Raw genomic sequence first — 70354 nt, 5'->3', positions numbered from 1 at the left:
TCTAAAACAGCAGTTTTGAAGAACGCCGCTGTCTTTTTGGAATCGCGGCTGCTATTTCGAGAACTGCTCTACCGGGAACTGCTCATACGAGGTACACCCGTTACCCGCGGCGTCGCTCGCGTGTAATAAGAACATCCATCAAAAGGATATAAAGAATGGGTAGATTTTACTGATGACTAATATTTTTGCAGCACCCTAGGAGTGAAGGCACTCGGCTTTGCCCGTCAGTCCGTGGGAACATTTTTTATTACTTTTTCACGCGGACATTATTCTATAAAGAAAGGTTTTCAAGTTTTTGGCCTTCTTTTAAAAAGATGGCAACAAATCGAACCCAAAAGAATATTCAGCCCATCTATAGGTTAAAGGGGGTGTACCTCGTATGAGCAGTTCCCGGTAGAGCAGTTCTCGAAATAGCAGCCGCGATTCCAAAAAGACAGCGGCGTTCTTCAAAACTGCTGTTTTAGAAATAGCGGCTGCTGTTTTAGAAATAGCGGCCGCTGTTTTAGAAATAGCGGCTGCTATTTTGGGAAATAGCAGTGTTTGTCTTCAGTTTCGAGTATTTCTTAACAGTACAGTTATATTCGTTGTTTTCGAAAACTACCTTTTTCTATGATCATTTAGTCAGTATGACCTACTAACGGATCGTGTTTTTATAGTACACTTAAATATTACACTATTCTTCAGGCTGTATCAGTTTACAATTCTAATACCAGAATAGAAAATATTTCAAGAAAGCTTATTTTATTTCGGAAGTAGATAATTGTAAAGAGTAATTTTTTGGAAAAGGCATATTATTGTTTGGGAAGTGAAATATGACAAACAACAATATTTTGGAAAAGGCGTAAAATTGTTACACCTTTTCCAAAATATTACCAACCTAAGTCTAACCAATCAAAACAAAACCCAACCGAACCCAACCTAACCTAACCTAACCTAACCTAACCAAACCTAACCTAACCTAACCAAACCTCGGAAGTAGATAATTGTAAAGAGTAATTTTTTGGAAAAGGCATATTATTGTTTGGGAAGTGAAATATGACAAACAACAATATTTTGGAAAAGGCGTAAAATTGTTACACCTTTTCCAAAATATTACCAACCTAAGTCTAACCAATCAAAAAAAAACCTAAAAAACCCAACCGAACCTAACCTAACCTAACCTAACCAAACCAAACCAAACCTAACCTAACCTAACCTTACACTATTGGGGGTTCAAATAATCAACTCGAAGCTAACCATATCTGACCTAGTTCTATTTAAGTTCATATAACACAGCGTACACCATAAAAAAGAGCCGTCGTTTTTCGCATTCCTGTTTTTCTGCTCTTTAGAGAACTGCTGTAATGGTACGCCGCGTTTACGAGAACCGCTGTAATGGTACGCCGCGTTTACGAGAACCGCTGTATCGGTAACTGTTGTAACGGGTAAACTGCCATTTCGGGAAACCGCTATTTAGGGAACTGCTGATATGAGGACCGCTATTATGGAATCCGCTCATACGGGAACCGCTCATCTGAGGGCTTCCCGCGGGTAACAGCTAGTTAGTTGATAGATTAGGGTGCTTGCTTCATTTTAATACTCGGCGGTCCGCTCTTTGGCCATCCCTATTAAAAACTTCATTCTGTAAAATAATTCATGTTCTCGAGTACCATTCTGTATGCTTTGCCCCAGTTCATGATTAAATATTCTTAATTCCGCAAAGAAAATTCTGGATATATGAGTTAATTTCGTTTGAAAAGGTGGTGGTATTTAGGCGTTCACACAAGTTAACCCGAAATATCAATATTAATTGACAGTAATGGTGGCACCATTCTGGTTCAAAAGTCATATGTTTAAATTCGTGTTGACTTTCTTAAAAGCAATATTAATAATCTAGGGTTTCTTATCGACAGTATGCCCACACTAATCCTGTGGTTTGTTTAAAGGCTATAGTTCTTATACAATTTGTATATGGGTAGTCGCGCCCTATACTCACTAATACAGTTAAACTCTGAAAGGAGAAAGCGATTTACACGGTTGAGAAAAACTCCTTTAACACGTGAGGAGAAATCTTTCAACTTATCGTAGGAAAATTAATTCCCATATTTTTTTCCTCGCCACTGTCCTCCTTCTGCGAGTTGAAAACGATAACCGCTAAGCCACAGCACCTTACTTTGGTGCCTCTTAATAAAACACGGCCCACTAAAATAAGTGATCCGTGAATCTACAATATTTGTGAAACAAGATGCAATTAATTTACAGCTTTGATATTTAAGTTCGCTATCTATGATTGGAGAATAGTGCCCAGTTTCCACAAAATGTTTTGACTGCTCATTTCTGTAACCAGTTGTCAAATTCGTGAGCACCGATCCCGTGATCAAATTTAAATAGATGAACAGCAACCCCACTTGATCCATTCGTAGCTTAAAACTAAGATCGCTGGAATTAGACTAACTGCAAAAACGGTCATCAAATGACTACTTAGGTCAGCATTGCCGTTTGATTCGTCGACGCCAGTTTCTGAAGAGGTGCATCTCAAGTTTGTTATCCAATAATGCAGATTAATAGCTTTATCGCACAAGTTCGCAGCAGCAGCGAATCGGATTCTGCAAACAGTAAAAGGCACGATAAATAAATTCGTATTATCTACGCGGGTTGGGTGTGACTGTGAAATAATAAAATAGCAATGCACTCTTCACATTTAAAGAATAGCTCAGGAACAAAATTAATATGATAAACTGAATTGTTTACTACTAAGTTTTCTTATGTCTGGCACAATGAAAGAAATATCGGGTACTAAATAGAACCGCGAGGCTTTCGGCTTGTCAGAATTTGATAAAACATTTATAGCTCTTCCATTGTCAACCAATAGCCTAGAACAAGGAAATCGAAATGTTGCTGTTATGAAAGGAAAATTATACACTTTGAGTTCGCAAAATATAAGGCTTTCTGCTTGAAAACTTAATTACTTTAGAAAATCGTTTTATCAACACGAAAATAACAAGTTGGGAAAAACCAAAATATTACCTCTCCGTGTCGAGAAGATTATATAACCTTAAGTATCCAATGAAAACGTCGACCTTTTTGCCCTCATCCTTTCCCGCGCTTTGCGCTTCCGCATTTCATCCTTACTCTCAACATTATCTTCCTCCATTTTACATACAAAAATCAAATACTCACAAAAAGAAGTGGCAAAAACCTGCTGGCTCTTTACAACCACTTAATTTGACTTAATATCCAATTTCCAACAACAATAATATACCGGTAGTTTAATTGACAACCTACTAGCATCGAAATTCTCATTAAGAATGGCTCCCGCGGATAAAAAAGGGCAATTTTCAACTAGGTGGGCGTTATCTCATTAGATTTGAAAAATATCATTTGTCTTTTTTACCAATGCCTAACCGTTTGGATTTTTTTAAAGCAATCTTAGCACCAAAAAATATTTTTTGATACAAAATAAATGTTTTATATTCTTATTAAGAATAAAACAAGAGGATAAAAAGGTCTGTCCTCTCGTAATTTTTTTAGCTTTTATCATGATTACTCTATACAACAGTAACAAGGAGTATAAACCCATTAGTGGAAGCAGTATTTTTTTTCCGAAACAATCTCGCTTATGTTTATCCTCTCTAGACTTCGCTAAAAACGTATTACTCCTACGTAAAATATTAATAGACAGGCAAGGATTCATACCATTAAAGGAGCGCAATATTATCCATATTTTCATTTCCTATACAGAGAAAAGAAATTATTATGTTTCTGAGAGGAGCTTCCCATTTTTGTTGTTGTTTTGAAAAATATATCGCAATGCACGGGCCTTGATAGATATAGGAGGCAATGAATGAAATATATCACAATGCACGTGCCTTGATAGATATAGGAGGCAATGAAGGAAATATATCACAATGCACGGGCCTTGATAGATATAGGAGGCAATGAAGGAAATATATCGCATGCACGGGCCTTGGTAGATATAGGAGGCAATGATAATCTCTCTCTTTGCACGAGAGGTTTATCTTTAATATTTAAATAAATATAATTATTTTTAATTATTTTAATCTTCCATAATTAACATTAATAATAGTTAAATCGTTTAAAATAAAGTTATACCTATTATCTTCTCAAACTTTGCTAATATTGACGTTTAAAGTGAAGGGTACCCCTCTTCCCGCTTTCTTAAAATTCTGGGGTATATATACGATTCGTTTCCATTATAATAGTAAGGAAAAAGCGCAATTGCGAAAACCTTCGGTGGTCGATCCTACCTTAGGGAGGCTAGACGTTTCTCGTAACCCTAGCTGATCGCCGCGTATATCTTAAAACCAAACGATGATAATGGAGTAGAAGCCAATGATACAGATTGGTGTCTATGTGGAATAGACGGAAGACCAGTGGATGGTGGTGTTAGAAGCCAGTATGTACAGACTGGTGTCCAAGTGGAATGGACGAAGACCAGAAGATTGTGGTGATTAGAAGCCAGTAAGAACAGACTAGTGTCCGTGTGGGATGGATAAGAACAGACTAGTGTCCGTGTGGGATGGACAAAGACCAGAAGATGGTGGTGTGAGAACTTAAGTAGAGGAGCCATTTCCGTGACTGTGAAAGCAGTTCGGAAATGGTGAACACGTTTGCTCCGATACGCAAACTGCGAACGCGGTCACGTGGGTGTAACAACAGACAGACACACTGACAGACACACAGACAGACAGACAGACACACAGACACGGCTGTTACAGAACCTCTCCTGGACTACGTCACACGGAAAGGTAAAAACGTAAACTATTCTTGAAAATATTTGACTATAACCCAGGATCAAAGAGAATAGAGCCACCGTGCCCGTATTCCTCCAGCGCCAACAAATGAAAGAAAAAAAAAGCGAACTATAAGGAAGTGTTTTTATTTCCATAAATTAGCCTCGATGCAGCCGTCTATCAAATTAAAGCATAAAAATACGAGGCCTTCCGTTGTAAGTGTAAGGTTATGTCGGCGATTTAAAAGTAATGAGTCCATCGTTGTACTATTCTACCTGGTAGTGGATTACGTACGGTATGGAAGCGAATCTTTTATTATCGACGGTTCCAACAAACTTGTTTTCCATTTATATTCCATTGAAAATCGTGCACAGTATAAAGATGTTATAGGGGAGAGAAATCAATTGTGAAACGTTTCGACTCATAGATCATGTTATGGTTATGTTTGAGTCGAAAAAGTTTCAATATTGGTCGCGGCGTGGAGTTAGAGAGGCGCTGCCCTAAAAGAACAACGAGCCATATCTCCATTCTAGTCTGTGTTTAATGGTGTTAGTCGTAACTCATGCGAGGGACGAAAACATGTTCATCCTTATTTGGTTCATTTGAGATGAAATGTATGAAGTGATCTTACATTCTGTTTATGCCTTCGAGGGTGTCTTTGTCGATGGAATGATTTTTACTTATTGGAAATGCGCAAGAAAGTTGTGTCAAGGGAAATGGTGACATGTAAAACAGGGGCTGTTCTCCATTTTCTTTCAGACGATTTTCACAGTACTTATCGACGCCATCTACTTCGTCATGCCAGACAACAAACACGTCTTCCCCTCTCTCCACACTCGATAGAAATGTCTGAATGCTTCTAGGTTTTGTTTTATGACGTCTCTTCCGGATTTCTTTGCCTTCTATTCCAGGTATAGACTTTAAATAGAAAGATCATATTTATCTATCTGTACAGGAAGTTCAATAAATAACAAAACCCTAATATAAGTGGCAGATATATCGTCAAAGAATTATTATGGTTTTGTTGGGCTCAAATAGTCGAATAAGTTCTACGTTTGAGTTTTCAAGTTGTACTTATAATACACCCGTAATATTAAATAGGTATCATACTTTTTATAAAATATGGAAAAACAACAAAGTATTTTAGTTTGGAAGTCTACCTACCATAAGTCAGTCTTGGTGTTATCTGAATATTTATGCAAAGTCAAACTCCTGACTATACAAAATCACATTTAATTACAATCTTGTGGGAAAAAACATTGCCATAGGATTATCTTGCCGCATTATACTGTATAATCTGATTTACAACTCTTTATCGTGATACTATAAAAGGTCCACTGCAAGAATATGGAGTCTACCCATTCAACCGAATACCATTGGAACGAATCCCATTCGTCCGAAAATTTCTAGCCAGTATTTTAAAATCTAGCCCAATGGCGGTTTTCTATTAAAAGGGAATATTTTCCCATTCAATAGAATCCCATTGGAACGAATTCCCTTCAACCGAAAGTTCCAAGTTAGTATATTAGTTTATTTGATTTCGAAGTGGTCTGCGACCCACCGTGGTGTAGTGGTAAAGCGTCGGATCGTCACGCAGAAAATCTCCATCAGGAAGGTGAGTTTACTAAAATCGAATTATAAGTATAATTCTGAATAATGGATAATAATCGAATTTAATTTCCTTGCAGGTGCTGAATTTATAATTCATCAGTATTAAGGATTTCACAACAAGAAAAATGGCATTGTTAGGTTGAGTTACAAATTTGATGTTATAGCTGGGGTATTTTATTTGGTTTTTTAGGTTAGGTTTGGTTAAGTTAGGTTAGTAATATTTTATAAATCATTTCACAATGTTACGCCTTTTCCAAAATATTGATGTTAGCTTCATTGACTTCTCAAATAATATGCCTTTTCCAAATCATTACTGTTATGTTAGGTTAGGTTTGGTTAAGTTAGGTTAGTAATATTTTATAAATCATTTAACAATGTTACGCCATTTCCAAAATATTGATGTTTAGCTTCATTGACTTCTCAAAAAATATGCCTTTTCCAAATCATTACTGTTATGTAAGGTTAGGTTTGGTTAAGTTAGGTTAGTAATATTTTATAAATCATTTAACAATGTTACGCCTTTTCCAAAATCTTGATGTTTAGCTTCACTGACTTCTCCAATAATATGCCATTTCCAAAACATTGCTGTTATGTTAGGTTAGGTTTGGTCAAGTTAGGTTAGTAATATTTTATAAATCATTCAACAATGTTACGCCTTTTCCAAAATATTGATCTTTAGCTAAATTGACCTCTCAAATAATATGCCTTTTCTAAAACATTACTGTTATGTTAGGTTTGGTTTGGTTAGGAGGACGTCTCTTCCTCTTTGGAGCGGTTATACACTTCAAGTAAGTGTATCCCTTATGGAATGAAAAAATAAATAAGTAAAACCATCAAATTCTACTCTATTTGAGTCTTTTTGGGTATGCAATATGGGAATTGGGTGTTTTAAATTGGGTGAAATGGGGGTAACCTTAATTAGTACCCAAAAAGTTATAAGTGCAATATGACCTGTAATTTTTCATATATTTACGTACAAAATTTAAAAAAAACATTAATTGGCAAAATCATTTTTATAAGAAGATAACTATAGAGGCTTTTTAGACCAAATTACTGCAATAATTTACCGCCTAATTCGGCTACATTTCGGTCGAATGGGATTCTGTCGAATGGGTTTCGGTCGAACGGGCCAGCAGCCAAGAGTATATGGTTCTTTTATGGGCGGCACTTAATAATATGGTAGTGCTGATTTGGTCCCCAGAACTTTAGCTCTCCGAAAACCGCTCTCTTTGAATATCGTGTAGCTTAGCCAAGCTCATGTTACGCACTTTGTGTGAAGCCTAATCGGTATTTGATAATATCAGAAGTGAGATGAGACTACAAGTGAAGGGCTCTAGCATTGGTAATAGATCCTGGCACTAGTGAACAAATTTGAGGATTTTATGCCGCTTGAATCGCGCCTACACTAGAAAGTAAAAAATTGTTCGAGTTCCAAAACAATTCTTACCCCCTTCCCCTCAACCTAAAGCGGCGGAACACGGACGCGGCTCCTTGAATCTAGTTCGGCCGTCTACCACCGCGAGCGTCTCACGTTTTGGAGGGGAAATTCTGAAACCGCCACCAGAGGGCCAACCGTTGGTGTGTTATCAAGAATATTCACTTTCGCCGAGTGAAGAATTTGGTTAGCTCAGTACTTCTAGTCTCATCTCACTTCTGATAATATGGTAGCGTTGATTTGGCCCTCAGACTTTTATCTCTCGAAAGACGAATTTTAATATCAACAATTAACGATAATATAATAAAGATTATTCCAGGTCTAAATTAAGCTTTAAATAAATTAGGAAATTTAGTAACTTTCTCAGAAATTTTAGCAATCCCTGTTAAGTTTCTTTTAACGCTAAACCTGTGCGTGATGAAATATGCAAATGCTATTGATCCCTCGAGAGCCTTTCAATATGTCTCATCCGCCCTACATGGACGAAGCAGTGCATCCATTGAAACAATTCTACACGATATTGTCTCTTAGTTTACTGGAGATATCGTTAGTAGTAAAATTGCCATCAAGCTGCCAATTTTTTAAAATATTTAACCATTTAAAATTAAAAAAAATAAATCCGATCAGAGCAAATATTTCGATTTTGGGTGTTAAACGATTTTATTATGCGCAAAGGCATTAAGTCGGCTAATATGGTTGTCATTAAGCATAATACTGTATGATGTTATGGTCATTTCTTTCTGCATCAATCTATATAGGCTCTGGTTACACTTGTTTTACAGTTAACTTACATTGATGGCATTAGTCAAAGGATTAGATCGAAAACTTGCGTAGAATTTAAGGTTTTGAACTCTGAGTAGGTCGTGTAAATGGTTAATGATCAATGTCTGGCCAATCAGGGCATCAGCAGTGATGTATGCCAACAAAGCTGTGTTCGTCACTATTAACGTAACAAACCAAGTATTCAGTAAATGCTCTGATATTCTGTGGTTAATTTTTTGAATCCAACCTACGGTAGATAAAGAATCAGTTACAACTAATTACGGCGAAACTTTGGTAACAACTTACATTTTTGAAACACAGAAGCCAAGTACATAAATACAAATGATCCAGTTTTATTTGATCTTTCAAACCCTTTGGTGAGAGCGGCGAGAATCAAAATACACATGAACAGCAGTCCTAAAAACTGAATAACAATAAGTGTAATGAAAGGTTTCATCGTAGCCATAAATATGTTCCCTTTTCAAATTTCAACTGTGTTTACTACAAACAATAATTCGGCAGCGATTAAGGCAGTAAACCTTTTTTGTCCCTAGACTTTAAATTATATTCCGGAAACCTTATTTGAAATATTTCTCACCCATAGGGGTATGGTTGCAATATTAGTAACGGGATTTCCAAGCTGCGTCCGAGGTATCTTCGAAAGCAGTATTGCTTTAGTGTAATACACTTCGGACGTAAAGTGATAAATCTTTGACCGTTGATATGTAATAGCGTGCGGATATGGTTTGAAATCCCATGTGTCTCGGAACTGTAATATTTAACACACAAACCGTATTAATAAATTAAAAAACTAAAAATATTTGGAAAGGCCTAACACTTTTTAAAAAATAATATTTGCATTTTCTCGTGAAAGATCTCTGGTTTTATCAGCTTAATATTCTTTTTTGTACATTTCAAAACGGTTTAAAACGATTTCAAAGTGTCTCGTGTAAACGCGGCTTGAGAAGCACGCCAGAGTGGGAAGTTTAGAATTCAAATATCTTAGCGTAAAATCCAGGCAGTTAAAAAAATTTGCTATTTCGTGCACTTTTGACTACATTCTTAAAGGAGAAATTTTAAAAGCCCCGCGATAGTAAAATTTTCCTAAGCCCAAACGTCTAGGTGTGATATTGACGAAACAGTAAAAAACTCACTTTGGTGGTAGTGTCAAATGTAACGCTGAAAAAGTAAAAAAGAAAAAAAAAATGGATATATAATGGTTCAATGGTAGTTTATTGTGCCTAAAAAAGTCACAATTAATTTTGAAATTCTACAGGGCCGGTAGGCCCTTTAGATATGACTTGATACCCGTTTGTAATGCTAAACGAAAAAATCACCTTTTTAGGGTTAGCGTCCCGTAGAAAAAGCATTACATTTTACCCGGTTTTTTAGGGAAATTGTCATAGGCGATACTGAAAAACTACAGCGAAGTTAGTTTTTCGAATACTTTCAAATTAACAAGCATTTACTAAATGAGAAACTTACCTGTTTAGTTTTTAAATAAATGAAGTCTAATTTTTGTAATTTAACTAATTAATTATGCCTCGAATTCCCTATTTCATAGCAGACGACAGTAAGAAAGTTTATTTCATAGCAGACGACAGTAAGGCATCGCTAATTAATTTTTTGATATTTCATCCGAGCTTTAACACCTTTATTTGGATTTTATAATGAACTTTAACGCCCTTAAAAACCAAAATTGTTTTTATCAGGTCCAATTTTCGTCTAAAAAAGTAATTCAGGTACATAATTACAGTTAATAGAGGTTGTAATATCGTTTGAAGTAATTTTTCGACGTTCGTTTTGGCCAAGGCTTAAGTTGGATTTGGGTAAGTCTGTGTAATATTATACTCTTTATAGCGTCTTTCGTCCTTTAATATTATAAAAAAAGCTGATTTCCAGCTCTGTTTTGGCATTTGATATAGTCTGCTTCGTTTCATGCTAGAAACATGTTCATAACCCTAGGTTTTACACTTTAAAATACTACTGGAAAGATGACAAAAAGTGTTTTCGCTTGGCAGTTAAGTCAGCCTGTTAAGAGTTGACTACTTACTGCCTTAAGACTGAAGTGACAGATATTATACAAAAACGTCTTTGTTTGGACCAAGACCGAAAAAACCAACGATATGAGTGAGGTTTATCAATTGACTGAAGTTCAGATATTGAATTTTTTCTTTAAGTATTTTTAGTAGTTTAATCCTTAATCACTATTTAATTCAATCAACTGATTTTACTCTTCTCCGCTTTTTCAAGAACAATTCCATTTTCCGAAAACATTTTGATAAACGACATTATTTTATTAGTCCGAGCAAAATAAATTACTCTTAATCATATTTTATCGAATATCAGTCTTCTCAACAAATTGTAACCGTTGAAAAAACATTTTTTGGTGCAAACTTGAAAATTTCTCAAGCCACTAACATTTAAAACAATGTCCGTCAAGGTGCTTACAAATTAAGGAACATCGATACGAAATCCCTTCAAAATAATTAATTTCATGATAAAATGTTTTCGGAAAATGGAATTGTTCTTGAAAAAGCGGAGATATGCATTTTTTGAATAAATTTAGAGGGAATAGATCGATTAAGAGTAAAATCAGTTGATTGAATTAAATAGTGATTAAGGATTAAACTACTAAAAATACTTAAAGAAAAAATTCAATATCTGAACTTCAGTCAATTGATAAACCTCACTCATATCGTTGGTTTTTTCGGTCTTGGTCCAAACAAAGACGTTTTTTTATAATTATAATTTTGTTTTCCCCGTAGAAACAGGATCTAAAACTAATCGTTGGTCCATGATTACATTTCGCCTTGCTCTTGCTGTGTATGTTCGGAGTCCAGCAGCATTCAAAGCTTTACAAAACTTTAGCTTGCTTCAACTTCCAAGTGAAAGCTCATTAAAGGCTTTTACTCAAGCTAACTTGGAGAGACCAGGATTATCTCATGGGTACATTTCTGAGCAGAAAACGTTATATGAGAAGTTGAAGCAAGAAAAAATCCAACTTGGTCTAAACCTACCATTGGGCGAGGGCCTACTAATTTTTGATGAAGTAAAAGTTATTGGAAATGTGCTGTGGAATTCGTCAAATAATGAACTCATGGGTTTGGCAATGACGAGTAAAGAAATGAGTTCGCTGCATGATGTTTACTCCTCCGTCAAGAATGAAAAACCAGAAAAAGCGTCGTACATGCTACAATTTCTTTGGCGTGATCTATCCAGCAACTTTGACGTTTTAGGGCCCTACATTTCTTTAGCTGGTACGATTAAGCAAAACTTCCTATATGAGATAGTCATGGATGTGATTAGACTTTTTGAAATGTATGACTTTCACGTTCGTGGACTCGTTTGCGATGGTGCGACCAATAATCTTAGTGTGATGAGAACAACTATTGGACAAAAGGGAAGTTTTGGATTTTCAAGCACTAATGAACATGAAATACCTGTTAGTTTTGCAAATCCTTTTTGGCCATTTCATGATATCTATTGGATAATCTGTCCCTCACACGAGGTTTGCTAATTAATTATTTTACCAAAAAGTGTTAGAATTTTTAACATTGTTATATCGAATAGTTGAAGAACCTCGTTGCTGCCCTCTATCAGTCTAAACCAAACTCGACCAGATTATTTGAATTTAATGACGTGGCCTTTGGGTGGAACGCCATATTACAATTATACGATATCAATACTAAGCGAAAGGAGAAAAATCTACCATCCCTGGTGAAAGGTTTTCAAAAAAGATATGTTTACCGAGATCCTTGGACACGACTTAATGTGAAGCCGGCGAAAGTGATGCAGGCATGCATTTAAAAAAAAAACGGAAAGCGGACTATTGAAACTATAAATTCCCAAATTCTTATTTTAGCAAGAGGAGGTATTATCTGCGTTGTATGGAATAGCTAAGCCAGACTCTGAACCTGAACCACCAAACTCTGCAGAAATACTAGAAACATATAATTTTCTTTCCGCCTGTAGTCAAATTTTTGAAAATGGAATGCTCTTTAATGGAGGCTTTGTTTCTGATATGAACCACGACTCAATCAGAAATATCAAAGCAGGGTACCAATACTTCATAAATTGGTTAAATAATCTCACAAGTAAATATCCTGGGTTAGAAACTCCGAAATCACAAAAACTTTTCCTATCTTGGCAGGTATGAAATAAATTGTAAATTTATATGACCATTGATTATAAAAAAAACTATTTTTTGTTTAAATTGTTATTCAAGACTTGGGATAGATTACGTATTAAGGTTTACGGCTTTCTTGGACTAGTGGAAACCTTCTTAAATGATAATCCAGGATATTTCGTTCGTCCAGGAAGGATTAACGGAAGTGCAGTAGAAACTCTATTTTCTCAATTTCGATATTCTATGGCAGGAAAGTTGTCAGGGACAAATTACAACTACGCAGTGAGAACTAGAAAAATGAAGGAAGCAGTAGGAGGAAGCAAATTTAGGCGTTACGGCTATCGAACAGCTCCTCTTTCAATTGCCACAACTGACCTGAAGAAATTAAACAAACGGAGAAAAAAAACAGAGATCTAATAACAAAAACTACAAATGGCCAGCTTTTTTCTTAAAGTTAATGTAACCAGGAGATGAAACATATGATTATGAGATTCTTAATAATCAGGAACATTTATTTCAAAGGTTGAAAACGGTTTTAACAGCCAGAAATTAAAAATATCACAATTTTTTACTATGAAAAAATGACTTAAAATTAAAAAAGTTTCTTTGGTTTACACTGTATTTTATTTGATGGCCTTCTCGGGGTGGTTTGATTCTCATTAATGTTTAAATCTGAAGATTTGAAGAAATCTTCAAAATCCGACAAAAAACTGTTATCAAAGTCATCCTCAGTTTCAGGTACGAGATTACTAGTTTCAGGTGCGAGATTACTAATTTCACTAGACACAATTTTGACATTTTCCAGATCAGGCTCTTCTGCCTTCCTTGTAGTTAGCTTCTTTATTAGCTTAGGCTTTTTCTTATCACAGACTACTTTCTTGCTTGTCTCAGATTTATTAGCCTTTTTCATAGCAAAGATTTTGAGAGTATCCCTCAGAAGCAAACCTCCTCTCTCATTTTCGCAATGGGTTCGAAAGAAATCGCCATACCTCGCGTTAACCATCTTCCTTAAAAATATTTTCAAATAAATTTCCTGATGGTCTACTAACTCATTAGTGTGTGGTCCAAGTTGATCTTTTAGTATAGATCTGAATTGATTTTTTAAGTTTTCATCTTCTAGTAGATTCGGCCTTCCAATATGAGCAAAAGATTTTCCATGGGATTGATAATTCTCTTCCGTAATTTTTCAAATGATTGCAAAAAAGGATCGAAACATTTACTAAGGAAATAAATCTTTCCATGGTTTCTTTGACGCAAACCTGATGGAAGAGTATGCAGTTCATAAGGCTTCATTCTTATGACAAAGACCAAGCCAAGTGTCTTTCTTTCGGGTTCCTTTTTTTCCTTCGATAAAGTTGAGCTATTTTACCCATAACACCTCCCGCTAGTGATATGAGTCGAACATCAATGGGACAATCAGGACTAGAAATTACGTCTTTGTTTGTAGTTTCGGTAGTGGATACTATGGCTTTGTTTACATTTTTTAGAGCAGGAGCTTCAACTTGGTTTGAGATTTTGGATATTGCTAGTTTTACTTGATCACAGAAACAAGCATGCAATGATTGCATGAACGCATTATTGACTTTCACTAGATCATTATGCCACTTTTGTACATCACGTATGACGTCATCTGTAAGTGCTTCTCTTTTGAATAGTGTTGCGGAATATTCCTCGGATAATTTGCAAAGCTCTAATACCAACTTTTGAACTTTAGGATGCATAGTATCAGCAGAGACACATTTGCTAGAAACTAACAGTCCATTGTTGACATAAACGTTTTTATTCAAAATATCAAGTAGCTCGTACCATTTTCTCAATGAAATGGAGTTACTGTTAAATTTATTGGGTTTCGAATCTTCTTGAAAATAGTGAATCAACATTTCCCATAACTGAAAAATGAACGCGTCACTCTTTTCATTCGAAGTTGTTTGAAAATCAATTAAAGATTGTGAAATCTTTGGAATATCTTGAAGTTTACTTAATACACTTGTTTTTAAGCTGTCTTTCGGCATGAACTGAAGTTTCAATGCTATAGCTGGAACGTTAAATATCTCAGTGGTTTTCTTAACTTTCTTGGCATGGGTCTTTTTGATTTTTTTTTCTTCAGTTTTCTTCTTTGTTACCGCAGTACTGGTCTTTTCTTTCTTTAAATTAGTTGTTTCCTTAGTTTTCTTTGCATATGTCTTGAGTTTTGTATCTTCAGTTCCCTTAATATCCAAAGTCTTTTTGTCATTTTTTTTAGGACTTGGCTCTTCTTTCTTTACTTTTCTTGGCCTGCCTCTTTTTCGTTTTACATTTTCGATTTCATTACTCAATTCAGGGATAGCCCTGCTCAATTCTAACTCACTTTTAATTTTCTTGGGTCTTCCCCGTTTTTTTTAGTTTCAAGCCCAATGTCTTGTTTAACTTCCATTTTTAAACAAAGTTCTTTGAAAAATTACAGTACGGGCCCATTCCAACTTGGCAGACGAACGGGCAGACGACGTTTATTTGACCCGGATATACATACAACGCCATAACGAAATTAAGACCCGCCTCTTCTTTCATACCCCCCCGTCACGGGTTAGGGGGTCGTGGACTTGGACGCGCACCCGAATAGCCCTGTTACCCATTCCGTCTTAATAAAATAAATGAATCCCTGTTAAAACTAACTATTTTCCTCAACGGATATATACAATAATATACGGTACACCATATAAAACCAAGACCGTTATGAATTAAATTGTACATTAAATATTTTTAAGGTTTGAATCCGAGTTTACCTCGTCTGTCGCCATTACTGCAATATTGTAGTATGGCTCTTTCAGACGATCCAACTTTTTGAATCAGCTTGTTGGGTCAACTCGAGTTGAATCAACTAGTTAGATCGTGTGAATAGACGCTGGATGAGTTGAGTCACCAAAAAAGTTGGCTAGGAAAAATTGGATCAATGACCCAATTTTTGCTGGCTCAACTTTTTCATTTCATTTCTTCAGCCAATCAAAATGAATTACAAAGAAAGCCTTTTTCGCGGGTTATTTCGTAAGTGCCAAGGTACGTGGCGCTTAAAAAGTTCCATTTGGCGGTAAAAGTTCAGTCGTGTGAAAAGGAAGGATTTACTTCACTTTTCCCTTCAAAAGTTGGGCAAGTTGATACAACTTTTTGACCCATCGAGCTGAGTCAAAAAGTTGGATCGTCTGAAAGAGCACAGACTCATTTATCGATTTATTTTAAAAATATCATATGTTCCTGAACTTCAGAAAGTCGATCGCCTATCATTTCAGTAAAGGAATAGTTTGATAGATAAAAGGGAATTTTGTAGATGAGAATTTTACGAAAGTCTCCGCGATACCGTCGAGTGAATTTCAACCCCTATACTGTCCATAACGTTAAGTGAATTTGAACGCTTATTTTCCATCTACTCTATTTTACTTATACAGACTTTAAATAGACAAATTTAACATTACTTACTTTAAGTGCTTTTGCATAGATTTCAGGATATCCACAATAACACCATCGTAGCCATCAATGCCTTTTTTTAAGTAGTTTTTGTGATATTTCACTAACCCATTAAACTACGAATAGAAATCGAAATTATAGTTAGTTTTCCAATGAAGTTAAGTGAACATATACGTATTGTAGTTTATGCTAACTGATTCACTTAAAATGGTATATTAGAGCAAAGACGGTAGAAAGAGGGGGAGTAGAAGGCTTGGCTAAGCTTCCGGCGTGCGCACGCACCTTTCTCTGACCTGTTATAAATCGAAATACGGTGAACCGGATATTACGAGGAAAATATAACAAACCGATAAATAAGAAAAGCGAGAACTCAAAAAATGCCTTGCTTCATTCCCCCCTCTTTGATTAGAGACACAGTTAAAATTTTTCAACTGGAACATTTTAACTGATGTTACGCCCAAAAATGAAACCTTTTCGTCTATGAAGTCTGTTATTTTCAGGTAGCTTTAACAAATTTATGCCCTACAAATAATCTTATTGTCTCTAAGATTCTAGTCTATAGTTTCCTTGTCTATAGTAGCTGTAACCCGATCAATCTCGATATGTTTCTTCTCATTATTGTGAATCAAGATTCAACCAAGAGGTCGCGGCTGCATGGATCAAGTTTCTATTACGTTGCTGTGCTCTCTATGGTCCCCTTTCATTAAATATTTCCGCTGCCTTGATTTCAAAGCTGTGTTTCATAATGGAGCTTAGTCTCTAAAGAGTATACTTCCCTGCTCATCGAAAATCAAAATAAGAGTAAGAAGATGCGTTATAGTGCTATAGAGAGACGAAGGTCTACATATCATCAAACGCATTTTCCTGATTTGTCAACTGTTTTATACTGTACTCACGTTTTCCATTAAGAGTCGAATTATTACACTTGTAGCCATTTTACTGAATTATCTGGAATAAGAATTGAATTATTAAAGAAGGAAAACTGTGTGCCCAAACATAAAGGATGCATTGTATACATAGTTTTCAGACTAAGAGGATTGATACCATTTCCCCCAGGAGGCGAGGCTACTTAGTACTGCACTTTGTCCGCCAAGTAGCCAGGTATCGTGGTAAACTATGTATTATCCTACTACTCTAGGGGGATTTCCTGACTATTGATTGGAATTTTAGTTTAGGGCCTCTCTTAAGCTTTTTCTACCACTAGAAAATGAATTTAAAAAACAAGCCAAGAAAAATTAAAAGGACAAATGGGGTAGAGGTTGGATTTAACTTCAAAACGCATGTTTCTGAAAGGTCTGTTGGATGTTAAAGGAAAAGCGCGGCTCCATGATCACCCCTAGCATTCTGGCTAATCTTCTGGACACGAATTTTACCTTGCCAAAGGCAGGAACCAATCAGACCTAATGCACTAGTTCCCATTGGTTCCTGCCTTTGGCTTAACTAACCTTCAGCAAGCTTAGCCACAGTGTATCAGAAAAGCCATCTATTAGGGGCATCAACGGAGCCGCGCTTTAATTTAAGGGTATTTTTTTGGGGCGATTTCGAGTTGAAAATATTTAATGGCGTTTTGTTGTTCGGGCCACCGTTTCCATGATATGATTGAAGTTGTATAACAAGATAGAGCGAATAATAACAAATTAGTAGCTTATTTTCTCTGAATATGCAAGAATTTAGCTCCTAAATGATACGCTACTGCCATTAAAAGTATAATATTGAGTTATTCGTGCCTTGTAAGAAGATAGTAATAAGTCATGATTCTTGTTAGCATGATCTCTTGATTAATATCTGGTAATAAATTATTCTCGTTAAAATGTATGACATAAGGATGAGAAATTTTCAAAATCAGTATAAACCGAGTAAATTACCGCGATTAAAATTTAGGGAAAAAGTTCAAGTTATTGTTATGCCTGTGCGAGCGCTCGTTAACCTTCGAAAACTCAATAACCAACTTTTAAATATGTGGGCGGTGAGATTGCATCTTAGGTTAAAGGTTGGCAATAGACTAATTCGAATATTACATGAAGTGAATCAATCTTGCAGGGGCAAGTCGCCATTCTGAATAATTTCCCTCACGCTAGGAGGCATCGTTAGAGGCATGACCAGGTTTGCTAGCCTCTCACATGCAGTTGGCTTGGGCCACTGCTTGGGCTGTCTTTAGTTGTGTTTCGTGGCGTGAGGGAAATTATTCAGAATGGCGGCTTGCCCCTGGGAGTTTGTTTCTCTGCATATAATATTCAAATTGGTCTAATAGACCAATTCGAATATTGCATTCACACAATCTGCTGAATGTTGACACGCTTCAATTGCCCGCAAAATCGGAAATTATTATTTTATGAGATTCATATCTTAATTGTAAGCCCACATTTGATTGGTTTAAGGTTTCTCCCCCATTTCACCCAAAAACAGTTTCCCCAATTCCCATTTCTCCCAAACTCATTTGTCCCAAAATATTTTCCCCCAAAACAGAAACATTGGCTATTAATTTCCCTTCTAATATCCACTCGATCCGTGCCTTCCACTGCTTTAATAAACTAGGCGCGTATTTCACTGTGTATCTAAAGTAACGCAATAATAGCAAACTGAATGATTACTACCCAAGCCAACCCAACCCAACAAGGCTAATTTTTTCTAGGTCATTTTTATTTCTATAGGCTAAAATTAGATCTCTTGGGCGTAACGGGAAAAAAATCTTTTTGCCGAAATATTCCTTTTGGGGATTATGGGATTGGGGAAAATGGGAACATACCGGTTTGAGTTTTACTTCCAATTTTGGGCAAAGATAAAAAAAAAATTAACAATGATTCTTGAAGTTATAGTTTTACTTTTGGGTATAGAAATATACGCTAAGTTTGTTTTATCAATGCGATTATCAGTGCATGTAAGTACTTTTGATTAGTGATACTAGGATTAAAGTTTTATTATAGTCAAATAAAAATTTGTTATATTTACAAATATCTCCTACTTACGGGTGCAAGCAATGCGAATTTAAACAGCGTATTTGAAATAAACAGACCAGTTCACCGCTGAACTTAGGTAGCTTCACGTACGTGTAAGGATTGCTAAATTTAGCGTACGCATAGTGTCAGTTTAAACTCTATAATGTCACTGTTCACTCGCTACTAGCATTAGAGAGGATGAATCGAATCACCTTTCCGATTGAAATGGTTTCGCTTTTTCGCAACTTTTTGAAATCTGAATCCCATGCTTGATTAGACTAAGGTTTTCGAGTGACAATGTTAAAACCTATAATGTGTGCCCCTTTAACTAAGCTTTATGGAAATTTATTTGAAGCTTATAAAAAAGCACACCCAGACATTAAAGTTCTAAAGCTCAATCATAGGCTAACGATATTCATAGATTTGTATTTATAATGTTATAATTTGAGTTTAAGTTTTATTTGTCGTTTTTTGTGTATCTGTCCCGGTAACCACACTTTACAGGCTTAGGCCTTCTGTGGTTGCCTGTAACGTCTGTTACTAAATAAAGTATTATTATTATTATTATCATTATTATTGTTATTATTATTATTATTTGCAAAAAGCTTTAAACGGGAAAAAATGAAGGTTCGCACAGCTATAGTTATTGTTTTCTCAAAACGTCATAGCAGTTTAAGTACATTCGATTTGTGAGCGGAGAGCTTGTTAACTTTCCCGTAGCATTCGAATAAAGTTTTTTAAGATAATCAGTAACACCCAGCCCTTCCGAAAAAAAAAGTGAGAGGTTTTTTTATCAACCTTTGAAAATGTAAATTTAAAACGAAAGATATTTCCACTTACTACTGGTGGTCGAAATTGATAGGCGAAAAGTGGTACCAAGATCTCTCAAGGGAAATTAGCTTTGATTGTAGTTAATAATCGAAATTATATTTTTCTAATTTATCGGCAAAATAAAAATTGAACAGTTTTCACTCCTCTGTTTAAGCTCTTCACTCGATTGTAAAAATTTCCTAATTTTGACTTGATCTCGACTCGACTAGCGTTGTTACACGTACGCGTTAAAATATCAATAGCCGTAAAGATGGCAATCAGGTTTTAAGTGCTACATAACACGCGATTTAACATTGCCACCTTTTAAGCAGTTTCGTAACTCATGAATGTTTTCAGGCTTTGTATTTTTCTTCTCTAGCATTCTCACTTGTGCAAGCGTAACAAATGAAAGCTAGAACAATCAATATTCACGATGTAAATGTATTTATTCATTAATTAACAAAAGAAACATTTTCTGAACTCGTTTCCGGATAATGTTATTCTACTTGTAAATTAGCCCTTGCTAATTTCCATTTTAAAACACAGAGTTATCAAGGGATAACCAAAACATTACCTGGTAGAGGAAAAGAAAACATTACAAATTGGATCGATTCCTAAAACCTTCAAGTAGATAAAAAACAAGTTGGTAAAGCAATACAGGGTGTATCAGAAATGGACGTAGGAGCGGAAGTATTTGGGTTCCTGGGGCCAATATAAGGCGAAACTGTTCTATGACATTTTGTCGTACGCCAACCCATTTGGAAGTTACTTGAACCTAACACTTGCTAGTTTGCATAAATCACAGCATGTTGACTTCGTCTAAAACAGTAGGAATTAAGTTCAAGATAGGATGATTACTGCAAATTAGTGGTTGCCAGCTAAAAGAAAAAAAGCCTCATAGCCATAGAGTTTATAGTAAATTTTTAAGGAGTAGAAAGTTTTATAGTTGGTGACTCATCAAAGAACATCAATGTAAAACAACATGTTAGGATTTAGTGTGTTGAAACAACTCACCAATACTAACGGTAAACTGACAGCGATAAGTAGCGCAAACTAATAAGAAACACCGACATTTTGCTTCATTATTCAAACAATCGAAAGGTTACATTTAGTTTAAAGATTAGGTTAATGTTGCAACTTATCGAAATCGGTATTCGTGAATAAATGTTAGTGGGCGAATGTTTGGGATGGGATGTTGGGCAACGCCTGTTAAAACTGAGCAGTAAAATGCATAATTTGTAAAATTTAATCCTTAAAAAATCAAGAAATAATGATGAAACCTAAATGTTGAAAATGAATTAAAATTTTTTATGGTTCAAAGTGACCAAAAAAGGGAACATTCCTTTCTCCAAAAAATTACAGTGAGGGAGTAATGGAGTTTTTCTTGGGGCCTCACCCGAAACTTCACCCGTAAAAAATTAGGTACGCTATGTTGAATAGCGTACTTAGGAGTGGGCTTCATGAAACCTAGCATTCCTTCTCATGGTCACACACTACTAACTTGTTCAAGATTACGAGGTACCACCAAAAGTAATAGCAAATAAAACTAAAGAAAATTTGAGAAAAAACCAAAGTGGAGGGTTAACTTAAAACTAAGAAAAAACTTCGCAAATAAATTAATAAACGATTAAACCTTAGTAAATTTGCAGACCACCCTCAAACTTTAGACTAATGACCTTTACTAACTGGTAGCAATTTGCCAGCGTTGAGAACGACAGGATACAGTGCAATGCGAGATGCAATGTAATGTACCCATAAGAAAATGTACATTCTTACTCCTTAGAATTATTCTATGAAAACTGCCATTAAAAACGGTAAAAAAGGTAATTCTTTTAAAGGTTCAAAGTGTTTTAAAGCATGTAAAAAATAATTTGCTAATTTATGGAAACAAGACGTCGCCGGATATGTAGTCTTGTACACAAACCAAAATGAACGCTTTTACAACCTTTCGATTGTTTGAAGAATGAAGCAAAATGTCGGTGTTCCTTATCAGTTTCCGCTAGTTATCGCTGTCAGTTTCCCGTTAGTATCGGTCAGTTGTTTCAACAAACTAATCGTAACAAGTTGTATTACAATGATGTTAGTTATGAGTCACCAACTGTACAACTTTCAACTCCTTAAAAATTGACTCTATGGCTATGAGGCTTTTTTTGTTTTAGCTGGCAACCACTAATTTGCAATAATCATCCTATCTTGAACCTAATTCCTACTGTTTTAGATAAAGTCAACATGCTGTGATTTATGCAAACTAGCAAGTGTTAGGTTCAAGTAACTTCCAAATGGGTTGGCGTACGACAAAATGTCATAGAACAGTTTCGCCTTATATTGGCCCCAGGAACCCAAATACTTCCGCTCCTACGTCCATTTCAGTTACACCCTGTATTTGAGTTTAGAGAACTAACTACCCACTTATAAGCAACTGCCTGCGCCAAAGCTAAATAATAAATTATTCAAGTGTTATATAGGTCCTACTGTATTGTTATTGTTATTGTTGAAAGGGGTGACGCGTCGCCGCGCCGAGCACCGATACCAAGGAAATATTGTGCGCCCCGAGCTTGTTAGACTACGAAGAGTCCTGTCGCATCGATGAATCGGAGAATCCGATTGGCCGAGACAGTAGAGAACTGGTGAGGTTCCATAGTATGCATGTCGAAATGCTCAAACCTCATGGCCGCGAGGTAGTCGCAGTTACAGAGGATATGGGAGGAGGTTTCCTCTACCTCCCGGCAGAACCTACAGAGTGGGTCATCAACGATGCCCAATAAGTGCAGGTGTCTATTCAGCCGGCAGTGTCCAGTGAGGAGACTGGTGACCAGCCTAATTTTGTTTTTGGTGAGGGCAAGCAGTTCCTTTGCCCTAGTGATAGAAGGACCCGGGACAAACTCCTTGGCTTGTCTCTGCCCACCCATGTCAAGCCAGAGCTGCAGTTGAAGTGCAGACATCCGGCAGTGAATCCTATGGCGAATGATGCCATGGGGGATGGGAACCGCAGGCTCAGGTCCGAAGAACTTCGCCTCAGCCCCCCTTTTGGCATACATATCAGCCCTCTCATTGCCCAGGTATCCGCAGTGCCCTGGCACCCACAGCAATTGAACCTTGTTGCGGGCAGCCAAAGAACGCAGCAGATCCAGACAACTGAGCACCAGTCTGGAATCGACAAGGCACTGATTTAGCGCCTTGAGGGCGGCCTGACTATCCGAATAAATCTGAATCGTCCGTCCGCGGTAGTTTTTCTTGTTGCAGAAATCCGCACATAAACAAATGGCCATGATTTCCGCCTGGAAAACGCTGGCAAAGTTGCCAAGGCTCTCGTAAAAACCAAACTTCTTGGTCAAGCAGTAGACCCGCGGCACCAACTCCAGAGTCCGTCTTAGAGCGTCCGTGAACCAGACGGACTCCCCCCCCCAGTTCCAAGGACTGGGGTAGTTTCCCAATCAGCGCGACTGGGAAAGTGCACGCTGAAGGGCTTGTCGAAGTGGTATGATATAACAGACTTATCTGAGACCATCACCAGTGATGGCTCAGTACTGCTGTACTCACTGAAAAGCTTGGTGTGACTGAAGTCCCAATGCTTGGGCTTCCACCAGCCAAGGTTGTTGAGCCTATAGGCTCCCATAATAGCTTCCTCCTCAATAAAAAGGTGAAGAGGAAGCATATTGAGAAGGATTTCCAGAGAAGCTGTGGGGGCTGTCCTCATGGATCCCGTGATACCGATGCACGTCAGCCTTTGAAGCTTGCGTAGTTCATCTTGGGCTGTCTTAAGGCGAACCCTGGGCCACCAGACAAGAGCTCCATTGGAGACCACTGGCCTGATGATCCTGGTATAAATCCAGTTTACAGCGCTAGGGCTTAAACCCCAGGACTTGCTGACTGAACTCCTTAAACGCCAAAATAGAATTTTGGCCTTCTTGATACTCAGATCAAGATGGGACTTCCAAGAAAGCTTGGCATCAAAAGTCACGCCAAGGTACTTGACCTCGGAGGACTTCTTTAAAACCTGTCCAAAGAAGGAAATATCGTTGAAGAGGTCATTGGTCCTTTTCCGAGTAAACGGTATATGGACAGTCTTGTTGGGATTGACGGTTAGGTTAACACCCCTACACCATTCTTCAACATCATGCAAGACAGATTTCATCAGTGCAGCGATAGTTGCAGGGACCCTCCCTGTAACAATCACTGCGATGTCATCCGCATAGCCAAAACAGTGACACCCCCCTCCCCGAGTCGACCCAGCAGCTCATCCACCACCAGGCACCAAAGAAGAGGGGCAAGAACCCCCTCCCTGAGGACAGCCCCGGTCGGTGGAGATCTCCAAGGTTTCCCCGAGAAGAGACGCCGTCACCCTGCGATACGTGAGCATGGATTTTATCCAACGGCACAAAGTGTCGTCAATACCAAACCGCTCAGCAGCGCGAAGGATGACTTCACTAGAGACCCTATCAAAGGCTCCCTCAATATTAAGGAAGATGGCCAAAGACATCTCCTTGAACTCGATGGCCCTGTCAAGGCAGTTCAAAATGCCATGGAGCGCCGTATCTGTAGACTTGCCTTTTTGATAGGCAAACTGAAAAGTGGACAGGGGTGTGTGGGAAAGAACACCATCCCGCAAATACCTGTCCACCAATTTCTCTAAAGTCTTTAGGAAGAAAGAGGTAATACAGATAGGCCTAAATGTCTTAGCCTCAAGATAGCTCGTCTTCCCAGGTTTGGGAATAAAGATAACCTTCGAGCGCTTCCAGACATCTGGAATATGCGCCAGAGCAATGCAGGCTCTAAATATCCTGCACAGATAAGGGCCAATGGCGTCTATGCCTTCCTGAAGGAGGGCGGGAAAGACGCCATCTGGGCCAGGGGACTTATAGGGCTGAAACGAGTTTACAGCCCACTGCACAGAAAAAAAAGTGTTTAGGTTTGCAACATCTGAACATGTTATAAAGTTAAACATTGGTGTGAGGTAATGTTTATTTCTTCAATGTTGATGTCTAATTACATCTCTGATTCTCTAAGGATCCTTAAAATGTGTTCCAAATAGAAACACTTCTTATTTTATCAAGTTTAAGAGGTAAACACAGAATAATCTTAACAATAAGCTAAACATCAACGCTTGCCAGGTGTTTTTTAATGTAACATGTTTTTAATACGTTAGTATATGGTTTAAATTTTTTAAATCTTTATTTTTTTAACAATTATATTATTTTAGAAAAACAATGAAAACGTGGAGGTATATTTTACCACAAGGTGAATAATCTAACACCTTGTGGCTATATTCATAATGTAAGCCGCAATGACTTTCATTTTATATTGAGAAAAGGACTTCCTTTACTCAAATTTTGAGCAAAATATATGTTTAAAGTGATGGTTTGACATGAAGAATAAATAAGCTTTCTTGGCTTTCATAATAGAACAACATTTCCAACAGGTCGGCTAGATTTGTTTAAATAGGTATATTCCCATTGCGCAGAATTCCATCAGACCAAACCCCGCCAAAGTTTCTAATGAATTTAGCCCAACCGCGGGTTTGGTATTTACAATTCAAACGACGCTATTTGTCGAATTAAGCAACCCTAAAAGTGCTAGCGTTTTCAATACATTCGTACTATTTGACGACTGTGCAACAAGATGATAATAAAAAAGGACCTCGGTAATATTTCAACACCGTGTGATACACAAAAAGTGAAAATTGGACATGGGTTAAGCATTTAGCAAAAGCACTTTCGTCCAATAAAGCCTTTTTGTTCAAAATCAGGTTAGGTTAGTAATATTTTATAAATCATTTAACATTGTTAAGCCTTTTCCAAAATATTGATGTTTATCTTCATTGACTTCTCAAATAATATGCCTTTTCCAAAAAGTTGCTGTTCGGATAGGTTTGGTTTGGTTAGGAGGACGTCTCGTCCTCTTTGGGGCGGTTATACACTTCAAGTACAGTAAAAGGGCTTGCTTAAAGTATTTTCATAATGAATATAACATAAAAAATAAATAAATATTAGCAATTGATTTTATTATGTCATATATTGCTGATTTATTACTATTTTGTTCTTATAATCCTTAGTTCTAAAATAATAATTAAGAAAATGTTTGGATCTAGTGTTCATTTTACGTAGGCCGTAAATTGTTTTAAGTTAAATTAATTTAAATTCCATCGGGAAAAACCCGAAGTGCGGGTTTTTCGGTGCAATGGGATTGCCCCATTAGACAGTATCGTAAATCCGCCAAAGTGCGGGTTTTCGGTCGAATGGGGTTGGTTCGGTTGAATAGGATTCGGCGCAATGCTACTGAAGCGTTTAAATAAAGCCAAGTTGACGTTCAACGGAAATTTTGTTTTCCAATGAGAAGCGGCACGTGTTTTTCTGAAAACAATGTCTTTTATTTCGCAGGAATTAATTCAACCTATGTATTTAAACCGACACCATTCAAATATTTCAAGATGAACCGGCAAATATCTTTAAAACTAAGCTTATAAACCCTTAAACATGATAGGAAGCTAAGCTTATAAACCTTTAGTCATGTTTCAAACCTAAACATAATCCTGAAAACATGTTATACAACTAGGCATATAATCGTGTAAACACGTCTTGTTACTAAGCATTATAATATAATAACATGACATATAGCACCTTAAACATGTTTAAATACTAGATATGACAAGCGATCAACATATTTTGAACCTAACATATTTATTGCGTAATGAAAGTAGTTTTTATTTCAATATTAATAATTTTATACGTAAGTACCGTTATAAGTCACTCAACTTACTTAATAAACATAAGGTGTTGCAAACCTAAACACCATTCTTACTTAAACATGAGTGTTTTTAAACATGATAAAATATCTGTTGCATTTTCGTGTTTAGGCAAGTGTTTACTTTCTAAACACATTTTTTTCTGTGTGAAGTCTAGAGTATGTAACTATCTTATTGGCTATGCCCCAGTCCGCCCTATGCGCTCTCCGAAAGTGCACGGGGGGAGCGTCAGTGCCTGTGAGGTCAAAAGCCTTGGAGTCCGGAAAGTGTACCTTAAGCATATGCTTAAGGGTATCAGTCCCTGACTTGGTAAACTCACCTTCTGCCACCTTGATGGTGCTGAGCTGGTGAGTGTTATCATGAGCCAGGATCTTCATGATCTTGGCAGTAGCGGGGGCATCAGAGATGCTACCACAGAAGTCCCTCCAGGAGTTCCTCTTGGCCTCCCGGATGGCTTTATTATACTTATTGAGGGTCTGTCTATAATAAGTCCAGTCCCCAGTCCTCTTAGCCCTATTAAAGAGTTTACGAGTGAGCTTGCGAAGCTTGCCAAGTTCCGTATTCCACCAAGGAACGAGCCTCGGCCGGCTGGCAAGCTTCGCCGGACAGTTGTGGTGGTAGGAATTGATAATGGCTTGTTGCATAAGATCAACTGCCAAATCAAATTCCAACACCGAGGAAAGCTTTGGAGCATTACCTCTGAGTAGGAGGCTAAGTTCCTCCCTGTAGCCGGACCAGTCGGTCCGACGGGGGTTACGCAGTTCCGTCTTAACCGAAGTTGACTTGACCGCGACCGAGAAGCAGATGTGCCTATGGTCCGAGAGAGACGGTTCATTAGACACATGCCAATAAGAAACCGACAGACTGATATTGTCTGTGGCCAGGGTGACATCAATGACCTCCTTTCTGTTAGAAGTAACGAAGGTTGGCTCATTGTGCCTGTTGAGAATATGCAGGTTCGTACCGACCAGATATTCAAGCAGTTCATCACCACGTCTGTTGCAGTCACTACTGCCCCACGTGACATGGTGGGCATTGGCATCACAGCCCAAGATGAGCCTGTCCCCCTGCCTCTCACAGCGGTCGACAAGAGCGACAACCTCCTGTGGTGGAGGAGAACCCGTGGCATCATGGGGAAAGTAAGCAGACGCCATGATAAGGCCAGTTGCCTCTCCAAAAGAGGAGGGCATTACCTTAATCACAGCAGTATCCCTAGTGAGGTAGTTCGGAAGCGGAAGGATCTCAAGACCCTTCCTGGTCAGAACACACGCCCTGGGGTTGGGTGAGGTAAAGTCATAAGAGATATTACCTACATTCTTTAAACCAAGGATTTTACCATTATGAATCCAAGGTTCCTGAATGAGGGCCACATCCAGGCCCTCTAGGGCAAACCTCCGGCATAGAACTGCCGAGGCTGCTTTGCAGTGATGCAGGTTGATCTGGATCACCTTGATGCTCATAACTTAGGAAGAGAGGCAGCCCCGGCTACTGCTTGCCGGTAGCGCGGAGTCCCGATCCAGGACCGGTATTTCCTTCGCCTCCACCAGCAGCACCCTCGGCCCCCAACTCCATCCCAGAAACAGGAGCGTAGGTCCTCTCGGTATCAGAGTCCTTCAAAAAGTCGGACTCTGTCCCGAGGTCTATGTCTGAGCTATCTGGAAAGGATGGCTCTAAATTAATGTCAGCAATATGTGCTGCCAGCTCCCCACTCAGTAGAGGTGAGCGGGCCCTACAATACCCGTCGCCAAACAGCAGGCCTACCCGATTAGACGCAGGCGTATGTTTGCTAAGCAACGTCATTTAGTAGAGCAAAAGGCTTAAATCCCTATCAGAAATAATACGTCAGAGCAGGGGAAGGTAAACTGCTTAAGGTGTGAAACCAATGTTGGCATGCGTTATCGCGCCCGCGGGCAAAATATGAAACGATACCACAGCCTGCTATCGTTCGTGGATAGTGCGTTGCCTATGTGGCGGGCACATTTGGGCGGGTTCAATTATGAACTCGTTGCGTATGTTGTACTTAGGATTAAAAAGGATAAAGCCAACAGTCATGGGCAATAGTATCATGTTAAGTGCAGCAGCGTTAAACAATTTTGCCTTAGGATTTTGCTTTGAGTATATTTATTAGAGTTCAAGAGGAGTTTCATGAAATTTTATTATATGGCAGCCTGGTATCCTTTTAAATATTACTACGTGGTGGCCCATTTCTAGCAGCTAATAGAAAACAGTGTTAAATAAAACATCTCTTTCACACGTTATATACCTCGATTAGAAAATGCTTTTTCATTGGTTTTTAATAACTGGGATGTCGATATCTACCTTTAGAGACTATCAATTTACCTTTGTGAGTCACGTACAAAGAGTTAGCAGGACGTCGTCTAAACATATTAACAGAAACTAGTAACGATATCTGGTTATGAATGCGGGATACTAATAGTTAATATTTACGTGGCAGAGGGAGTGAAAACAATCTATAGGGAGCCAGTTATTTCGCTAATAAACTTCGTGTTGTTGAAATTATTGAAATATAATAACTCTGCATTTGGGTCGTGTTTGCAAAATGTTGTCACGCATGAACTTCTATGCGTTTACTACATAGCCACAGCAACTACACGAACTTTATGTACTACTTACTCTATGGAAATATAAAAATGCTAATTGAGTAACGTTTGTAAAACTGGACTGCCATTTAAAAACGAAAACGTTATCTAATCGTCTAAAGTCCACATTCGTACATTCTGTTTTATATAACCCTAGATTCTTGCCTAATTTGATATGGCATATTTTTTAAATCTATTAGATCCAATCTTGCTATATTCTACTTTTAAATCATCTACTATCTGCGTATACCATTCGACCTGGTATACAGACTAAATACCCCCAAGTCAAAAGACCCCCGGTCATAATCCCCCCATTTTTAAAAACGTACAAAATCCCCCCTCTCTCAAGACAAAATCCCCCGGTCATTTTCCCCCCATCCAAGTTAAGAGTACAAAATCCCCCCACTATCAAGACAAAATCCCCCCACTCTGTAGACAAAATCCCCCTACTCTGTAGACAAAATCCCCCTACTTTCTAGTCAAAATTCCCCGGTCATAATCCCCGGTTATGTTATGTTAGGTTAGGTTAAGTTAGGTTAGGTTTGGTTGCGTTTGATTGCGTTTGGTTAGGTTAGGTTGCGTTTGGTTAGGTTTGGTTAGGTTAGGTTAGGTTTAGGTTAGGTTAGGTTAGGTTAGGTTAGGTTAGGTTAGGTTAGGTTAGGTTAGGTTTGGTTAGGTTAGGTTGCGTTTGGTTAGGTTAGGTTAGGTTGCGTTTGGTTAGGTTAGGTTAGGTTAGGTTAGGTTTGGTTTGGTTTGGTTAGGTTAGGTTGCGTTTGGTTAGGCTAGGTTGCGTTTGGTTGGGTTGGGTTGGGTTGACATTGAACAGTTCTTGAACTGTATCGGAAATATTTTGGCTTGGAATTAAGAAAATCTAATTTCAATATTAAAGAATATAATTATTAAACGCATGAATTGAAGTTCTTTTCCTTAAAAATCTTCATATAAATTGAAATCGTTCTTTAGGGTATTTTGTCGTAAACACAGTTTGTGGGGAATTTGTCCTGTGGCTGGGGGTTTTTTGTCTTTGGCATCCATTCGGGGGAAATTGTCCGGGGGATTTTGTCTCCTACCTGAGGGGATTATGTCCTTTTCTTCTCAAATGGGGGGGGATCATGTCCGGGGGATTATGTCCTACATTCAGTAGACCTAGTTAATATTTGTAAATAAAAATGCCTAATCTCTATAAAATTTCTTTGGAAATAATTACAAAACGGAGCTTCTTTCATGCATTACTAGTCTTAAACCATCACGACAAAGCCAATATCCTTGCACAGATGCTTACGCATCACGGTATTGTTTCAAAAAATAGTGTCCTTTTATCGTGGGCGGAAGCCTGGCGATTTTAGTTGTCTCTTTCACGTAGTGTAACAATACACGCAAAGTCTAACGAACGCCTGTATATAAGTTTATGTTCGACGATAGGCCTGCGCATAAGTTTTTGTTCAATGAGAGGCCTGCAAAGTCAAAAATCTAGAGATTAACAACTAAAACGTCATCAAGCCTGTTCAATGTAATCTTCAGGCGCCATTGTGGAACTGTACATTGTATATCATGTAGTTACGGGACAATGCCCGCCTGCAACAGCGGGCACACATCGGTAACCAACAAACCTCGTGAAACTTAAATTCAGCCCTCGGAATAACGGTCGTAGCCCTTAGGGACACTGCCCGCGGTCGCTTGAGCCCGCTATATCTGGCATGCCCACTCACCTCTACCACTCAGGCTGGCTGCTGTATTGCCTTCTTCTTCAGAAGCCTCAAAGGCATTCTGGAGAGGGTCCTTAGGCGCATTCAGGACTTTAAATGTCCAGACATCTACACCAGTTAGACCCTCGAAGCCGGCCTCCTTGATGGCCTCCATGGAGGAGCCATCAATTAGGAAGATCCAGCGTCTGGTGCTCTTCTCATCGAACGACTTCAGGCACCGCCAACAGTCGGTCAGAAACCTACCGTTGTAGGCCTTCAGTCGCCGGAGAAGAGCCGCCGGATCAGTGGTGCGACGGTCCTTGGTCCGGAAGGACACCTTGAACGGCTTCGGGAGTTCACAGGCCTTCATCAATGAAAGCCTTGTTCCCCCTATGGCACGCTCATTATGGTGTAGCACCTTCACGAGCCATTCACCGGTCGCAGAATCCCCACATGAATAGATCATGGCCCCAGCCATGATGTGGAAATTGAGAGGACGCGGCAGTGAGCTTCCCGAAGAAATCTCAACGTCCAGCGGCCGTATTCTGCAGAAAAGTTAAGCTCCTACTTCTGCCCTTGGCTCGCTGGTTGGACCGTCAACCACTGCCCTTGGCCTTTTCATTGGCTACACTGTTAAAAATAACCGTTTCTTCCTGTTGAATTACCGTAAAATTTCAACAAGTAATATCCAATACTAGATATTACCGTTGGATTAACAGGATATTTACTATAAGCAACAGTAAAAATGTAATAATTTTATCAACTGTACATTTAGCAGTAAATGTTCAATAAATAACAAGAAAGTTACTGTTATCTTAATATACCGTACCATCAACAATAAAGTAATGGTAAAAATACTGTCGATGAAAAATACTGTGAAATCAACACTAAGTAATAGTAGAAACATAGTCGTTTAGAAATATCGTAACATCAACAATAAATACTCGGTGATCAACTGTGAGGATGCTGTTAGGTTAGGAATAACATATCAACAATGGTATTCTTTGCATTGCGTTTTGTACTACCCCAAATGAAATAAATTCAAATAATTTAACCTTTTTTCTCTGTTAGGATATTATTTACTATTATTTATTTATTATTACAATTTACGACATTGGACAACAACTTAGCGTGACAAATCGGATTAACCAGCATTCTTCCACGTAATTCAAGGATGCCAGATTGAGGGAAATTTCCCATATCTAGGGAAATTTATTTTAATGGTATTGGATTTATTTCCTATAAATTAATTGAATTAAAAATTACTTATCTCAGATTTTTCAACAACAATTACAATTTCCTAAAACATTTTATCTAGAAATTTATTTTTACCTCTCCGAGTGACGATGACGTCACGGAGAGGTATTATACTGAACGCATCTGTGTGTCCGTCTGTCTGTCAAAGCGTTAGCAGTTGGCAAATAGGAGCAAACGTGTTCGCAATTTCCGGACCGCATTCGCAGTATACAGAAATTCGGAAAACTATACTTCATTGCTATATTTATCTTACTTAACGTCAATCATTAACTAGCCGTTATAACTTCATCAGCTGGCTAACCGCGAACTCTTTCACCCAATAACAATCGGTATTTAAAGGATTCTAACAACAACACCATGCACTAGTCTTTCGTCTATACAACATAGACACCAATCTGCAACATAAGCTTCTACTGCATCTACATCTTTAGGTTTAAGATGTACGCGGCGAGCGGCTAGGGTTACGAGAAACGTCTAGCCTCCCAATGGCAGGGCTTCCACCGCAGGTTCACGCATATGCTAATTTTCTTATACCTCACTGTGAATCGATCACCTTATATACCCTAAATTCACGAAAATTCGGAAAAAGGTGTTCGCTGGAAGTCAAACGTTAACAATAGCTATGTTTAAAATAATTTTAATAATGAAGTTTCTTGCATCGACTTAACTATAATTAATCTAAAATACAGACGACTAAAATAATTAATATAAGATATATAAATTTAATTATTTAAGATAAACTTCTTTCTTCAGAACGACACGATTGAAAGTTTATATAGAACGAGTAATGAAGATTGCATCTGAATCGAAACACTATCCGCGTATCAAAGTTAATATAAAGCGAGTTGGATGAAAAGATCTTTTACAAAACCATAAACATTTTCTTTTTGCAGAATATTAAATGAAAATCAATTAAATATATTTCGGTATTACGATTCTTTTAGTAGTTGTGTAGCTATAAAGCTCTGATTCATTTCAATATTCCAAGAACATCTCTTCATAATAATATTTCAAATTTTGTGTTTACTATTTAATTCAGCTTTACTACATTTATATATAGCGTAAAAGTAAAATTTATCTTTCATAGTTTCAATGGATGATAACGCTTAATACTTTAGTAACAGTTGCTCTGAGTGGATCCATGAGTTAAGAATTCCTTGGGCTAAAGCAAAATAAGCCTTGATTCATGTTCTCCTTGCGGAGGTCTTAACGGTTCAGAGTGAGCCGAAAGTTAAATACACATTTAAATGATATATATTAGGTCCTTAAATAGAATTAAGGAGGATATATAGTAAAGGAATCGACACTTTAACCTTTACAAATGAACTAGGCAAATTTGTACTTTTTATTTCCTGTTATCTCATTGGCGGATTGTGCTTTGTTTGAAAAGTATAATTCTTTTTAGGAAATGTTAGCTCTCGACTCGGAGAGGTTTATTTTGGTTTCCCAACTTAATTTGAGGGATATTGTTACCATCTATTTAGACTTGAAAATTATGATTGAAAACCTTGAAAATAAACCGTAAAAACACATAAAATTTGCTGTAGTTACGATGGGCTGCCGTCATTTAATTTTAAAATAATGGGATGTTACCAGTAATTACTACGGTTAACTGTAATTTTATTTGAAAAACTAGTAGTAAGGAAGGCAGAATTTAACGTTGGAACAACAGTAACGTTCCAGTAAAAGTAACTTTACTTCACTTCTGCATGGAGCAAGATCTTAATTGCAAGATTTACGTGTAAAATAACGTCGGGGTTTTTACCGTCATTTTATTTTAAAATAATAGTAGAAATCAGGTACAGCTTACTGTTGACACCACAGTAACGTTTCTGTTAAACTAACTATACTATACTTGTACATATATCAGGTTTTTAATTTCAAGTTTCATGATACAATTAATGTTGATGTTAACGGTAAGAAAAACCTGTAATTTAACGGTAACTTTCCTGTTAATTTTCTGCCAGTAAAATTGCCGTAATTTCAACAGTAATTTTTTACAGTGTACGTCTACCGATGACGTTCCATGCCTTGGCTCAGTGATTGGTGCAAATTCCGCGCAGACTCAGATGTAAACTATCAAATTTATACACCAAATTCAAAATGTTTTTTCATAAACTGACAAATGAGTTACCGGTTAAACACCGGTTTTACTGGTTGCTTCGGGAACGCTATGTGCTGAACGCACTTACAGCAGACGACATTTCAACACTTTCTATCAACCTCCCGACGTTGATCAACGTGTCGAGTAAAGTGGTGAGTGTAATTTATGAAGGATTAATTAATTTATGAAGTATTCAACTAAACTCTTTAATTTTCCCCCTTAAAATCCGATTTAAATAAAAACACACCATTTAATTTATTTCTTTTATTATTTATTACTTATTCAGATTGTGTGGCAACTGTGATCACAGTATAGAAGTCACTGCAATAAAAAGGTGAGAGGGCTGAATGCTGATCGCCCGTGGTAACTGAATGGTTAAAGCCTTATTTGAGCACTTAGCATGACCAAAATCGCAAGAGCAACTCCATGATTCGTTCATGCTCTTGTGGCATTAACAATTTCGCACTTATTATATTCTCATGGAATGGTGCGTTGATGAGCGAGATACACCCATACCCTTTAATCAATATTTTTCCTCTCTCAGACGAGGTATATCTTTCAACTGCTGACGAAAAAGCTTATCCAGAGACTGATTGTCAAGCCATTTGCGCCTCGCAACTAACACTGGAAGTCGCGGAAGCGCCTTACAACTGCAAATCGACATAACTTATAAAACATAACCAGTAACCATATTTACACCTTCCCAATGAACAGTTACTTGAAAAGTAAGCATTTCAGTATGCAACAATTGGTATAATCACCTCTTTGTTTCTCATAATATGAATATGGTAAATCTGAAATAGGTCTAATGAATGACAATAGAATAGTTAAGTTATATTTAAAATAGGTATGCGGTCATGAAGACTTCGGAGGATGTAAATTGCAATCATGCAACAGAAAAAAGCAATGAACTCTTGACAGTCAGAAATATGTAAAATTTAATACACGTGGAAAATAAATTGCCGAATTTTTGGGTTTGAGAGCGTATCGGGACTGATTGGGTGCTGGCATGCTGGATATAAATAATGTCATCTTGAGTACAGGCTAGACATCATCAACATAATTCTACTGTGAACAGATTAGAAACATGCCATTAACGGTTTTAAAGCATTAAAGGCAATAACAGACTTTTTCTTCTTTTTTAAACCCCTCCCCGGCTCCACTTAGCTCTGAGGATGACAAGCACTATCCACACAGGCTCACAACCCCTTTTAATAACAGTCAATGATAACAAAAATTCAAATAATTTAAAAAATGTTATGAAATCTATCTAATAAATTATTCAGTGCATGCATATAACCCGTGCAATAGATTTAATTGGCTTATTAAATGAAGCGTCTACTAAATTACAACATAAGTTGACAGTAAACTAACACGTATGTGAGAAATAAATCATAAAATACACGTAAATAGCGCATGTAAGAAATTAAATGGATTAAACGTGAAAAAATAACTATTTATAATGAGTGAATGAAACAAAGTACGTGTCAAATTGGATATTAAAGACACTTTGGTGAAAATGAATTAATAGAATATCTACAATGAGTACTATAAAATCACAAAGGAGAATACAATAATCAGAGAGAGTTCATGCCATCATGAAGAAAGTGCATGCCAAATTGAGCATTGAAAATAATCGAAATACAGGGAGACGTTATTCAAACAACCTATCATGGCATTTAGAAAATTATCTACAGTAAAGTAGAACATGCTTCGCTTGAGCATGTCTTCAAAAAACAAAACTAGTCATTAGTTTCAGGCTGCAATTTTTCACTTCGGTCATGATGTTGGCTTGAATACTCTCAGTTTCCAGTCTAAACCTTTTATTTTTAAACCTTAGATTTTCCTATTCATTCCTAGCCCTTTCATTTTTAGTCATTATTTGCCAAACAGACGCAAACATGAGTAGGGCATCCAAACATGCATTAGCGGAAGCTATGAGCGTTTCTTGCTTTTCTTACTAGGCAGCGACTAAGCTATGAGAAAGTTTAGCCCATTTATAAATGAAACAATAAAGGAAGGCCACGCATGCAGAAACAATAGCAAGGAATGATGGAAAAAAGAACAATGAAATGTTGAAGTGAAGAATAAAATTCAAAGGACAACGGAGTAACTTTTAATGGTTAACTGACTTTGCAGCAACCCTCTATCTCAAAAAAATGTCCAAATGAAATTTTCAGAAGGTGGACTATTATACCCTACGTCGAATAGAAACCATTCTTATGACCATTTCTGTGTTCTTCAGTGGCAAGTGGATGAGCACCATGTTCATGGTAGCAGAAGGCTCTTTGAGGAATCTTCAGCAAAAACTGGAGGAAGGCTATTCAAGAAGCTTGCACCCACCTGCAACAAAAAACAATAAAATGTTAATAACATGGTTAATACATTACGAGAACTTACAAAATTTGCAATACGCAGAGCTTCACGTTCTTCTATAACAAGTGGAATATTGTTGAGGAATGCCTTTCATTGTCACCTCGGGAAAGGGTTCTCTGTTGGCCTTGGACATCATTTACCTGCTTTGTGATATGTTATCACATCTTTGTCCTCTCTTGGGCGTGTCACTGATGACCAACAAGGGTACAACCTTCAACTCATAGAGGGAATGTGGCGCCTTTTTCAGTTTTTTAAACTGTTTCATTACTATGTATAATTCAATACAATAACTACAAATAAATCTTACCAATGTTAGAACATATAAATATACTTGTAATTACAACTTAAAAAGTTGAAGATAAATTACACATTAATGAAAAAATTACTGTTTCACCATTAACAATATAACTACTGACACAAAAATCTGTGTGCCCTTCACGTTATGCTTTCATTACGCTTAGGTAGTTGTGGTTCGATGTTATCAAAGTAACAACATGGAAACAGGGAAAGATTTGACGTTTAATACTTAATTCAGCAATTACAATTGGTTTTTAATTTTTTATACAAATATGTCAAGCACATTATTTACGTGAAAATATATAACTTACTCAACATTAAACGATGTTACCTTAACAAGCGGCAGTCTCAAATACGTTGACGACATTTAAAATTAAAAAAGAGCAGACGGCACGAAATTACTATTCAGTTCATATGATAGGTGGCGTTAATAGCTTAAACGTTTCGGGTGAAAGGTTGCAGCACTGACCTGTGGCGACAAATTTACACTGTACACTGACCTTACACCGAAATTTGGTTCAACTTGAAACTCAAACTGAACTGAATTCAAAGACTTATTTTTGCTGGTTGAACCTCCAATCACTGAGCCAAGGCATGTAAGTCATCGGTAGACGTAGCCAATTAAAAGGCCAAGGGCAATGGTTGACGGTCCAATCAGAGAGCCAAGGGCAGAAGGAGGAGCTTAACTTTTCTGCAGAATACGGCCGCAGGTTATTTTCCACTCCAGAGGGAAAGAGTTTAGGTGTCAATAAAAAAGGGGGAGGGGATACCGACCCCTGTTAAAAAAAGGAACACTTGTGTCAATAAAAAAAAGGGGGAAAAAAGGAAAGCTTAAAAAGTGAGCGTGACAGTATCCGTGTGCGTCTCTATCCGTTTTACGGAAAACTAGACACAGCGTTATCAAAGAGGAGGGAAATAGGGAGAGATAATCGCATAGGCAGCCGTGATCCATCCGTATTGAGAAGAGGGGAAAATGTGTGATACGCGGCGGCTCTTAACGCGCAACTTATTCGCGCACAGTTGACGTTATTTGGTTCTCCTCTTTCGGGCTACTACGTCACCAAAATTGCTCGGAAAGGTTTAAACGTTGTTAAAACGTACGCTTTAAAAATATAAATCCGAGGCTTAAGTGAAATGTTCAGCCAAGTGGGCTTTTTTAAGCAAAGAGTTATTTATTTATCAGAGGTAATTTAGATAGATAGTATAAGATTAGAGCCGTGTAATGTTTCAGGAAAATATTCAAAATATCTTACTTTAAAACATATAACACCAAATACTGCTTATGGATCACTATCACCATTTGAAAAATGGCTTGAGCACACAAACCCACGAAATGATGTTTTTTAATTACACATTGTTGATGTTTGGTTATAGGTTTTCGAAATGGTTTAAAAGTTATACCGTTCATTTTTGGATTACTTGAATACCGCGTATTGCTACTACAATTCAAGTAGCAGCATTTTTTGTGGTAAACCATTTTAAATTACCTCTGATAAATAAATAACTCCTGGCTTAAAAAAGCCCACTTGGCTGATCATTTCACTTAAGCCTCGGCTTTTTATTTTTAAAGCGTACGTTTTAACAACGTTTAAACCTTTCCGAGCAATTTTGGTGACGTAGTAGCCCGAAAGAGGAGAACCAATAACGTCAACTGTGCGCGAATAAGTTGCGCGTTAAGAGCCGCCGCGTATCACACATTTTCCCCTCTTCTCAATACGGATGGATCACGGCTGCCTATGCGATTATCTCTCCCTATTTCCCTCCTCTTTGGCGTTATTAGTATGAAACGCTCTACTAAGTTGCTCACATATTCTGACCAATCACGAAGGACCACACTTTTGAGCTTCTAGAAAAGGTGTGTATTGCGGTAAAAGTCACTAGTAGGCGAATATTTTTATTGGTTTATTGAAAGAAGTGTTTGAAAAATCAGAAAATAAATTTGAGACTCCGCATTTAATTTAAAGGAACCAAAAATTACAAGGCCGCTAATAGTAGCCCTTTAAGGGTGATTTTTTTTTCAAGTGGCTTTTAAGTCTAGTAATACCCAATAAATGTAGAAGATTACATTGGATTCAAACAGTGTTTAAAAGTAGTTTTCCTAGGAATTTATTTAAATATTTTGTACCTTTTTGGTCATTAAAATTTTGATTCAGTCTATGCGGTAATGAAATTGCTGAATGTTTATAACTAAAACTAGAGTTTGTTCAACATTTTAAAATTCATACACTGAGAAATAATGCTACGAACTTCTGAATTTATCCGCTACACTGTAAAAAATGAGCGTGCTTTTGGCATTCAAAAATGGTAGCGACCGTTCAATTTTGAACAAGCCTCTATTGACGCATTCAGATTTAACCAGAGATAATCAATTTTGAACGAGGAGTGTTTTACGCGTTCAAAACTAACCATTAGCATTCGTTTTTGAACAAACTACCGTCATATTGATTAGAACTTAACTATAGCATTCATTTTTGAATAACTTATGTATTACCATTCAAAAATTAATCTTTATCCCATTCAATTTTGAATAACCACCTTGCGCTAATGAAGCGTTCAGTTATGGTAGTTATGGCGTTCTATAGGTTATATAAGTATTAAAAGAAGAGCGTTTTAGACGTTCAAATAACAAATTTTTGCGCATTCAGACGAGGATGTTTATGGCGTTCCAACGAGATTGTTTTTGACGCTCAAATGAGAGCGTTATGGGCGTTCAAAGAAGTGTGATAGAGGCGTTCAAACGAGAGCGTTATGGGCGTTCAAACGAGTGTGATATAGGCGTTCAAACGAGAGCGTTATGGGCGTTCAAACGAGTGTGATATAGGCGTTCAAACGAGTGTGATATAGGCGTTCAAACGAGAGCGTTATGGGCGTTCACACGAGAGTGTTTTTGGGGTTTAAACGAGTGTTTTTGGCTAGAAAACAACACTATAAGAAAAACAGCGTTCAATGGGTATTCAAAATTAGGATTGTTCACGAGCTCGGGCTCGTGACGAGCGAGCCGAGTTCGAGCCGAGCCGCCACTTTGGCGGCTCGTTTAATTAACGAGCGAGCTTTTTTATGGTCGAGCCGAGCCGAGCCGACAGGCATCGAGCCAGTACGACTCGCGAGCCGGCTCGCGAGCTTAGTCACTGATATAGTGCTTTCCTTTTAGTCTTTATTCTCTCCACCAATAGCTTTCCGATGTATTTTTACACGAAATATAGCGTGGAAAAAATCTCTCGTCTCTAACCTTGAGCATATTTTAAAGAGCGGGTTTTACTGAACCTCTACATTCCTAAACATGAGATGGCATTTATAGTCGTTCTCAAGTTTGACGTAGCAATTTTTTTAAAAATGTATATATTAATCGAGCCAGCTTGGCTCGGCTCGATCATTTTCGAGCCGAGCCGAGCTAGAGCCGAGCCAAGACCCAGCTCGACTCGAGTCGAGCCGAGCCGCCGGTTTTTTGACTCAAGCCGAGCCGAACTTTTAAAAAGCTCGCTCCGCTCGGCTCGTGAACAGTCCTATTCAAAAGTGAGCGCAGTTGTTCATTATTGAACAGTTTGGAAATGTCAGGCGTTCAGTCAGGAAAAGTGTGTAGTATCATCCAATATCTTGGGTATCAAAACAAAACTTTCAATAATAATCCAATAATATCTCAACAATTTACTGTGACTTGCTTATTTACCCTGAATTAGATATATATTTGTCTGTATAAACATCATTATATAATAATATCAAAGTAAAGGTTACGGATTATGGTGTATTTCACCAATCCCTTATATTTACATAGGCCTTCAAATCGGTTGATAACGTAAAACATACTCCTTTATAATTGAGGGGAACTTGATAATGAACACGTCCCTTAAAAGTGGAGTCTCTCTTCATATAATTGAATTATTATTCAACACAACGATTAATGTATATGTGTTTCAAGTCCACCCGCCCTGAGAAGATGTACTAGCTTTAAACACATTAGATTTCTTCCTTATCAGTGCCTACATTTAATATAGTTTGGCCTACCACAAGGAATTCAATAATGAAATTTGAAATCGAACTTCTCTATTCAAAATTGAACGCTACAACTGTTAAGTTTCGATGCTTCATCAAACGCTTGTCCACCATGTATTGTTAAATGGTGAACTGCTCAATTTTGAACGTAAGCAATTGAATATGAATGCTCGATGAAACTCTCCGATGTTGCTCAATAATGATTGCAAAAACATACATTATTAAACGTTTAATTTTCAATTTAAATTTGAACGGTTTCGTGCTTAAATTTACACGATATACTAACCTTTTACGCACCGTTCAAATTTGAATGCGTGAGCGTTTAATTTTGAACAATAGTGATCTGTTCAAATTTGAACGCAAAGAAACTATTCAAATTTGAACGTTAAAGCGTACCACCACAGTGTTGGGGCTATGCACGTCTAAGCATTCAAAGACGAATCTCACGTTTTTACAGTGTATGGTGACTACAGGCAATGCTAATTATCTACTTGCTATTAAAACCGTCGTATCATGGATCACGAATCGAAATAAGGGCAACCTTAGTTCGGACACTTACGCGGGAAACTAATACGGCGTAGCTTTACTTTACACGATATAGTCGTATTAGTTACAGTTTAATTATTATTCGATCGATGTTTTTAATTCCGAAAAAATGAGATATTACAAACCTAATATGAAGCTGAAAACCTTAATAAGTTTTTGCCTATTATTCATTATATTCGACTCTGCCAAGGAATAGAAAAGGAGACTAATTATATAACTCTCCCGCGGTGGAAGAAAGGGGGTCACTAAAGGAAAGGAAGGAAACGTTAGTTCTGCTTGTCACGAGGGTTATTGTTTCTATATAGAATCACTATTTTGCACCGTCTCTAAATCACGAAAAATAGTGCCTTCGAAATTAACCACGCACACGTGTTGGTTCGTGTACTCGCTGCCTTAGAAGGCATATCGTATTGAGCGTTTGCGGGAAATCCGATGGCCACTAACTTTGCATTCAAGTTCCTCCCACTTTCCTCAAATTCTACCTTTGCGGGAGTTACAAATTAAGGTTGCCAGACAATACGTCTCCTTTTCTACTGCTCCCTGATTCTGTGAAAGTGTTGCTGCATTTCATAAGGTAAGATAATTAAAAATACTGATATAAGGTACCTAGAGTACTATTTTCTGAGATAATGAAAAGGTAGACTTGGTGGAGGAGGTTTTTAATATCCATGCATTTCTGCACTGTTGTTTCAACTTAATCGTTCTAGACCTATTTAATCGTGTACGTTTCTCAGAGAGTCTTATATGGGTTATTAAAAAGTAAATTCCACCAGTGGCGGGCACACACAAACAGGGGAAAATATCTCCCGTGACTGGTTTCCCCCGTACGACTTCGAAGGTTGAGCAATAAAACCTAATTATTATTTGTCTCTAAAAGGGTCAGTTAAAGGAAGCAATTAGCTTCTGAGTTTTGTTATTGACTTTTCAAGCCAGTTTCTTTTGAGAAAAACAATGTACAGGTTGTTGGAACTGTTGCACATGTTTCCGATTAAAGTAAAATTAAATGTTAAAATGAAATAAGGCTTAAAAATGTATTGAAAGTTTTGGTTTCGGTATATTTAAAATTGAATACCATGAATTTCTGTTTAGAAATAACAAGTTGGGAAGCCTGAATGTTACCTCTCGGAGTCCAGAGAATTATCATTGATTTTAATTGTTTGTTCCGAAATGCCGAATTTATACCCGTTCTTTTTTCTTTTTGGTTAAATTTCGAATCATAATAGATGTTTCAATTGCACAATTAAAACCACATTTCTCATATTGAATAAACTTAATTTCAAATTTCTATACATATAATAATTTCTAATTTCTGGCCCTTTTTGGGTTTGAAAAAGTGTCGCCAAAGGTTGTGTATAAATGCAGTTTTTACGGACTGCAGAGCAAAATTTGTTTTTGTATAATAAAATGAATACTCGTCCTCACACGTGCTCTATCGAAACTGATGAAATATTTCATAAAATATTTTGTTCAACTGTAATATATATATATGATACAGGAGTTATAAACATGTCTTTAAAAAGAAGAATTTCAATATCTTGTATTTATGCCATTTCACTTTCTTTCCTCTCTTATCTTTCTCTTTCCTAGTCATTGTCCATCAAGACCATTTTACCTCTCCGAGTGCCGATGACGTCACGGAGTGGTATAACACTGAACGTGTCTGTCTGTGCGTGCGTGACTGTCACGGCGTTTGCAGTTGGCAAATTGGAGCAAACGTGTTCCTAGAAAGAAATTTTTGGCTTCTACTCCCATCGTTAGGATTCAGATTGGCGATTTAACTATAATTAAGGTAAACTAATGACGATTAAAATAATTAATATCAATTATTATTATTTAATTATTTAAGAAAAACCTCTTAATTGCGCCTCGACTCGGAGAGGTTTACTTTGGTTTCCCAATTTGTTTAGAGCACGAGATAATAAAGGCTAAGAAAATATTTACATATAATAAATTTATTACAGAAAGCATTATGACGCAATAAAAAGGTTCTAGCTACTTACCTAACTAATTGTACCATTAATTATATATGAGTGAAAATGATAATACGAATGTATTTTACGTTTTTAAGACCTTACTCGACAAAGGTTTAAAAAGGCACTACACATGCTTCTAATAAATTTTCTGCGTCTTGAATTTTTAAGGTTTAGCATGTACTATACACAAAAAGTACTATTTTTGTGCCTTATGTGATTAATTCGCGAAAATTTTGAACACCTGATTACTGATTTCTGAATTTATAATTGAATTCCGTTGATTAATGAACGAATTCCTTGATTTCTGTGATCACGATTTTTTTTAGGTTATTTCCATACTCTTAACACTGATTTTCCGTTATTGTCGCATATTACTTGTGATTCCTGTTTGAATTAAAATTAATTCCGGTGATTTTTTGGTGAATGCCGTAACTACCACTGGATGCTTCGTGAATTACGATGAATACAGTGATCATTTTTATATCAACGTATTACGATTTTTATTTCGGATTTTCAAATTCCTGTTTATTTCACGAAGGGTGTGATTACCGAAGTGATTGCAAAGATTACTAGTAAATCATGTGACTATTTCTGATTTTCTCAAGATTTCATGTGGTTTCTAGTGATTATCGGAGATTTCTGATTACCTTTCATTACCCACAAGAGAGATTTTGATTACTGATGATTTTCTAAGAATTCTAGAAATCGAATAGTCGATTTTTGTGGTTTTGTCCACCTTATTATTCAAATGACTAACCCCTCGCACCAGAATAAATAAGGAGGAACCAAAACTATTACCATAAGGGTATATTCGTGAAATAGAAATATATTAAAGGTGTTATTTAAAACATATACTCTCTTGAAACCCTTTTTTCAATATGGAATACATTTAAATTGAATTTATTAGGAATAACTTACTTATTAACAACATAAATATACCTTATTTATACCTAAAGTTAGGCTAGTCGATCAAACGTGTCGGTGGCAACTACAGACAAGCATTATTTCACGCAATGAAATAAAATAGAACGAGCAAAAGATAAAACAAGACGACCCAAGGGCTGGTAATAGTAGCCACATCGTACGAGTGAATAGCCCCTCTATACCTACCCTAATAAGTGGATAACCCCCTCTATACCTTACCCTAATGAGTGAATAACGCTATCTTTTACAATGCTTAAATTATTCACCGTGCATAAAATCAGAGTGAATAGCCCCTCGATGCCCTACCCTAAACAGTGATAAAAACTTCTGCCCGGTCGGTAAAAATTTATTTAATATACTTTTGCCTCTCCAACCGCGAAGTTATATCTCCTGGCCTCGGATAAGATCATGACTCCTAGTTGAAGAGATAGAGAGAGAGAGAAGGGGACCGTGCCTGTGACAAACCTATCTCTCTCTCCGAGTATAGGGCGTTATTCGAGACCGCATCTTAACAAGCGACTTTAGGCGAGGCTGTATAGTACTGGGCTGGCAAGTGAAAGGTCCGTGGTTCGATTCTCCGTGGAGGAAGAAAAGTTAAGAAAATAACTTCTTCCCTGTATTAAGTTTAAAACTCCACCTGTGAACAGTAACGTTAAGTAAAGCGAAAAATATTTTCTTTCGACGTTCAAAAATGACGAACGAAAAATTTGATACTACCAAAGGCAGGACTATGACACCCCTACTAATACTACAACAACAGGGCAGGTCAAACTAAGAGCCTCATCGTAGATGTGCATCATACGATGTGGCTAACAAAACGAGAGATCTAGACTTTAAAGAGCACGCGCCTAACTGAAATTAGACTTAAAAAACTTCTAAATTTTTTTTACAAAATGTTCTTTTAATTTATTTAATTTTAAAATCAAAAGTTGAAAATTTTTTTAATCAAACTAATCAGATTTAGGGTTATAAATAACGTTATTCTTTAAAATGATTACCCGTAGCCCTTCGTAGCTTGAGGTACAGAAAATTTCGAGTGAATAGGCCCCGAGGCGAGGGGTCCAACGTTTTGGAAAAGGTGTACGGGATTTCGATATCAAATTGGATTTCGTTTGACTTCATTTGATTTCAAAATTCGATAAAATCCAACGGATTTCGTCGTATTTTGAGATTTTTCCCGTGGTTTCGTCGGATTTTGTGATTTTCTTTGATTTTGGATTTCGTAAATTTTGTAATGGATTTCTTGATTTCTTTATTGATTTTGTGACTTCGTGAATTTTGTATTGGATTTCTCAATTTCTTTATTGGTTTTGTGATTTCGTTATTGATTTTGTTATTTCTTCACTTATTTTGTGATTTCTTACTTATTTTGTGATTTCTTACTTATTTTCCGATTTCTTTACTTGTTTGTGATTTCTTTACTTATTTGTGATTTCTTTACTTATTTTGTTATTTCTTTACTTATTTTGTGATTTCTCTACTGATTTTGTATTTTTAATGGGATTTCGAAATCAGAAAAAATACGTTTCGGGGAGAGGGGTCGGTTATTCTCGAAATCCCGTACGCTACCCGAGAGATCTAACTTAAGAAATTGGAAATCAACAACAAAATCAGAAATCCGGAAAGAAATCAAATGTATTTTTGCTTATTTTAAAATCCCATAAAAATCCGAAATCAGGAACGAAATCACAAAATTTGTAATGAAATCACAAAATCAGTAAAGAAATCATAAAATCAGTAAAGAAATCACAAAATCAGTAAAGAAATCACAAAATCAGTAAAGAAATCACAAAATCAGTAAAGAAATCTCAAAATCACTATAGAAATCACAAAATCACTATAGAAATCACAAAATCAGAAAAGAAATCATAAAATCAGTAAAGAAATTGAGAAATCACTATAGAAATCACAAAATCACATTACAAAATTCACGAAACCCAAAACCAAAGAAAATCACAAAATCCGAGGAAATCACGAGAAATCCAACGAAATCAAGAGAAATATCGCAAAGTCCATCGAAATCACGGGGACGATCTCAAAATCCGACGAAATCCGTTGGATTTAGTCGAATTTTTGAATCAAATGAAATTAGACGAAATCAAATTGGATTTCGGAATCCCGTACACTTTTTCTAAAGGGCACCCTATACGCTCAATAAATTGCGCTAAAAACGTGGGGCCCGTTATTTAAGTTACAAAGTATAAATAAAACGTTATCCAGACTATTTGTGCAAAGTTCAAATATAATGCTACAATATGTTTTAGGAAATGGAAAATCATTCGCGGTAAATTTTGGTCAATATTTGTGTAAAAAACTGAGCATATATATTGAGTGAGTTTTTATTGCTCAAAATGTTATTCAAAATACGAACAATATTTCGCTTTCGAATAAAACTAAAGTCTGTGTATTAAACGATTTATATGTTATGTTTGGTCAATAAAATTGTACACGGTCCATGGGCTCAACATCAACTTTTTTATTGTGATAAAATATATTCAATAGAATAGAATAAATCGTGTGCAATATGATCAATATATTTGTCCAATAAAATTTTAAATTTTTTTTCTAAATATTGAGCTTTCAATATCACGAGAGTGGAAGGAATTCGAAGATCAATGATGTTCATCGCTAGTCAGAAACTATTCCTTTATAGAGTGCAGCTACTTCGCGGAAACTAGTGTAAGGATATTTCTTGTTTTCATATTGACAAAAACATTAAGGCGCTTGATTTAATGATTTAAAAACCAAAAGAGCTGAATCTAAATTTCAAAAAATACTACTTTACGGGCACTCGACATCCTAAATGTTATTTCAAAGGGGGAGGTGCAGAAAATTAAATTTAATTGAAATCTATTTTTTTGGTGAGGAATGATGTAAAACGTGCTCATACAAAATTTCACTTAAAAATACTCAGTCGTTTTTTCACAATAAGAATTACAAAACACCGTTTTTACACAAAAATTCCCGGCGAAATTCAAATTTTCAATTTAGGGGCGTGGCTTAAAACTATTTCTGGCGCGTAGAAAATCATATGTTTCGCCCTCTCGAGAGCACGAGCGCTCGCGATCGGCAGGCCGGGTCACGCGCCCTCAAGCAGTGAGCACAAAAATAATGTGCTCCCTGCCTCAAGGCAGTAATCGTGGGAAATCGGAACGAGAATCTCCAATGTATCTAATCGCTGGCGCGTGGGGGGGGGGCTCTATTTAAAATAGAGCCCCCAGAAATTTGGCAGACTTTAAATTTTGCCAATTTGGGTTTTTGAAATTTTGCGACTATAAAATGTATTCTGAATGTACTAAAAGTATTTATTTTCTTGGATAATTTTTTCTGCTCTACCTTTTAGGCACAAAATCTCAGTTTTTTTTTATTTTGCTGCTTGTCACCCTTTAAACACACTCTTTAATTCATTTCTAAGAAAAAAAATATACACAATTCCTGCCAATCCACAAAGGACTTGAAATTACAAGTTGGGAAACCAAAATATTAGCTTTCTGAGTATATCACTACCATTTACCTGAATTTGATATTTATCGATAAGCAACTGTAGTCGTTAAAATTAAAATAATGAATTATTCAAGCGTTATAAAAAGTAAACACTACCCTCTCGATATACTTCAACAATATTCTTAATTTGCCACTGCATTTGATACCTTTTGAGCATACTAACGCCATTAATGGATCATATTACGTTTCCCTATAACTTCTGAACGAGATTGCGCTATTACACTACTTTTCTTTTACCAGGTTTGGCGCGTACAGGACACTTCTGCTAGAGAAATACTGAGTTCTTAGGTTAGAAGACTTTGAAATTGTCATAACAAGATGTGTATTCTGATATGCCTTATTCCTCATGTGGGCCAATTTAATGGTTTTAGAGTCCAATGTTTTGGGGCCTGTAGTGTTTTTAGACCCCATGTTCTTTGACAGTTTACTTAGTCTGATCCAAAAACACACCCTTTAATTCATTATTTACTTATCAGAAATACCCTGTGTGACGGGCGTCGTCAGCACTCAACGATAATTTAGCCTCGCTTGATTGATATAAAAAATTAAACCCGAGACGCAAAGCATTAAAATAATATGGATAATGTAAAAAATCTACTTCGAAAGAGTTGATTAGGCTTTAATGATAATTGATGCAATTGTTTTTTTAAATAATTCTCAGATGAAAAATTTAATTCATTAAACTCAACCGTTGTCTTTTCCTAAATTATCACTCGACAATTTTCATTATGATACCAATTAAGGGAAACACAAAAATGTTCCGATGTTCAACACCGGGTTCTTTTGCTGCTATTATAGGTATATATGATAGATTATTCCTTTTGTGAGATTTGCTCTAATTTGCCATCAATTTCAGTTTTAGTAGCCAGTATTATTTTTAGGCATTCATTTAATTTGACCGGGACAAAAAATGTAGGTTTCTATCAACGCAAGAAATATATTTGAATATCTCCTGTTTCCCTTAGTTTTTGTTGATAGAAAACAATTCTCCGATGAGTACGATTGTTGAAATAGAAAGACCAATTAGCCACAAGAATAGAGATCCACTGACAACTTTTATTGATAAAGGTGATAATTCTTCCGGAGGTCTTCTCCATTTTGACATCTCATAAATGATTTTCTTCGGTATTGATTTATAGTGGATAAAGTTGCACTCCATAATATTCATAACCCTGTGAATTTTAAAATTAAATACTGTTTAACGCTTTCTGTATCTAGAGGAGCGGTTAGCGAGCCAGTTTTAGAAATATTCATCGCAAACGTGAAGCTGGAAAGGATTCTAATTTGAACTTCGGTGGGGCTTATAAGTTTCTGATGTAACTTAATCTGTCTGAAAAGCACTTACGATCTGATGACAATTTCCTTGATATCCTGCCTGACACGGAAGGACTTGATGTAAATGAAAAAATATTCTCTCCTATAACTGTGTTCTCCAATGTAAAACTCCAACTTCTTTTTTCTGTTGCAATAGTATTCTCTCATCATCAAATCATGCAGTTCATCATTGGTAGTTAAGCCGAACCACGCCTTATTCTCGATGGGTGGATCGTTTTCGCAGTCCAACACTTCAATGGACTCCTCCACCATTATGCTCAAACTGCAGATTCTCATTTCCGGATCTAAATATTTGTACGCGTACGTGGGCTGGAACAGGAAATCATTAATCACATTTTAAATTATCTTGGTTTCTTCCTTTTTGTCTTACTGGTAATTCCGTGTTGCAAAAAAATTGTATCTCCGAAAAGTATAATTCAAAGTTCAGATATATCCGTTTAGTCGTCATGTTTAAAATATGATTTAAGCTATCAACTGCCAAATATTCTTTAAGAGTGAAATCTGTTTTCATGTGTCCAGACATTTCAAAGGTCAATAGAAGAGTTCCGAGTAGCCAAGAACCGCAGAAAATTATCCAATGAAGGTTCTTAGAAAGTCTGTTGAAAGCTACAAATCAATATTGTCATATTAGGCATTGTTAAAACTATGAAAATACATGAATTATTCAATAGACCCAACCAACAAATATACAAGTTAGTAGGGTCTCGTCTCCGTCTAAGGGATAGGATCACGTGACAAACAAGGTTGCCTGTAGCACCATCTGTCGTTGAGGGACGAAAGCTTATTTACTTTTTTCTGATTGGACTAGTCTCGACATAGTCTGACACTTGGGGTAAAACAGGTTCTGCGCATGGCAAAATCGAGCCAATCAGGTAATGCCCAAGAACGAGATCTGAGCCGTTATAAAAATTCAAAAGATTTGTTGGTTGGGTCTATTAATATTAATTATTACATTTTGCAAAAAACGTGGAAAGAATTTCCAATAGCAACAGAATCATTTCGGAAAAGTGAAATGTTTTCCTTTTGTAGTCACTATTATCCTTGGTTTTCCACAGCAAGAAACAAAATAGTAAAATAGCGGAGAGCAGAAGAATACCTGCCTGTTTCAATTAAAGCTTAATGTATTGTAATACTTTTTATCATAAAATACCAAATTTGTTAGAAAAATGCGGTGAAGAAAAACTTCTAACGACGAATTCGAGTGTCCCCATGGAGCCTGTAGCCTTAAGATATTAACGCATATTTGGTTGCCAGCTTTTTGGCCTAGTGGGAAATCCATGATACGTAGAATTTATTCTAATCGTTACCTTTACTTTTTAAGCACTACCTTCAATATTTTTTACATTTAACTCGTTAAAGAAAAAATGTAAATTTTACTAACTTTCCAGTCTATCATTAAGAACTGTAGACTTGTGGTTTCTTTTATGAACGGATTAGAAATAATGATGGCTTCCTCATAATCAAAGAAAATTGGCTCACTTATTCGAGTTTTCGAAAACCGGTTTCCCAAAACTCTGCCAAGAGCAAGAGCTGTTCTGTCAATGTGCAAAATCTGAACAAATATTGTATACACTTTTTAATTAAAAACTTCGGGATAAAAGTAGAATTTTCGATTGGGTAATTTAAATTTATTTCTTGCTTTTGTACTTACGTTGTCCGAGAGATTGGCATACCCATTTACAGTTAAATCTCTGCATGCCTCAGTCTTATTGAGGATTAACTTATTTGCCGATTCAGACTTTTCCTAAGCAGATATTTTTGAATTTAGTATAATATCGGCTATATACCTTTTGAGGCTTGTTTTATACCAAAATTGCAACTCAAAGTTTTTAAGAGAAACTTTGGTGCAAACCAAGCCTCCTAAATCACAAAATTTTATTGAAAGTATATACAACGAATTTATAGACTCTATCCCTGAAAAGGCATCCGCATAAACAAATGAAGTTCCTAATTGAAAATATTAAGGTTTATTTAACAGATTAATTTGTAAATAGTTTTTCACCATCAAACGTACCTAGCTCTTAAATAGTCGATAATATATTGTCTCTCTTCAATGTGAAACTTCATCTTCAGATAATAATTTGTGATCAGAATTCCAATGAATATTCTGACCACTCGTACATTAATTGCCAGTAACTTTATTCATCAGTTAACACAAATTAGCATAAGTATTTGAACTTCTCGTGGTTGTATAAATTTCCCATATTTCTTAATCATAGTTGGTTTCTGAGCGCTGACGTTGTTGAAAGTGGTTTTACGAAGCAACTATTAGGGGCTCTACTGTTTTCGTGTTTGTGGGTAGTAGTCTACTTATAGTACAAAAGAGTTAACGTTTTTGATTTAACAAATTTCAAAGCTATTAAAAACACCAAGAAAAAACTGCTTTTGCTATGAAATCACTAACCTACACATTGCTTGTCAACTCCAAAAATTTCCCAAACTCCTTGCAATTGTATTGGACAACGTGTTAAATCTTTGCTAGTACATTTAGGTAAGCAACAGTCTGGTTAAATCCATATTTTTGTAACACGTTTAACGATCGTGAAATGGATTGCACTTAATCCTAGAGCCAAAGTGCATATGAAATTTCGGTCAACATCAAACTGTTTTAAAGGGACACTATTGGCAAAAATTAAGTATTTTTATTCTGATTCCTTATGTTAAAATATGCCGCCTTGGATTTTTTCTGATTTTTTGAAGCGCTATTTATAGTATAAAACAATATTTGAAGTTTTGTATCCAAAACATGCATTTGAATTCTGATAAAGCGACCTACCGGCCAATCAGCGCCAGCGATTTATAAGAGTCAACCCCCAAAGGTTTTCTCGGGCGAGTCTCATTTGCGTCGTCTGCATTAGGTTCAGAAATATGTATTCTACTTTTTAGCACTCGAAAGAAAGACACGTTTTCGATCGTCTAACGATAAGCGGATTAGGAACTTTAGTAATTAGCAGGTTTATGCTTTTATACGTTTCACTTAAACTCAAATTATCCTCGTAATCTTATTATATTAAAATGTGGCGGGCCGTAGTTTGTTGTATATCTTGAGTGTCTAGTTATTAGCCTTTGGAATGGGAAGATCTGTGTTCTTAGATTATTGTTACTATTATCATGAATTTATTTATTAACATGAATATATATCTGCATTGACTAGTTAAACTACATATTCAGGGATGGGAGGGGCTTAGTTTGAGTGACGTCAGAGGATTTCTGTCGGTTTGTTTTTAAAGCTAAAGCTCTTGTCACGCGGAAGGCTAATTATGCTAGTAAATTGATCAACTACCGCATTAATTTAACAGCAACAGCAGGGAAAAACCAGCGTCATCAATTCTCACGATTTAAAATGTTAGTAGTTTACTTTCAACCGTTACATTAATTTTCATAATGGCCAAGGCTTAGCACTTTACCAACAGTTTTCAGTTTCAGATTAGGAAAAACATTGCAGGCACTTAATATAATTTCCTTTAAAAGATCACTATCACTTTCGGACATCGTGTTGAGATATTTATTCACGTATTGGCGATCATTTTTAATATTCAGTTGACGCAGTTTGGTGAACCTAACCGAAAATTGTATCCCGCATACAATTTTGTTAAACTGGTCGTCTGCTGTTCGAACTTCCAGGTGTCTCGATTTTGATTGGCTACCGCGATGACGTTAAACGCGTATGTAATAGAAAGGTCCCTCCCATCCCTGAATAACATGATAGAAAGGCTAATGATACACATATATATTCATGTTAATAAATAAATTCATGCTATTATTATATGTGATCTTCGAGATGGAAAAAATTAAAAAACCCATCTTTTACAACTCAGCAGTGTCAAGCTGCAACACAATTACTATCCTCCTCAAACTTTAGCAGACGACGGGCACCGCGGAGTCACTGGTAACGAGCCCACTCTAAAAAAATACTTATTTCCCGCCCTTGGGAACTCGGCTTTTCCTGTTTGAAGCAGACAACATACCACTTAATATTTTCTAACCCTCACGGGATTGGCTGATTTGGCTCTATCCCTAAAGAGATTTTTATTGGCCGGTAGGTAAGTGCGCTAAAATCGAGACCCATTGCTAAGCCTAACAAATTTTAAAAAATTTAATTTTCATTGAAAAAATTGTTTGAAAAATCAGAAATAAATTTGAGACTTCATAATTAATTGAAGTGAACCAGGAAAAAATAAAACATGGCACTAAGATTTTCAGCTGAGAGTCCCCCTTTAAGTAACAAATAAAACTAGGCTAACAACATGTAAAACAAAAAATCAATGAAAAGTATACTTAAAAAACATCTAGGCTCATAGAAACCTAAAAAAACTTGACACTGTTATTTACAGGTTGGTTTTTCGTTATTCTTATTTTTAGGGATCTTGAAAGATAAAAATTAACGAATAGAAAATGGTTAAATTCCATTTTAAATTCATTTGGAACGTGGTTTTAAGAATGGTTTCAGCTCCTACACAGAAAAAACGATGTTTAGATTCTAAATGTTTTCCTAACGGGAAAATGCAACGCCTTTTTAAACACGATAGTATGGTTTCAATTGTCCAAAAATATGTTGCCGCTAGCATTGTTTGTAAAAAGCAATTTTTGACTTGGAACATATAAAATGGACCTTGCTCAGCAAGAAATTAATTGTTGACAAGTTTCTTGGGCCGCATTATGGGAGCGAGAAGGGGAGGAATTTTACCCTCCCCAAAGTGTGGTTTTTATTTTCTTTCTAAATAACTATTTAAGATAGAAACAAAAACTCAACGGCAATATGATTTGAATGATTAGAGAAAATGCCTGAAATGTGTTCAAGAATGCAGTGGCGTTAGTTGGGGGAAGGCAGCAATTTGTTTCCACCCCCACGTCTTACCATATTCATAAAGAGTCAATCATTGCTAATTTTTTCTTTTTGTTTTCCGTTTGCAATTTAAAATAATATAAATTAAACCTGGATTATATTAGAAATATTTATTTTTACCCGCTTAACAATAATAAACGTTTGACGCCAGGTTTTGTCTACCCCCACCTAACCATAAGTAATTGCCATATTAAAAGAAATCACTTTGTGGGTGAAGGTTTTGGTACCCCAACCTAACTGTGGTTTTTTCCAGTTAATTCAGAATTTTTATTTTATTCCAATAAACTTCGCCTTCGCAATAGCCTTTACGTAGGCGACACAAGTATAGCAAGGGTCATTAGTAGATAGAAAGTGTTACTTTCACCTCACTGGCGTCAGTCAGTGCCAGATGGCACATGATCTGGCACCAGTAAATATGGCGTCAATGGACGCCCACGGAATTTTTCTTCTTATGGCGCCAGTGAATCAAATATTTTTTCTCACAATCCTGCTATGACGTCAGTGAATCAATCATGGCGTCAATGTTAGGCTTAAGCGTCATATTCGACAACGTGGTAAATAACCTTTGTCATACACGTGGTTTAACTATAAGAACGTGATTGGTCTAAAAAGAGCGCCATGTTTACATGGTCAGAAAGTCACGTGACATTAAAGTATAAAAGACGAGGACGGTTTAAAGATAAGGCATTCTACATCCATCCTTGAAGTACCGATCCAGATCCGAAAAATGTAAGTATAAATTTCTTTAAATATAAGTTTACGATAGTTAATTCCTCCCGCATTTATCGATATGGATTTAAGTATGCAACACCCCTTTACCGGACTAGTGGCTGGAGTCACCGGCTGTGGGAAAAGTGTTTTCGTAGGAGAATTAATTAAGCATAAGGATATATGTATTTCGCCCACCCCCGAAAGAATAATTTGGTGTTACACGGAGTATCAGTCGAAACTATACGGTGCTATACTATCCCATACTCCGAGTGTAGAATTTCACGAGGGTTTATTAGATGTTAACTCCCTAGATGCTAGTGTGAGGAACTTCGTTATATTAGACGACTTACTATGTGAAATAGCGAATAATAAGGACGTGACGAATCTTTTCATTAGGGGCTCGCACCATAGGAATACCTCAGTTTTAATTTTAATGCAGAATCTTTATTATCCTGGGAAGGAAATTCGTACCTTAAACTTAAATGCCCATTACTTGGTTATATTTAAAACACCACGTGATCAGTCTGCCATTATCCATCTTGCGAAACAAATTTCGCCGGGAAATAGTAAATACGTGGTAGACTCCTTTAGACAGGCGACTTTGGAACCTTACGGATATCTATTTGTAGACCTTAAGGCTAACACCCTAGATAACCACCGTCTAAGAACAGGTATACTTCCAGGTCAACAAGCAGCACTGTTCATACCGAAATGACGGCAATCCTTGAAGCGAATTTTTTCCGGATAAAGGGGCAATGGATAATCAAGGAGCTGACGATGTACGTGAAGGAGACCGACGTCCACGAAGTCTGGATCTTCCAATCCCCATGCAAGTTCTCAGAGTTATCCGTCAAGGATAAAAGGCAATGCAGGTGGCTCTCAAGGAACACTTGCGATCTAGCATTCGAGGAGGGAGACTACCCATACGAGACGACGCAGGAGGCCGCCGACTATATTCGAGCTAGAGCATCGTCATACGTGACGAAAGGAGCGGAGAAGGCCGAAACCCTATCAAGGTTCTTGGGGTGCGAAGTTATCAACGCCGAAGACTACGGTTGCCCGAGATTATCAAGTATCGAGTGCGATACCCCCAGGGCTTGCACTTTTCATAGGGACAGCAACAACTGTACCTTGGTGAAGGCGTCCAAACTTGCGGAATGGCTCCGTCAAAACGAGTCGACGAAAATTTAAATTTTTTAAAATATATTGCAAATTGTAACTCATGTCAAAGAAATGCCGCAATTAAATTTGCCAATAAAGAAGCGATTAAATCTATTGTCGAGTGTTGTATAAATATCCTACGGGGCAATGTCCCTCTTTCAGTGGAGGAGAAGGAGCGGTTGAAGAAACATCGACACGTTATAAGAAAGGTTACGTCCAACATACTCCCTTCAAAGAAAAGGAGACTATTAATTCAAAACGGAGGTTTCATCCCTTTACTTCTCGGACCGTTACTATCTATCATTAGTTCAGTAGCAGGTGCGGCTATAAGTCGAGCTATAAAGTAAAAATGGCGCGAAAAATGTTATTAATTTCCGAAGAAACGTATAATAGGTTAAATTCAAATAGCGGTTTAAAAGTCGACACTTCAATGGAGTTGGATAAGGAGGATAAGTTGAAATCCATCATAAACGATACTAAATTAAACGATACTGATAAACTATTAAGATATAACCACGTACTTTCGAGGGAAATTAGTAAAACGGTGAAAAGGGCGAAAGTAAAACCAGCAAAAAACCGGAATTGGGGTCCTGAAATCGTCTCTTCGGTTCCCTCCTATAGCGCAGCTGATTGTTTGAACTTGTACAAATGGATTGACCGTATATCAAAAATAAGATGGACACACGCCGGAGAGTTAATATATGAGAACCGTAAAATCATCGGTTCAAATATAATTGATTTATTAGCTTATACCGCGAAGAGTTCTAAAAAACAGTCGTCCGTCATTGGTGCCCCACAGTTTTACCAACTTTTGTATACGGTTAATGTACCAAGAACATTAATTAAAATTAGAAAAACAGACCCACCCCCGCCTGAAAAAAGTGAAGCGAAGAAAGAAAAAGTGGAGAAAGAAGAAGTGAAGGAGGATTATTATTTGCCCGCTCAGACTGGTGAGGGTTTCGGAAATTGGATAAACTTGTAGCACTTGTTTTTAATAAAATACGATTCATTTACATTCCACGTTTCATTCATTTTAAGTATTCCGATATGGAAGGTTGTGATAATCAGGTGGGTACTTTTGTGGTGTTAGCCAACCTAGTAGACACATTTTTTAAATCTCCTAAAATTTTAACTGTGGTTTTAGTAATTGCCATATTCCTAATTATAGAGGTTAGCGATTTTCTCTTCAGGCATTATCATAGTGTAACCAACTGCACCCTTAATGGATAGACTAAAGGAGATTTATTCTAATGTTTCTGACCCGGGTTCATATGGAAGTGTTCTCGGGCTATACCGAGCGGCTAAAGAGGCTGGGTTAAAGGTTACGGTAAAAGACGTGGAGACATTTTTAAAAACACAAGATACGTATACATTACACAGGAATGCTAGAAAAAACTTTAAGAGAAATAGGACAATAGTTTATGGGATCGATGAGCAGTGGCAGATTGATTTAGCCGATTTGAAGAACCTAACTCGTCACAATGAAGGGTTCAGATACCTCCTATGCTGCATTGACGTTTTCAGTAAATACGCCTTTGTGGTGGCTACCAAGGACAAGAAAGGACCAACCATCCTTAGGGCTTTTAAGGCTATTCTCGAGTCCGGTCGCTCGCCGAAGCGAGTGCAAAGTGACCACGGTAATGAGTTTATATGCAGGGATGTTCAGAGAGAGTTGAAAAGAAGGGGGATTGAGTTCTTTGCCCCGGATTCCGAACAGAAGGCTACGATAGTTGAAAGGTTCAACAGAACTCTAAAAAGTCGCATGTATCGGTATTTCACGGAAAACAATACCTATAAGTACATTGACGCTCTTAAAGACATGGTTCAAGCTTATAATAACAATTATCACCGATCCATAAAGTGTAAACCCGTTGAAGTCACACCCGAAACATCGAGACGGGTATGGGAAAACCTTTACGGCGATATAGACTTCTCCCCACCATTAAAGTATCCTTACGATATTGGTGACGTAGTCCGGATAAGCAAACATAAGAATATTTTCGAGAAGGGTTACTTGCCCACGTGGTCGGAAGAACTTTTCAAAGTGGTGGAGAGATTACCTCGTAGTCCACCGGTGTATAGGATCCAGGATTTGAATTCGGAACCGATTACTGGTATTTTTTACAAGGAACAATTACAGAAAGTGGGTAAAGACCTAAATTCTAGCGTGTTTAAAATAGAAAAGATATTGAGGAAACGTCGCAGACCCGACGGGACGCTAGAGAAGCTAGTACGTTGGAAAGGATACTCTCCGTCTTTTGACAGTTGGGTTCAGGAAATAGATATAGTATGAGCTTTTACATCACTTTACCTTCCGACTCGTCGATGAGGTATTTCCCCGACAATACGAGAAGTAAATTCCGGACGTACCTCCCCGAACCCGTAAAATTACAGGGATTTTACGAAGTAGGCTTAGCGGAAATTAGCTACCCGCACACTTGGGATAATTTGAGTAGGACATGCTCGCTTATACTCGTGAGTAATGGTAGAGTAGTATATTCTACAATCATAGAGTTACCCGCCGGATATTATGGTAATATCCAGGACCTTATCGAGCAACTTAACTACGTCGAGGATGACGTGGCGGGCGTTATTACGCGTGAACCTTCAATTCCCGCCCAGCTCAAGTATTCCTTTAGTTACATAAAGCGCATACGAAGAGTACAAATTTCTCTCAAAGAGGATTATTTGTTAACTATACCGGGGGAGTTAGCTGTTATTCTCGGATTTTCGAAAGATTCCACGGAATCAACGACTTTTTCCCAGTCTACCATAGCCACGTACCCCTTTGACCTCGACGCGGGACTTCATTCACTCTTTGTTTATAGCGACGTGGTCGAGTCTAGACCCGTGGGAGATGTGCACATACCTCTACTAAGAATCGTTAGCGTGCAGGGTAATGACGGAGAAACGGTAGACAAAGATTTCCCTAGACCGCACTACCTCCCCCTCGCCTGCAATACTTTCCAGTCAATTGAAATTAACATAATGAGTGAGCTTGGTACCCCCATAGATTTCGTGAGAGGAAGAGTTCACGTTACTCTACACTTTAGACCCCGTAGAATGTGGTCACCATTATAAATTAGAAGGTAAAACAGGTCCTCGTGTCATTTAAACTTGAAGTTTTAGATGAAGAACGTCGTCAAATCGAATATGTCCTTTAACCAATCGGACTACGATCAACACTTTCTAAACCAGATCGGACATGGTGGAAAATTTGATTATTATAAACACTTTCATTCTCAAATTGGTAATTCTTTAGCGGTATACAGGGGGCTTCCGGTGCAACACGGGTACGGATTGGGAAACTTCATTTCATCGGCGTTTCGCCGGGCAATACCTCTACTCAAACGGGGTGCCAGTTACCTCGGTAAAAAGTTTTTGAACACAGGTGCGAAGGTCGTGACGGACGTAGCTAGCGGGATTCCCTTAAAAGCATCTGTAAAATCTCATGGAAAAGCCGCGGCTAAAGACGTCGCCCTTAGTGCAGCGGAAGAAATTCGAAAAATGACGGGGAATGGTAATAAAAGGAGACGTAGGTCTAGATCACTCGTCAGTTCAGTCGTGACAAGAAAGAGGAAAGCAACATCCTTTAATCATCCAGATATTTTTACCTAAAAAATATAATGACACATGTCCATCCCGGTTCGCATGGGTCAATCAGTAGCGAAGTCGAACTTTTCGACGTACCTCTTACCAATACCAGTATTCTGAGTGGAGAATGGGTCGAATACAGCCCCATCTCTAACATTAACGAAAATTCGACAATCACGTTTACCGTGGCTGGTAGTTCCGACGCGTATTTGGACTTGTCCAAGACTTTACTACATCTCCAAGTCAGGATTGTCAACCCGGTCGATGGAAAAACAATTCCGGCCGCTGCTGATAAAGTTGGACCGGTAAATAATTTCCTGCATAGTCTTTTCAGCGAAGTACACCTTTCGGCTCAAGAGAGATCAGTCACACCATCGCCGCAAAACTACCCTTACAAGGCCATGTTTCAAACGGCGGTGACATTCGGAGGACCCGCCAAAACTAGTTTTCTTACTAGTTCCATGTTTTACAAAGACACGGCCGGAAAATTTGACGTTTTGGACGATAACGAAGGGTTTAAAACGCGAGCGGCCTTTGCCAAAAAAGGAACAATAGATATGGTAGGAACTGTACACTTGGACCTTTGTCAACAACCTCGATACTTCCCAAATTTAACGGATCTCAAATTCAAGTTTGTTAAAAGTCCAAACGAATTTTGCGTGCATGCAGACGGTGCAGTTAAATGGAAAGTGGTTTACGAGTTAGCATCCCTGTACGTTCGTAAAGTGAAATTACCATCGGAAGTGTTAATCGCCCACGCTAAATGTTTGGAACTGGCAACCATGAAATACCCGATTATTCGCACGGAATGTAACTCATTCTCAATTAACAGTGGTACAAAAATATGTGTTAGAGATAATTTATTCATGGGTCAACTACCCAAAAAAGTTCTTTTCGCTCTTGTAGATCAAAATGCATATTTGGGTGATTACGGAAAGTCACCCTTCAATTTTCAACCTTATGATTTAAATCATATCGCCTTGTACCTTGACGGAGCTAGCGTTCCACATAAACCTCTTACCCCAAACTTTTCTGGTGGTCAATATATGAGATCTTATACTAATCTTTTTACTCAAACCTCTCAATGGTTATTGGACGAGGGAAACTACATTTCACGGGAGGAATTCCCCAATGGGAATTGCATATTTGCTTTTGATTTAAGTGCCGACCTCAGTAGTTCAACTTCTCAATTTCAATTGATAAGGAATGGTAACTTGCGATTGGAATTAAAATTCGCCAAGGACTTGCCCAAGACTATCACAGTTTTATATTACTCTGAGTTTCAGAATTTGGTTGAGATTGATAAGAATAGAACTGTCATATACGATTACAACTAAAAGATTATGAACACTACGCAATTAACTAAAATTATGCAAAGGGATAAATTCACCAAAGATCTGTTTCGAGGTGTTTTTGCAGCTGACCTGCTACCCGAGAAAGTAAAGTTTTTCCCTTCACTGTATATTGTAAATACTGGCTCTTCAGAAACTGAAGGTCAGCATTGGACTGTTATTTACTTTTCTAGTAACAAAAATACCGAGTTCTTCGATAGTTTCGGAAACCCGCCGGACATGTTTCAATTCAACGATTTTGTAGAAAGAAACAGCGTTACCGTAACTTTTAATTCTAAACAACTTCAAGGAAATTCCAGTCAGACATGTGGCGGATTTTGCGTATATTTTTCTCTGCATAGATGTAGAGGTATTAAAATGTATGATATTTGCTTAAAATTTGTAAAAGATAAGAATTTGAACGATAAAATGATATCGGAATTTATGTATAAGAGATTTTTAATAAAGTTTTTTTGATTGAATTTATGTGTTTTTCTTTAAATCGCGCGCGAACTTATTCCTACACGCGGGAAATTTAAACACGCGCACGCGGCTGGTCCTCCGCGCTACACCTTAACCTGTAAAAAAAAAAAAAATTTTTGCCTAAGTTGTATGAAATAAGAGGGAGAAAATTTGCATTTAAAAAATTTTATTTTGAATGAGAAACCGTAGAATCACGGAGTAAAACTCATTCGAGAAAAAAACAACTTAAAACTATACAATTAAACATTGAAAATATATATACATTAAATTAAACTTATAAACTATACATTAAACTATGAAATTTAAAAGGAAAAGGGTTGGGCGTGGACCGATTCGGCCACTTCGCACCAAAAGGGTATGGGAGGGGAAATTGGGCGTGGACCGATTCGGCCACTTCGCACCAAAAGGGTATGGGAGGAGGACGTGGACCGGTTCGGCCACTTCGCCCCCAGGATGGGAGGGGATAGGGTTACAGAAAGTTATACATTTGGAATTATTCCTTAATTTTATAATGACCATGAGCGTATGTAGACACCCCATCGATGATGAATCTCTTATCATCGCAGGGGTTAAGAGCGAGTTTCTTCTGAGTGATGGAAAATAGTTCGTGTTTAACACTGACTATCCTCTTCATCTCCTCAGTGGTGAGTTTACGTTGAAGCAGGCATTCCTTGTATTGGGCGTGACGTATCTTCTTTTTGACTACGCGACGACAGATTCCCTTCGCCGTCTTCTTTTCACCTTTTGCCGACAAGATGCTGTACATTTTCGGTCGCAAGCCGCAGAACTCTTGAATCTGGACGCTGTTGAGTTCGTCCTTGAACTTTCCGAGGGCCTTCTTGTTCTCCTCGCTGAAGAGCGGATGTTCCTTGGGGTAAGCGGAAAAGTCGAACATCTCCTTCATCTGGGCAAAGTCCCGGGGCAAATCGTCGGTGAAAATCTGATAGGTCAGGCTGTCTGCAATTATACGTAAAACATTTAATTAGTTAAAATTGAAAGTAGAAAAAAGGATTTAAATCTAGTAAACGTTTTTAAAAAAAAAATCATACCTGTGTCGGTAAAAAGAAGTTTGAGGTCGTCGCCATATTTAGCCTTCATAGTGTTGTAATGGAAGTCGTACATGACCAACTTTGAGAGGTCCAAGATGGCGAAACCGGTGTAAATGGGTCGGTCCAACTTGAGGGATTTCTTCAGACGATGGATCCCGACCAGCTCGTTCCTGAAGATGGTGAACCTCTGGAATGTCGGCGAACTGGCCTTCTTGATTGCCATCTCCCGGGTCTGGACAAGATCAAAGTTGATCCTGTTGCGGAGGTTTTCCATCGTCTTCCCGAAAACACTGTTAATAGATGAAAATTTTGATTAATTTACGTGTGAAATAATAACTTAGCGTAGCGTAGATGCGTACCTATTGTTGGCCAACTTGAAAAAATCCTTCTCAAAGTCGTTCACTGCCTGCTTCCTCTTCTCCGTGTTGAACTCGATAAATGGTTTTAACCACGCACCCTGCTCGAATGTGAGTATTCGATGGATTTTCCCCAATTTCATCCCCTTAGCGATGTAAAACTTGAGATTCCGGTAGTGGAGAACATATTTCTCCCTATTGTAGAGCGAGGGAACTAACTTTGGAAGGCTATCATGTACGTTAATTTTCAGTTTGTTCAACTGTTCAATCGAATACGGTGAAAGCTCATCCGCGTTAATAACTCTACGTTCGGGTGCTAAGGGTAGACAGTTATGTTCTTCGTGCAAACTTTCCGGGTACTCAAGATCCACCTCCAGGATAAAACCCTGGGGATCATCGTCTGGGTGATTCAAGATAATTTCACGGGTGAAATCTTGACATGGTTGAATCCATCGAAATCCTCTCATCGGCAGGTGGTGACACATTACGGTGCCGTAAAGGTTATTACAGTCTAGGTAGGTAATGTAAGAGCTACGTTCTGCTGGGTTGAATGTTTCGGGGAGATCCTTATTATTGGCTATGGCTAGTCTATGTGTAATTAAAGAAACGCCCCCTCTTATACCCTTCTCAATAAAGAGATGCATATCAGGATCCTGGAGTAGTTCCAATTTCACTTGGGTCATGTGAAGTGCGCTTTGCCAAGCGAAACCAGGACCTGTATATGCATGCGCGCAATCTAACTTGTAATATTCTAGACACATAGCCCTGAAACTTTCAAAAACATCCGCTAGGAGCAGAACGTCGGTCTTAACGTATAAATCATGGTACTCACCGAGGTTAGTGAGTTGGAATTTTTCCCAAACCTTTTGAGCTTGAGAATAATCTTCCTCACTAACCTCTTCGTCAGTTAAGGAATTGAAGAAGGCATCCTTGGGTGGCAACTCGGTCTCGTCGAATTTAGTCTCGCAGTCGAAGTAGTCATAGGGGTAAACCTGCTTCCTCAGCAGATGCGGAACTTCGTCAGCGCTGAAGGCAGAGTTTAAACACTTGAACTTGTCGGCTCCTCCCCGAGCCAAATTCGATACGAGTGTCTCTAGCGATGCCGGCATGAACCTAATTGAGTCTAAGAATCGTAAATTACCCAGAGAAAACGAAATGTACGTTTCGGAATTCGTGGGGATACACGTAATCTTGTGATCTTTGACCAATCCAATTTTGTCCATGATAAGGTGAGCATCGTAACGAGATAAGTTATGCATGAAGACCGGAACGAAATTCCGGGTCCTCAGTTTCAGGTTGCACGAATTATGGGCAGCCCCCCTGTAGGTTCCGTTAGTGTGGTCGTGGTCACGAACTTTACAGTCATTTACAGTGAAAGGCTTGTTACATAAGTAACAAGATTGGGCCGAGGCGAATTGCGCCTTTTCTAAGTGTGATAGATTCATGGGGGCGTTATCTTTAATCTTACGCTGAATGATTGCGTCTTCACGCAAAAGGTTTTCTAAAAACTTTTCCGTGGCATCTATCCCTCGATAAGTAACTGGTTTAGAGACTGTACCGTCGTGACTAACGATGACATAACTAAACCCACAGGAGATATGCTGCGAAGTTTTCGTGGTTGAAGAGAGGTCGACATCGGGATCGCATCGGTGAACTTTACGGAGAATAGACTCGAAATCGGCATAGATGACGTATTTAACCTGTGAGAAATAGAAATAAAACTATATTAGATAAAATGTAAACAAAACATTCTCTCTCTCCCATGCATCTTATCGTCTGCTTTATTTATCCCGCTATAGGCGCCGTCTGTCGTTAGCCTCAGTAAACTATTTTGGCGCGCTATTCAAAATACTCTGATAAATAACAAAAGTTTTAGTTTACCTTCTGCTGCCATGCGACATTTTTGAATTCCAGAATAGGTTCCTTTACCGGCATCTCGATCTTCTGGGGTCCGTGTATACTACACTCCTTGATGTGTTCCCTGTAGTTCTTCTCCGAGTTTACACCGGAGAATCGATGGAGGCAATAACGACAGTAATAGTTCGTGTTTGCGTGTGCGGTGAACGCCTTCGCTAGAAGTCGACTCATGCTTCGGATTAGGCAGAAATGCTTCTTCTCACCCTCGGTTAATAGCAATAAATCTACTTGACGCGGTTCCTCAACTCTATTGGAACTCACGTAAAGGGGGAAGACCTCTTTCTCGTATCCGAAAACATTAATCGAAAGGTTATTCACCCGTTCGAAATTCTCAAATTTACCGGTATTTACTTCCACGGGGAACGTAATACCGGCCATGTCCAATTCATTACTATACTCTAGGTACTTTGTTACACGATTCGGGTTATCAGTATAATTGACAGGGTGTAAATGTGCCAAAAATTGACCATAAGAAACACTTATTGTCTGTATTTTGCACATTTAAAAGGGCTCCCTTAGCTAAAAGATTTTTAGGGGTTTCAAAATACGTACCCCCGTGAAGCGGGAGGTACGCTATGATATTAATTTGCAGGAAGAGAATTTTATCTAGAACCCACCCGCTACCGCTCGCCTCGAACTCCTCCATTAAACGTTTCAGAGTCGTAATACTAAAATCTATCTGTCCGGGGATAACGTCGGGGTTCAAAATAGCAAGGTTTCGGGTTCTATGATAAATTAAATTTTCTACTTCCTCGTCAGTGTCGGCTAACTGACGGGTGTAGCGAGCCCTGACAGTTAAATACCACTTAATCCCTCTATCTCTAGCCAGTTTATTACGCAAGTAATTTTCAATCGCTGCCCTATGTCTACCCACGTACAGCTCTACGTCTGTCTCGGTCGCTACGGGTGTGAAATGCGCACAAAAAATAGCCCTACCGAGTACTTCCAGTTCCTCTAGCTCGTCGTGAAGAGGAACTTCCGGTGACGCAACGATGGGTTCCTCCTCCTGCTCTTGGCCACCACCACCCTCCTGCTGATCCATAAAGCGATGGATGTCGCGGTTCTCCTGGCTGGAAAGGGCTGGGAAGTCATCCTCCTGGCCCATGAACTCGTTCAGGGCACGATTTCCATCGTTGGACAGCTCATGCAGATTTTCGCAAACGGCGGGAGGAGTTCCCAGTAGAGATCCATTGATGACACCCTCTTCTCGGTCCATGAACTCGTTCAGGGCACGATTTCCATCGTCGGACAGCTCATGCAGATTTTCGCAAACGGCGGGAGGAGGAGTTCCCAGTAGAGATCCATTGATGACACCCTCTTCTCGGTCCATGAACTCGCTCAAAGCACGATTCCCATCGTCGGACAGTTCATCTAGATTTTCAGGAGAAAGGTCCGACGACACCCTACGAGTGACGCCGGAAAGGGGACCGAAAACAGAGGAAGGAGTAGGGTTGGACGTGGACCGTTTCGGCCGCTTCGTCTCAGGAGTGGATGGGTCGGACGTGGACCGTTTCGGCCTCTGCGTCCCAGGAGGGATAAAGGTAGAGGTTGAGGGACCCGAGAATGGGATAACAGGAGGAACAAAGGTAGAGGTTGATGGACCCAAGAATGGGACAAAGGTAGAAGTTGATGGACCCGCATTGTTCATGAGGGGGTGTGGAACCTTAAAGTTAGAGTGTCGGGCAGCCGCGTGTAACTTTAAATTCGCAAGTCTGGTATAAACGGCCGGACATTGCGAGCATGGATATTTAACACCCTCGTGTTTCTCCCTTTTATGTCTCAAAAGCTCTCTGTTCCCTTGGTAGGAACACTCACAAATATTACACTTAAACATTCTCAAAGAATGAATGAGATAAAGACAATCTCAGAAAAATCGCAAGTACTTGTAAAAAAAAAAACGCAAGTACTTGTAAAAAAAAAAACGCAAGTACTTGTAAAAAAATCGCAAGTACTTGTAAAAATCACAAGTAATTTCGGTACTAGCCCGTAAACTTTTTCTTACCCTCTGCAAAATAACTTACAGCAGCAAATGTTACCAAGTATTGAAAAATACTATAAAGCAACTAAGGAGCAGGCTGGAACTCGTCTGAAGTCAGGAACAAAAGTGACTGAGTTTGGACACGCACCGGGCTTTTATACTCTTGCCTCTTGGCGTCGTCCATTTAATCTTTGCCCGAACTATCATATGGGTTTTTCCGTTGGCGTCAAGTCGAAAACCGTGCCATGTTTCGAAATTCACGCCAAGTTTCAATCTAGTTTGTTTACTTACAAGTTTCCCAGCATAAACAAACATTGCAACCTCGACTATCATTCCATGTCGACACTCGGTGCCAGAGTTTCCTACAAGCGCTTATCGTGATTTCTAATTATTGACATAGACCGTTTATTTACCGTCCGAGTTTCTCTATTCACCGACCTCGAAAACCACGCCATGTTTCGAAATTCATGCCAAGTTTCAGTCTAGTTTGTTTACTTACAAGTTTCCTAGCAAACATTGTAACCCCAACTATGATCCCATGTCGACACTAACCGCTTTCTACAAGCGCTTATCATGATTTCTAATTATTGACATAGGCCGTTTATTTACCGTCCGAGTTTCTCTATTCACGTTCATCGACCTTGTTATTTACATTTCTTATCCTTGAAATAAGCCTATCAATAAAGAGAAATTGGTTTAAGTTGAAATAATTTCTAAAGTTTATATTTAGAAGTATTAAATTCGAATATTAAGTTGAAATAACTCCTAAAATTAGGAATATGCTTATATATTTAGTTAAATAGTATTAAATTTGAATATGGCGGTCCTTTTAGACCAATCACGTTCTTATAGTTAAACCACGTGTATGACAAAGGTTATTTACCACTGTTGGCGCTTAAGTCTAACATTGACGCCATGATTGATTCACTGACGCCAACACATCATGAACGTTTCACTGACGTCACAACAATATTGGGGGAAAAATGTTTGATTCACTGGCGCCATAGGAGGAAAAATTCTGTGGGCGCCCATTGACGCCATATTTATTGGTGCCAGATCATGTGCCATCTGGCACTGACTGACGCCAGTGAGGTGAAAGTAACACTTTCTATCTACTGTCATTATATGAAAGTCAGGCGGAATATTTAATATCACTTTACTAATCCATAAAAGAGAATAACGAAAAATACGAAAATAAGCAATATAAAATAAAAGCGAGCATTACTTCTTCGATAGGCACTGAAATTCGAACTCCGACCTAATAATAAAATCCCTATTCCGGCTATAGGTTCCTCGGGCATCATTATCCTAAAAATTTCAGCTAGGGGCTAAGAGTTTAAAGTCGAAAAACACTCTTTTGGCGTGGGACCCAATATTTAAAATGGCACAGAAATAGAAATAAAAACAAAAACTATTACCAACAATTGGGAAAGTTTAGTGGAACCCATGTTTCGTATGGTTTATGCATTAACATGGTGGAACAAGCTAAAGAAACGGATTTTTCTGCATGTATAATTTGCTAAAAACTAAATAAATCCAAATTAAGTTGCGCGAGTGAAGCTTCTTTACGTAAAATAATAGAATATGGAGAAAATTTCATTCCACTAATTGATCTATACAAAAAGAAAGAAACTGCTTAGTTGTTTAAAATGGGCGTTAGTTATCATAGGAATTCTAGAGGGCCGGTAGGCCCTTCTAGATAAGATCCCACACCCTCCCGTAATGTTAAATGAAAATTCACAGATTTTCGCCGATTTTCCCATAGGAATAACATGGGGGTTTTTGGTGCTCCTGCACATCGAATCAATTAAAAACTAAAGCGAAGTTACGTTTCGGAATACTTTCAAATTAACAAGTAACTATTCAAGGTGTGCCTTTTCCAAGTTTCATCAAAGTTAATTAAGTCTAAGTATGTTAATTTAATTAAAAATGTAAGTACCTCAAAAGATTATTCTACAGCAGACGACGCTAGTTGTTCATTACTCTACAGTAGACGACTCTAATTTGCCCTTTCACCGCCTTGATATTTTTCAATAAATATAACATTATATTTATTAAAAATTTCTCTGGTGGGTCTAATTTTCGTTTAATTATGTGTCTCGGTTGAAATTCTATACTTAAGATACTTTTTAATTTATATTTTAGATGTTAGTTTCGACCAAGGCTTAAGTTTCCTTACTTAGGCCATGGATTTATAATAGAAGCTTACGCTTCATGGATATTTCACTGTAGCCTTCAGTAAGGCATTTTGATTTTAAACACATTTATGTCATAAAAATTCGCGCGGGTGGGGACTGGGGGGCCTGATGACGTAGAAATTGAGGCAAACTTTTTCTTTCGGCGCCCGTGCGCGCGCGCTTTTCTAAAAATAATTTCGCGCGCGCTATTAAAAATTACTACTCGATCAAGTGAAAAACTTCAACCCCCCTCTGAATTTGCCTCAATTTCTACGTCACAAACGCGCTTGCCATGCTGGTACTATTTCAGACGAGGAATAAATGTTGTGCGCGTTTTAAGGTGAGTGAAATATCAAGGAAGCGTAAGCTTCTATTATAAATCCATGCTTAGGCTGTCTATTGAGTGAGTCTATGCAATGGGTGATTGTAAAAGCTTGAAGGATAGATGGATCAGTGTTGGAAATAAGGATTTTTTTTAAAACTGGACCTGTGGCCTAGGTATTTTAATTAAAATAACTGGCCACTGTGCCACTCACTGTAAACGTACAAGGGCAGTGAACGCAATGTCATGGATAATTGCAATCGTAAAGTGGACTGTAAAAGATACGGCTTTGCTAGTTTAAAAATCGTGGCAGGATGTTGGTTTTGAAGTTGACCATAAAGCTCGGGTTCTAAATCGAATTGTGAGCCGTATCTTATAAGAATTAGTAGAAGTGTAGAGCCATTTTTAACCTCGTCCTAGAAGTGAAAAATTTCGCATTTCAGGCAAAAAATTGTTTTATAATAGATTAATACAAATGCAGACTGAAGGAACAGATATTATATAAACAAGTTGGGAAAACCAAAATATTACCTCTCCGAGTCAAGACGACTACTTACAAACTTATCTACCCAGATATGGAAATGTTTCTTAAGTTAAAATTTATGAAATATTAAAGCAGTATACAAAGCATAGCAAATATACTGTAAATCAGACGACATTTTACATCCAATAATGTTATACTTGTACACATTGAAATCATCCGATGGGGGAGAAACGGGAAATGAAGAGATAAAACTTTGGAGGGATACTACCTTTACGTGTTTGTAAAGGCCCAATTTTCTACTCCTCAACTGTATGCCCTCTATGTTCAAAGCCATATTCACAACAGGGTTTTCATATAAACACTATCCTCTCGTTTCACCTCAACGATTATCTTAGTTTGTCAACATGACTGTTAACGTTACATAACACCAAAGCTTATTTGTGGCTACACACACTGAAAGTAAATGCGTACCATAAAAAGCATGAAAACACGAAGCTATTATCCCATTACGATCAGACCTTTCACTGGTCTGGGCTGCGTTCAGCAGAGCTCACCAAAAAAGACAGCGGATTTTGGAAATGTTTACCGGTGAGCTCTGTCGTCATAGCTTTTCTCCGGTCATCGGCGTTTTATAAATGACGCTAGCGCAATAAAGCGTGCAAGGTACCAAGGCTTAACAAAAATTGTATGATAACATATTTATAGAGATAGATAACAACTTTTATAATTAAAATTAGAAACTAACATATCTCTTAAAA

At 37.6% G+C, this 70354-nt stretch overlaps 3 protein-coding genes and 1 long non-coding RNA gene across 5 annotated transcripts; 2 read left to right on the top strand and 2 right to left on the bottom strand.

The window, feature by feature from the left end:
- Window positions 1-11336: 11336 nt before the first annotated feature.
- On the top strand, window positions 11337-13205 carry LOC149679069 (uncharacterized). The gene is made up of 4 exons (XM_089837233.1): window positions 11337-12052; window positions 12115-12339; window positions 12407-12694; window positions 12770-13205. The coding sequence occupies exons 1-4, from the start codon at window positions 11339-11341 to the stop codon at window positions 13085-13087; spliced, it is 1545 nt and encodes a 514-aa protein (XP_089693359.1). The 5' UTR covers window positions 11337-11338; the 3' UTR covers window positions 13088-13205.
- Window positions 13206-34217: 21012 nt separating this feature from the next.
- Window positions 34218-35222, top strand: LOC149679068 (uncharacterized). 2 transcript variants are annotated; one of them, XR_016366295.1, is made up of 3 exons: window positions 34218-34394; window positions 34529-34729; window positions 34787-35222. It is a non-coding gene; the product is annotated as an uncharacterized LOC149679068 (long non-coding RNA). The 2 variants fall into 2 exon arrangements; XR_016366294.1 differs by having other exon boundaries at window positions 34218-34729.
- A 13337-nt stretch (window positions 35223-48559) lies between these two features.
- On the bottom strand, window positions 48560-50347 carry LOC149679067 (uncharacterized). The gene is made up of 4 exons (XM_089837231.1): window positions 50140-50347; window positions 49558-49793; window positions 49198-49496; window positions 48560-49024 (listed from the first exon to the last, which is right to left on the bottom strand). Exons 1-4 carry the CDS (start codon window positions 50183-50185, stop codon window positions 48814-48816), a joined length of 792 nt encoding a protein of 263 aa, XP_089693357.1. The 5' UTR covers window positions 50186-50347; the 3' UTR covers window positions 48560-48813.
- An 11115-nt stretch (window positions 50348-61462) lies between these two features.
- On the bottom strand, window positions 61463-65083 carry LOC149679066 (uncharacterized). The gene is made up of 4 exons (XM_089836871.1): window positions 64600-65083; window positions 62722-64418; window positions 62363-62652; window positions 61463-62270 (listed from the first exon to the last, which is right to left on the bottom strand). Exons 1-4 carry the CDS (start codon window positions 65011-65013, stop codon window positions 61807-61809), a joined length of 2865 nt encoding a protein of 954 aa, XP_089692997.1. The 5' UTR covers window positions 65014-65083; the 3' UTR covers window positions 61463-61806.
- Window positions 65084-70354: the final 5271 nt, after the last annotated feature.

Source organism: Phalangium opilio, unplaced genomic scaffold (genome assembly GCF_054372755.1).
Source record: "Phalangium opilio isolate 3A_F unplaced genomic scaffold, DU_Popi_V2 ptg000042l_1, whole genome shotgun sequence".
NCBI classification, from domain to species: domain Eukaryota; kingdom Metazoa; phylum Arthropoda; class Arachnida; order Opiliones; family Phalangiidae; genus Phalangium; species Phalangium opilio.
This window is presented reverse-complemented; position numbering and strand designations above follow the sequence as displayed.

Excerpts from the sequence above, each read along its gene's own strand:
- LOC149679066 (XM_089836871.1), bottom strand. The coding sequence starts at position 65,013 with ATGGCCGGTATTACGTTCCCCGTGGAAGTAAATACCGGTAAATTTGAG. Across the intron at positions 64,419-64,599 it reads ATGTCGCATGGCAGCAGAAG|GTTAAATACGTCATCTATGC; the intron begins GTAAACTAAAAC and ends TATTTCTCACAG. Across the intron at positions 62,271-62,362 it reads ACTTCTTTTTACCGACACAG|ACAGCCTGACCTATCAGATT; the intron begins GTATGATTTTTT and ends GTATAATTGCAG.
- LOC149679069 (XM_089837233.1), top strand. The coding sequence starts at position 11,339 with ATGATTACATTTCGCCTTGCTCTTGCTGTGTATGTTCGGAGTCCAGCA. Across the intron at positions 12,053-12,114 it reads TAATCTGTCCCTCACACGAG|TTGAAGAACCTCGTTGCTGC; the intron begins GTTTGCTAATTA and ends TATATCGAATAG. Across the intron at positions 12,340-12,406 it reads AGCCGGCGAAAGTGATGCAG|CAAGAGGAGGTATTATCTGC; the intron begins GCATGCATTTAA and ends TTCTTATTTTAG.
- LOC149679067 (XM_089837231.1), bottom strand. The coding sequence starts at position 50,185 with ATGATTCTGTTGCTATTGGAAATTCTTTCCACGTTTTTTGCAAAAT. Across the intron at positions 49,794-50,139 it reads TTCCACGTTTTTTGCAAAAT|CTTTCAACAGACTTTCTAAG; the intron begins GTAATAATTAAT and ends ATTGATTTGTAG. Across the intron at positions 49,497-49,557 it reads TTTGCAACACGGAATTACCA|CCCACGTACGCGTACAAATA; the intron begins GTAAGACAAAAA and ends TTCCTGTTCCAG.